This window comes from Lonchura striata, chromosome 7 (genome assembly GCF_046129695.1).
Source record: "Lonchura striata isolate bLonStr1 chromosome 7, bLonStr1.mat, whole genome shotgun sequence".
Classification (NCBI taxonomy): domain Eukaryota; kingdom Metazoa; phylum Chordata; class Aves; order Passeriformes; family Estrildidae; genus Lonchura; species Lonchura striata.
The window spans coordinates 9,765,548-9,837,636 of record NC_134609.1 but is presented as its reverse complement, the minus strand read 5'-3'; the positions used below and the strand labels follow the sequence as shown (position 1 = coordinate 9,837,636).

Genomic DNA, 72,089 nt, shown 5'->3' with positions numbered 1-72,089 from the left:
ACTGGAGTAGGTATTGCATTCCCAGCTTCATTCCTATCCTTCAGGATCAACGCATCCCTTCTCTGCTTTCAAACCTCTCCAGCTGTAAAACTCTATTTTACCAACATTCTGAACTTGTAAAGTAAGATTAATTGTTGAAAAAAACATTATTTTGAACCTAAATTCTCAAAAAAAAAAAAAAGTTGAAATTGTACCTTGGCACATCACTTCTGTTTTTGCAATGCATGCTCTGCTCTGCCATGGTGTTTGCATAAACAACTTAGCTTCCTCCAAATTATGGAAACCTCTCCCCATCTCATTATTGTCACTAAAACCCATGCATTCATGGAAATTCACGATCTTTGTCAATTTTGAAATAAGAGATAATATTGTGATCCATCTAACAATCATCTAAGAATCAACTTTTCACATGAATTTTGTAATCTTACATCTAAACATGGTATAGCAACTAGAACTCAACTATCTCTGTAAGTAACTAACTATAGTTACTTATAACAAGATTATTGAAGAGGAATATCCAATAGCAAGGCATAAGACATGTAGTTTGGCATTTTTCACTAACCACAAACCTACAAACAGTTTCTGCTTAGTGTCTGAAAAAAGTACTAAGATTGCACATTACAAATGTTATTAAGTTTCCATTTAAGATGTGCAAGTAGCATTTCAGCATAGCAAAAAAAGAATATTTTTATCTTCATACACTGCAGTCAATTCACATCCCACCATAATACATGAATAATTTCCTTATCTGAAAGCAGCAGCAGCAAAGATTAAATTTGCATTGACCATTTTACCACAGTTATCCCATCCAAGCTGGGGAAATCAGCTAAATCTTCCATGCACTGCAAAGGGCTTTCTTTAGGAGTTTTACACAGGAATTGAGAAAGGAATCAATGTAATGGTAAAACATTCAGACTCAAACTCTTAACTCTAGAGTCATAAAGTGACAAATTTAAGAACAGAAGAATTAAGGGTATTCATGCACATTTTAAATTATGGAGCACTGAGTATCTGACCATGCTGAAGACCTGGACAACAAACATCCTGACCTTCATGTTCAAAATGATATGCCAAAACCAGATGTACTTTACTAGAGTGGCAGCTATAACAGTAGTAGTGAGTAAAAAGCTTTTTAAAACATTTATGATGTGTGGCAAAGAATTCTTTGTGCAAATTCTAACCTCTTTCTCTGTCCTGTTTAATGAGGACAATCTCAGCTATTTTAACTGACTTTGTATCAAAGCACCCAGGAAAAGCTCACAGCTGGCAGAGAAGTTCAACAAGTTTGCTCTCACTTCTCTCAGCCCTGAACCTCTAGAAAGACCACCATGACTCCACCCATGCCACAAAGGTGCAAGACCCTGAGCCCAGCCTGGCTGGCGTGCTCTCCTCTGACCCTGAGCTCACACAACACCTGATTTGCAAGGCAAAACACATCCCATCCCAGCCTGAGCCCATGAAAGGTCACTTAGGTCCGCCAACAAATTCAGGGCTTAAGCAAGCCCTGAAATATAATTTCCCACCATATATATATATATATATATATATATATATATATATATATATATATATATATCCCCTTAGAGAACTCCACCTGATTTTCATCATGAAAGCAGTCCTTGAAATCAGTTGCCTCAAACTTCATTAACAATGCATTATTCACATTATACACATCCTTTCCCTCTTCTCCGTGGCAGAGAGGTCCTTCAGAGTGATGAACAATATTCTCACACTTAGCTCCGTGATGTTTATTCCTTACTTTTGCACTAGCAAACTAATGCAGAGCAATTTACTGTCAGTAATGCTGGATGTCCAGCTGAGACATCCACAAAATGGATGAAAAAAAGTCATCAGAAGGCAGCTGGCAAAGACAGCTTCTCTCTGAAGTGCCATTTTTAAGGAGCATTACTGGAAGCTGAAATTGGTTTTTATACTGAGATTAAATGAGCATTTTTAGCTTAGGCATTAACAGGTTCACTCTTAATGAAGCTCTTAATGAACACAGACCTAGAGCTGTTTGGAAGACTCAGAATGGCATTGTTTCCTCATGATGCCACTTCCAGATAAAAATGCAGATACACACTATGTGTACAGAATGAAACTTTCTAAGAATCCATGTTACTTTATTTAAATCCTAATCTTGATCTGAAAAAAAGTTACAGGGAGAATTATATGTATTTCATTGTTTTCATTATGATAACTAGTCTATGCTTACTGAAAACTAGCCTTCAAGTAATTCCTGTTTAGAAAGAAGTCTGTAAACTCCTTGAAGTTGATATAAAATTAAGATAAAGCACCACAAAGCATTTTCTTTCAAGTGTTTCAAAAAAGAAGGAAAAATCCCCTGTTAAGTTCAGCAAGATCTGTGATAGGAAAAAAACACTCGGGCAAATCCAAATTTTACATTCTGAATGCTGCAGATATACATATTTAAGATGCACTTATTAAAACACCCACACAAAACAAAAAAACTGTTGGAGCAGAAATACTAACTTCTATAATTTACTTCTGTTCTCTAATAAGAGAACTCAAGAGAAATTTTATTTCTTCAAGAACTTTAAAAAAACCTTTCAGGAAATGCCTAGTCCCTGGTGTACCCTGCAATCCAATCATCAGGCACAGACGATTCATTTCCCCTTTCCAACAAGCCACATCATTTATTAGCTTTATTTATAAATGTTCAGAACAACTTCATTAACCAAAATAAGTTCATAACATGAACATCAGAAAATTATGTTTTATGTAATTAAAACTTTTGAGTCTCACTGAAGAAGCTGTGCTTAACATAAGGATCTCTCTTAAGGTCATACAGAGTTATTTGTCCTATTAGGCTGTTTCTTACAGGTTTATCTTCAACAAAGCACATAGGGAACAGAGATAACAGGTCCTCTACCACAACCATCATGAACAGACACTGAGTACTCAGTATGAGAAGCCTGTCTGCACAAGACACCACATGTGAACTGAAAACCATGTGAGGAACAGCAGAAAACGGAGAACAGAGATTAGCAACCAAATGAGACTCCACTCAATAATTTAACAATGTTCTGTTGAAATCAAGCAAATTAAGTGCACTTTTGGTTATTTTCTGAAACAGATCCCATAAAATGCAGATACTATCTACATTAGACACTACTTCAGAATTAAATCAAGGCCAAGGTCTCATGATCTAATCCATAAGGTCAGAAATCCTACAGCCTCAGTGATCCAAATTCACCTCCTTTTACTGTCCTAAGACCAGGGAATAATTCTGAATATTTATTATCTCTCAAAAGCTATTATTTCACCACAATGTGCAATAAAATGTTTTTAACTATTGCTGTGCATTTGCATCTTACACTTGAACAAAAATGTATACAACCATACTTCAGCAAAGCTTTAATTTAGGGGTGCACTGTAGGAACAAGTAAAAAAACATCTGAAATGTTTAAAAATCTTACCTACTTTCAATACATATATTCTTTTTAAAGTATTTCTCACAAAAAAAAGAAGCATGTATTAAAAATTTCCACACACAAATGTACAAATACAATGCAATTAAACAGATGAATTCATAGAACTTTTTAGGTGGTTTTCCTCCATCAGCTACTACAACCCTCAGAAAGGATCTGGCTCATCTGCCCACAAGAAAACTACATAGATACAGGGCCAAACAAATCAACTCCACACTGTATTGTTGCAATGCAGAGTTGCAGAAGAAGAAAAACAACTTTCCAGAGATGCTGAGCAACGGGCAGTGTAGCACCCTGAAATTCCTTACAACAGAGCACAGTACAACAAAGTGCTCATTACTGTAGCCAGGCAATAGCCACTGCAATCCTTCCAGTTCCACCAGTCGGCCTTTACCTCCTGCTTATCACTGGTACAGAGGAAATCACAGGCCCCAAAAGACACGCTCAGTATCAAAACCAAACTAACAACCTGGCATTTTGCAGCCCTGAAGAAATTTGCTATAGTTGGCTCTAAAATTAAATTGAGATTTGACATTCTAGACAATATAATGAGCTACTCCCTGACAAATGAAATTTTATGCAAGTCATGTATGCACAGCATATCACTGAAGATCAAATCAGCCAGGGATAGAAAAACAGCTCAGCATTTACACTGTGTTTTCTTCCAGTCCAGCACACACTACTCACAGGTTTCAGCCAAACATTGTTGCACAGAACAGGATTGCAACCAGCCTTGACAGACAAGTTTTTCTTGTACGTTTTTTCTTATTTTCATATTAATACCAATGCTCCTGACATCCTACCAAATCCTAAAATACCAAGGCAGAAAGCATCTCTGACCTTAGGATCTGAAACTACTACTCTGTGTTATCAAGGAACATTTTGCTCAGCCAAAACACTGCTCTGACACGTGTAGCAGTGCAGCCCTTGATTACCTCCTGATTACCACAAAGGAGCCAGGAAAATGGGAAAGGTTCATGAACCAGGATAACAAATGAATATATCTGAAACACAACATACCTTAAAGTGCTAGCCTACACATTTTTGATGCCAGTAGTTTAGAAAAGTATCTCACTGTATGTCTCTCAAAGTTCATGTCTGCAGTCTATACCTAAGTCAGCCTTGGGTTATTCAATAAAGGAGGGAGGCAGGGTTAACCTCTTGAGGCAAACTAATCAGATCCTTAACCAAAAGTAGTCAGTGCATCTTACAGAAAGTGTCCTTCCTCAATATACCCTAAAGGTAACTAGAAGCCTCAAAATTTTAAAATTCCCCATCCAAAAAATGCAAGGATTGCTTGTGCACTGTCAGAGCAGCAAAGGAAAGCTGTGGCAGCATATCTAAACAGAGATGGGGAAATAGGCAGACTGAGCATTCGAAGGTTGATTGCCACAGAAAGCAGAAAAGGGATTGAACAAGTCAAATTTTCAATACACCCTTCATTAAAAGAAGGAAAAAAATACCAATACCTCAAGGTGAAAATAATATAATTGAAAGTGAATGCCCTCCTGAGAACCCTCTTTTGTGATCTTGAGAGGGTTTAGTACTGCTTTTTGCACTTTCAATATTACTAAAATTCAGGTACACCTACAGAGTCCAGCCCTACATCAGAAGTACATGATGGAACAACCAATGACAATAACAAACCAGTTCATCAATTACAAAGGAAAGCCTACTATTATGACTTTTTGTTTGTTGGGGAGCTTTTTGTTTGTTTTGGTTTTAAGACCTTAGCATTTTATATTCTTTTTAACCACACTTACTTAAGTCAAATGGCCTTTAAACTGAAAGAGTAAAAACACATCCTACATTCAATTAAAGCTTAAGCAAGCTCTCAAATAACATCTTTCGCTCATAAAAGTGTTCAGAAAAGAAAAACAAGACTGGAAATTCATGACTACTTTAAATATTAAGAAGTTAAGTTAATAACTGGGTATTTTTGTTGTGCTGATGGATTTAGCATCAAATAAAGCCTTTAGATAACCTGATTTCACCACCATTAAGCACGCACACTTGCTCACCACCTGAAAAACACATTATCATGACCTAAATACGAATTAGACCTTCTTAAAAATTACTGCAAGTGTTCATAAGATTATGCATGAAGTGTTTAAGAGAACTTTAAAACTGAGTATCAAGATTCCCTGAAATAAGTTACTAAAACAACATCTGTCAATCTTCTGTCACTTTCTAGTTGCAGAACTCCCAACAACTCAATCAACCCCTCTTTCTGCAAGAGGATCATAACTGCGGAAGGCAAACTCAGATTATATAAGTGCTCCAAAAAGAGCTAGATCACATGGTTACCCAAGACTCAAAATTCCCCCTATGGTGGTTTTTCCACAAAAGCATGCAACAGAGTAAAGCTAGCCACAAGAAAACTATATGCAAACAAGAAAAACAAACAATGAAGATGGTAAATATAGTTCTATGCTTATTTAAAAAACCCCACGAACATCTAGGTAACAATTCAGACAGATTAGTAATTGTCTACACCACCTTTATTTCCACAACCCAAAAATTCTGATTCTTCTACAGAAAACCATACTTATGCTTGTCAGTCTCAGTAAAAGAGAACAGACTTGAAAAGGAATTTTGGTGAACCAACGTCAAAAGAACACAGTTCACTTACATCAAAAGTGAGTTCACAATTCCCACTACATTTTACATTCATCCTCAAGGAAAACACCTTCCTACCTACACCACAGCTATCTCTACCCACACAAACTCCATTTCGAGCACTACTGAGCAGCAAACAACCATCAGCCTCACTTTCTGAGGTACAAGAGGTACTGATGACATTCTTCAAGCCAGAGAGCTTCGTATGCAAGGTCTGCATTCTGCCAACATTTGCACATGCCCAACCTGATACATATAAATGGGATTACTCACATGGTGGAAGGTAAGTACAGAATAATAAACACGTTTGTGAATCAGCAATTATGTGCAGGTAGAATAAAAAGCTAGAGCAAAAGGAGATTCTTAGGAAAACTAATTTTGAAGTAAGTTTAAAGAACATTGGTTTCAAGGTTTGGAGGTGGGGAAGAAGTTTTTTGGTTTAACATCCAATATATAATAAATTGTCAACTACATAAAAAGTCAGCAAAAAACCAACTCCTCAACTCTCCAGTTGAAACACTTAATGGTTTCACTTCTCACTTGCTTCTTGTCTCCATCTGCAGGTCAGTAAAACTTAATCAGGGTGATACAGGCTATTTAAAATACAATTACTTCATCAGACAACTAGAAAAAAAATTATTTTCAAAAATACAAAGAGCAACTCACCAGAACAAGCATATTAATACTGCAAACAAGCAAACTGCTGAGCAGCTCAACCCATGAACTGTGAAATTAGAGGTTTTGGAAGCTGTGAGGAAGAAGAAGGCGATGTTATATATATGAAATAGGCTGCCTTTGACTTCCTCTGACACCAGTTTGGGTAAAAAGGGCTTTCCAGTTGTAGTATGTTATTCTGTATGCCCAGTAATCATAGACTGTCAGGAAAAATGTCGTTCAGTGTTCACCTCAAGTGGCCAAGTGCTTCCACCAACTTCAAGGGCCATCAACTCTTGCTATCACCAGCTTCAGCAGCATGGAAAGGGTGTCCCATGGGGATCACACTCTTGCACAAGAGCTGGCAACAGGAGCTCCCAGAGTTAACCTTATTTGTTAGCTACAACAGAAGTGGATACCGGCATTACCCCATCAGCACCAACACACCTCCCAGCACACCACAGCCTGAGACAGGCATACATTGCATACTGTGCACTGGCTATTTTGAATTGGTTTCTAACACCACTATGGACCTCCTGCAATATTTTAGTATTTTGGCTCCCATTGACAAGAATTAATATACCAGATTATGACTGAGAACTCAAAAAAAAGGCCCTTTTGGAAGAGCCAGGCTCCAACATTTGAGACAGACTCTTCAGAGGATGGCATCCTTCTTGTCTACTTCTATTAAAAAAGCATTGTTAGCCACAAGCCAAAGCTCAGCCACTGCAAACTTGCCAGCTCCTACATCAGAATGATTCAGTTCTAAATTGCTACTGTTCACAAAAAGCAGCCAACAACTTGCATCTTGAAGGTCACAAGTAACATTTCACCATGAACTACTCAATGTCGTTCGGGAGCCTAGATGTCTCATCAACATGACTACAGCTGTTTTCACAAAAAGTTGCACCCACTAACAACACGTTTTTCTGTCTCCATCAACATTATGAATAGTTTACATGAAGAAATGTTTTAGCATTACTATATGTACAGCATTTTACAATTCTTCTTATGAAAAGAACCACAACAGGAACCAATTGCTTCACACTAGCACCCAATCTGTGCTGGTGGTGTATCACAGTTTAACCCCAGCCAAAACCAGAGCAGCACTGAACAGCCCTGAAAGATACCTCTGTCCTTGGGTTTTTACAGAGTAAGGAATCATTACAAGCAATTTATCAACATTTACTGATATCTTTCTAACAACTGGAGTTCTGAATAAGGAATTTGAATGCTAGAAAATAATAATTAAAGTAACAATTAATAGGAGCTAGGAAAACTAAGCAAAAATGAAGAAATTGAGGTAAAAAAACCCAGAAAGTGGCAAAAGCAAGCAGTAAATAAAAAAAGAAAAAAAAAAAAAACCAACAAAAAAAACCCCTCAGCTCATATTAGAGACTGCTGAGAGAACTAGAAAGCCTAAAGCCTAAAGTGAATACCCGTGTGGTGGACTGGTTTTCACTAGCTAGACAAGGGGTCCAAAAAATCTGACAAACCAGGACTGGTTACAGCTGCAAGGTAACAGTGAGACTGAGAATGGTAGTTAAAACAAGCTAAAGATCTGAAACCTCTGAAACAGGCAATCTTTAAGCTTTAACAAGTAAGGAGCAAGTTACAGAAACCTGTTGGCTTTCCTTAGTGATCATGTCCAATTTTGTAAGACACCAACTCCTGTATGTGTCCAAAGCAACTTGATAGCTGGATGCACCAACACCACGAAAATGGTTATTATTCCCTTTACTCTGATGAAAACAATGTCCCCAGGAGTTTACTGTGGGCAGCTTTCTCTCCACTCCCTCTCTGAGCACAGCAAAAATGTAATTGAGAACTACCACCCTTGGGATTCATGAACTACTAAAATATGCATTTCCTTCTTTGGAATTGAGAGCCTACTTCCATGAATGTACTACTATTAGACTATTATTTCATTGGGAATACCCATCCAAACACTTGCCAGAATCTCCCTGCATTTTTTCAGCCTGGTAATTCCACAAAATACCAAAAATCTGAGATCATCAGAAGACACAGGTACTGCTAAACTACTGCCAGATATTTTATCAAGGTTAATTACTGCTCAGTGCTACTGCTGAGCTTCACTCCTCCAAAGGTGACTTCTGAACACTGCCTGCTTTTTCATCAGTGTGATTTAAGAAATTCTGCAACACAGCTTGCGTAGCTACCCTGGGAACTAATAACAGGTCTGGAAAAACCCAAACATACTGCTCTACTTCTCCCACTCTTCAATTTTCAGTGACAGAAGGGAGTATAAATTGTACTTAATTGCAAAATTGTCAGTTCAGTCCTTGAGTCAGTAAATCATGTTTTTACAATTTCTCCTCATTCTCCCCTCTCTCTGGGAATGCTCACTAACAGCACTAATTCTCATCTGCTTGAGAAGGGTGTCTTCTCCTCTTTCTTCCACCTTGCTCCTACAGAAGTGTCACAGCACATGCCGCAGTCTCGATGGCCACGATACACAGAGTATCACCATACAATATTAGAAAGCTTTAAGCATCCCCATACAGAGTAACACCCACACCTCATCAGAAAGCTTTAAGCTTCTGCTCCTCTTGTTCTTTAGCCCAATCTTTTTTACCCCTCATGTTGATGCACTGCACCTGTGAGCCTCTGCTCCCTTTGGTGCTGGTCAGTGCCCTGGGCACTCCCTGGCTCATTGCTGTCACTGCTGCTCACCTGCTGCTCACAGCTGTGCCATGGGGATGAGGCTGGGCCAGCCCCACCCCAATCACCACACTCTGTGTGCTTACACAGAGAGCACATCCTGCCTCCCTATCTCACACTCTTCCTCCAGAGTCTCTCAGCTCCTCACTAGCACAAATTCTCAATCCCACTCCTTTAGCCAGTCACCAGCCAGTGCTTTGTGGGGATCAGTCAAGACTCTGTGAGAGATGGGAAAGAAGAAATAAAATGTAGACATCCCAGCACCAGGTCCAAGCAGTCATGATTCCAGCTCTTCAAGGTCAACCCTGGACTTACTGCATTTCCTATGGGTCTCCTGTGATGCTGTCAGAAAGTGGGTCTCAGCTGCCTATCTCCTAAATTTATATTCACAGAGCTTGCCTTTTGTGTTTGGTTTTAAATACGTTGAAAGACTTTGAAATATTTAAAACTTTGTGATTTCAAATCTCATATTGTCCAAAACAACTTGGTTCATATTTATATACAAAGCAGACAGAGAAAATTGAGATAATCCCTCTAAAGAGAGCAAACAGCTGAAACTTTTTTCCCTACTCTTAAATATGTCCACATTTACTTTTTGACTGGGAATTAACACTTAATGTCTGACTAAACACAGTTAGGAAAAAAAAAGTCTTAATAAATAATAGAATTAAATTTTTCAAAGTCAATCTATAACCATCTTCTTTCTTTCCTGCTCCTTTAAAGCTCTTTTAAAATATGCAATCAATTTTGAGTTTGAAAACTTAAATTCTCATCTTGAAACTGTTAAAGAAAACACCTTTAAAGCCTACCACATGCTCAGTGACTGCAGCTGGAGGAGTACAGAAGACCAACTGCTAACACAAAAGAAAACTGTGAACCTAAAATTTTATTAACTGTTCAAGCTGTCATGAAGCTTTTGAGTTCAGCAATCCAGTCAGTTTCAAGATAAAGTGCACCTCTGCAGCCCCACATGTTCATCTTGAAAACAAATTCCAAGCTCAACAACCAAACCTGCCTTTTTCCCATCTTTGTAGTATCACAAAAACGTAAGTACAAAGCTCTACATTTTCTGAAGCAATCTGAAGACTACAAAGGTTCCTCAGCTTTCCATTCTCATTCTAATTTCTCATAATTACATGTAAAGAATGTACATCTTCATAGCACTTGTAACAATAAAGTACCTTCCATTGCATTATCATCATGGACACTTTATAAGATGTTAAATTCATGTAATAGCAACAGTAAAAATGAAACATTTTCTGGGAAGCAAGATATCTAAGAGACAACTGAATGCTCAGAGGTAATTTATTTTCATACTAGAAAGGATAGGTACTTCCATCAGGGTAAGGATTTCCCAGATGCATGATGGAGGTCATTTGCCAAATCAAATATTTAATCATAATCTATAAATTCACACCCAAGTAAATATACAAAAGATTTAGCACATTACTGAAAGAATTAAACCATGTGCAAAATACTAGGACATTTTAAATCATCCAAGCAACCACTTTCACATGGGTAGAGCAAATTTCTCTCATGTTTATGAAAAAGTGCAATACAGTAATCAAAGGTTTTACTCAAGGAAGTACTAAAGTCTCTACAATTGATTACATGAAACAAAAAACCCACTCATTTTAGCTTCTGCTTTACAGAAGGTAATTTCCTGTTTGATTTTGCAGTCTTAACTAACACTGTTAGGCATATTAGGCTTTATTTTAAATTTGAGAAAACTTAAAAAACATACATTTTAATGGAAAAACTATACAGTTTAAGGTTTAAAATCAGCAATTAGAAGTCCCCATAGAAGACAAACGTCTTTAAATGGGACTGAACGGGGGAAACTCTATAAAGATAAAAAAGCTCTTTGTAAAGTAGAGACAGAGTGAAAAAATCTTTCAGCAGCTACCAGGACCCCAGTTATTTCCCTTGAGCAGTCTCCCCAGCTGTTTACCTCCCTCTGTGTGGCACAGATAAATACTTATAAAAGTGTCAGCTCTACATTGTCCAGCCAGTCACAAGAACTGCGGGTATAAATAACAACCAGAGTTCCCATCAGAGTTCACACACCGCCTTTAAAGTACAAAAGGAGGTAACATTTAAACTGAGAAGGAAGAAAACACAAAGTAACGGTACATGTTGCACACATCAAAATGGATGAAGAAACACACATCCTACTGTAGTGAGTGGTCTGTATGCTGATTTTTGAAACCTTGAACAAAATTATGTTGCTAAATTACCTTCTCACTTTCCTCACATAGCAGCATACTGGAAAAAAAGAAATTAGCAAACACCACTACAAGACATTATTGATTACATATAGTTTTAATTCCCAACAAGCATTCAGGTGATATGCATTAGCCTCCTCTTCTAAACAATACTAAAATTACATGTACCACTGTAAGCCATCATTTTTACATACGCTAATTATGTAAAAAACATATTCAAATCTATAGGTTCAATCAAAGGGATGTCTGAGATATGTATTTTTTACTTTTAAGAATAAAGGCATTTTAAGTGACATGGACTGTTTCACTTTGGTATTTTAAATACATAATCCAACACTTCTCACTGCCACATGTACGACTTACTTCTTGCCAAAAAATAAGAAGTGACTTGACTCATCCACCTACCAAATCTCGAGTGAAAAGGAGTAAAACTCCCAAATGGCACAAGAAGAGTAGAGGGGTGGTCAAACTTCCTACAGAGAGATATTGGAATTAAACATGTTCAGCCTTTCTATCACAGTTACCCTCAAACATTACCTCTTTGTGAAACACATCAAGGACAAACTAGCAAAAAGACCATGAATTACAGAGACTTTAAGTGGACACACAAGCAGCCTCATGACTAATTACCATAACACCACTTCAGGGGGGTGCTGGAATATTTAATTTGAAGGCTCAGGTCAACTGCCTTTCTATGCTTTACTATTAATTAAGCTCGTTGTCAGCAATCTCCTGTGAACTAATTTTTAAAAATGCTTATCACAAGGAAAACAAATCCATAACTCTCCAAGTTAGCTTTTATTACCACTGATAAATGAAAGCAATTACATTTTAAAACTCATTGCATCAGAGAAACACCCTTCTCCACACACATGTAAATTTAACTCAGATTAAGCCTCCTGAACCCAGTCAGTCAAACAGGGTATAGCTCACTTTGACAATCAAACTACTTCTCCCTCAAGAACTCAGTGTTGTGAGACATTCTTCAATTCCAACTTGCATTTTAAAAATTAAGACTATTACTATGTCCAACATACACTGTATTTTTTTCTACTTTTCATATTTTACACCTTTGATTTTAAGCCTGGGGAGTGCTGGTAGCATAGTACCACCAATCCATTTTCTCAACAAGACAAGAATGAGCTTTACTCTAACCATACAAAGCCATCATGGGTGCCATTCTGGAAGGCAGTGAGTGCCCTCATCTCCCATGGATGTCAGACCACATAATGTTTCAAGTATTGAAGTCTATTGTTCAGTCCATTTCTTCCCCATCTTGTGAGGTCCTGCCATATATTCATAAGAAAAGGCCATACACTACACCACACTGAAATAAAACAAAACCTAAGACCCCCAAGCATTTGCGTTTACAGAACTCTTACCATGCACAGCATAATTCACGTAAGGGCAGAGTACAGAGTGCAACCACAGATGCAAGGACTATTTTCCAGATAGAAGCAGCTCTTAAATGGCTTTATTTTCTTAAACAAATTGTATCATTTTTAAGAGTCGGGATGCCCTCCCAAAGCATATGTAGATAGGTAGTGACACTGTAAATCCTGAATCCAGTAACAACAGCAAAGAGAGACCCCACATTTCTGAATCAGTCAACTTGTTCGCCCTGGATAAGAATACCTACACATCACTATAATGCAGAATTACCGTTTACTCTAATTTTTCATTTAGAAACAGAGCTGCACTTGCAAGGCCTTATATACTGTCACCTACCGTAATTTTAAAGCTTTGGTTTGTACACATGAAAGTAGGCTGTGACTTCTTTTGGAGGGAGGAGAATAGGGAAAGAACTGTGGATCAAAGCCCAACTTACTTAAGGAGGTGTTTTACACCCAAAATCTTCTCGTCTGGATTCGCAGTTAAATTAATGTTCTAACCTGTTCTAATCAGCGCTCTTCCCTGTTCTAACCACCAAGAAGAATTACAACAATATAGCCTCGAACAAACACACGGCTGTCCAGAGAAAAAGAGTTACAATATTTACTCAAAGGCACATCTGCTGGAGTCCTGCCCGCCGGCCAACTCCGGCAGAGTGGCTGCACGGGGGAGTTTCAGTTCTGCCCGGTCAAGGAGCGGCTGTGTAACACCACCGGCGTTGGTACTCAAGGGAGAAAAGCCCCTTCGGGTTCGGTTTTCCCGAGCCCCCAGACCCGACTCGGGGGAACGGCAGCAGCCGCAAGAACCAGGCTAGGCTGGCCTCTCCAAAGGGCAAGGCGCAGCATCCGCGGCACCTCCCGGGGACCAGGACCAGCGCTCCCGCCAGGAGAGAAAGCGAAAGGGTCGGAAGCAGAAAACAAGCATCGAGAGCCCAAGAGCAAACACGGGAGAGTTTTATTCTCCACCGGAAAAGGAGGACCCCCGGGGCCCGCTCCCTTCCCACCTTCGGGCGGAGGGCCCCGAGGGGCCCGCGCTGCCCCGGCGGGGTGGGCGGTGGCAGCCGCTGCCCTCCTCCCGCCCCGGCCCCACTCACCGGCCGTCTCGGCCGCGGCCGGCGTCCCCGCCACGCCGTTCAGGTAGAGGATGGAGAGCAGGTGGGGCTGCGTCTTCTCCAGGGCCACCCGCAGGTCCTGGAAGTGGTCCCGTTCCTTGCCCAGCAGCAGGGCGATGAGCAGCTCGGCCTTCCCGCCGCCCGCCGCCTCCAGGTCGCGCAGGTCGCGGGGGCCGAGGGCGCCGGCGGCCTCCAGCAGCTCCACCACCTTGTCCACCTCGGTCATGGCCTGCGCCAGGCTCTGCCGGCACTGGGCGAGCAGCTCCTTGTGCTTGGGCTCCATGGCCGCTGCAGGGCCGCCGCCGCCGCCGGCCAAACTTCGCCCGGCCCCGGCCCCGCCGCTCCGCCGCCGCCAGCCCCGGGGAGGCGCGGGCCGAGGCGGGGCGGGCGCCGCCGGCCGCCCTCCTCCGGCACTCGGCGCCCCCGCCGCGGCCCCCGGCGAAACTTCGTCCGGAGGGGAGGAGCGGAGCTGGGACAGGACCTGGGCCGAGGGCGGCTTCGCCTTCTCCTCCTCCTCCTCCAGCAGGCGGGGGACGAGCCACCGTCAGCGGCTGCTGCTCCTCTTCCTCCTCCGTCTGGCGCCCCGCTCGCCTCCTTTCCGCCCCCCCGGGCGGCGAAACAACTTCTCCTCCTCCTCCTCCCGCCTGCCCGCGGGAGGGACCGCCGGGAGCAGGAGCCGCGGGGAGCGCCGCCGCTCCCCGGCACCCCGCACCCCGCGGGGCGGTCGGGAGAACTTCTCGCCGCCGCTCGCCGCAGCCGCACGGCCTGGAGGGGTGCGGGGAGACGCGCTCAGCTCCGGGCGCCTCCTTTCATCGGCGGGCGCGCGCAGCCATATTGGCTGCACAAAGCTGCCGCCTGCGCCGAGCCGGGGCTGCGGCACCGCGCCGCCCGCCGCTCCCCCGGCCCGGCCCGGCCCGGCCCGGCCCGGCCCGGCCCCGTGCGGAGCGGGGCGGGGCGGGCCGGGGACGGACCCGCGGCGCGGCCTGCCGGAGGCTCCGCCGCTCCTCCCCTGGGGCTCGGCCGGGCAGGACGGGGTGCCCGGCCCGGCTGTCTCGGCGGCGAGACAAAGGCGGCGCTGCCGCGCTGGGGCCGGGCGGGCCTGCCGCTGCCCTCCCGGAGCCGCAGCCGCCGCCTGTTGAGGCTGCCGGAGTCGGCACCGGCGGCAGCTTCAGGCGTCGAGATTTATTCCCTCCTAAACCGGGAAACGCTAAACGTCAGAATAATAGCACATTGCTTACGGACTTTGTCCATTAGAATTTGCAAAAACAAAAGTTCGCAAACGAGATCTAAACACTAGTAAGAGCTGCTGGCTCAGCTTCCTTGTACATTTCTTCAGCGTTTCATGAATGACCAGAGACCAGAAACACAAATAGAGTGCAGCAGTGTCCGGAGTCGGCCGTAGCAGGAGGACGCAATCGTTTAGCAAAGAAACAGGAGAGTAACAACTTTTCTGTCTGAAGCACCAACATCACTTGCACCAAATGTCAGCTTAATTTGCAAACAGACTGCAGAATGACCACAAGCAGTTCCCATCTTAAATTCACATTTCATACGTTTCAGTTACCGGTAGTGGTGGTAACCCAATTATATCAAGAAGGAACCACAATTATCTGACAGTCTCCGGTCAAACCATCCCCGTGGTTTATATAGTGTCCAGAGACCTGGATTCAGTGAGGTACAAGGGAAAGCCTTTGTTCCCCAAAATTCCCTGTTAACATACCCATTGGGAGAATTCAGGTCCTGAACTGATTTTCAAGCCATTTTATGTAGCTCAGTAGATGATGATTTCTCTCATGTGAAAACATCTTGGGTTACATGCAATTGTGTTGTGCGTTCTACTTCTGGTGAAGGCAGACAGAGAATAAGAGGAGTTAGGGATTATTCTCAACCTTAAGTCATTATTTACAACAATACTTGAAACTATGGGGTGATTTTGAAATAAGTATTTTCACGTTTTGTCAATTCATTTTTATTTAATGTTCTTGTAGACTAATTTCTTCTGATTTTGAATCCATGGTTTTTTAAACAACTTTCTTTGCTATACAAAATAAACAGATTACCTTTGCTGTCTAATGACTAATGCTATGAATTACTGCAAACTGTGTTAGTTCTAGTCTATTTGAATTTATCAGAAAATCTGCCTATTTCTCTCTAGTAAGTTGGGCAGTTTAGCAGGTCAAGTAATTGTTGATTCCACAAGTGCTAGCTAGCCAGTGTGCATTAATTGCTGGTGTCACAGCACGGGTAAGAAGTGAAAGCTGCCTGGTGCCACCCACTTGAGCAGACCTCCCTTGAGGTCTCCCTGTCAGTGCCATGGCAGGGCCCTCTGTGCCTGCCACAGGACACCATGCAATGGAAAGCACAGGCACGGGAAGCCTGAAGAAAGATTGTACAAATTATTCAAATATGTCCTTTTTTTTTAAGACTTTCTAATCTCAGCTAATCTCCTTTAACAGTATTATTTTATTGTGTATGTGCTTAAAGAGTTTCCTGTAAAGGAAAGGAAGCATGCCATCAAATTTCATTGTGAGGCATTAAGTTAAGAGTCCTGCTTTAGGTCGATGCAGCAGTTCTCTGCTACTTGAAATAATAGAGACAATCTTGAGTTCTGTCCTCTTCCTGACTGGGCACTGAAGTGCCCAGGGGTTTCAGTAACAGGGATGGCATCATTCAGGCGGGGCATAACTTTGCTATCTTGAGTCCAATTTCAAAACCTAGAGGGAAGTGGTGGCTCTGGATATTGCTACTCCTGCCTTTCCCAGAAGTGTGTCAGTCCTGTGCCTCCTCTTCAAAATAAAACATTCATCTTCTCATCATGCCTTGCCTGCCCCCCTTTTGCCTGCAGATCCACATTGCCTGTTGCTCTTATCAGGCTGTGCCAGGTAGCAGGTAAATCCCTGTTATACCAGGTTTCTTTCTTTCTTTCTTTCTGGAAATGCAATTTCTACCTTTTTGTCATAATCTGAGTCTCTAACACTCCATTTGTCTGGCAAATGGCAAGTCTGCTCTCAGAAAAATTTAGATAAATTTCTCATTGCACATCTCTTCCACGGATCCAGCTGTCAGACCCTTGCCGTCTAAGAGTCAGATCTTTCTGTTACCTCTGTTACCTAACTCAGTGTAGACCTTCTCTAGCAAGTGCAGGGAAAGTCTTCATAAGACATGGGTATACTTTGAAGACTCAAATTATGAAATTGATGCAAATTTATTATGCCAAAAGTTAATACAGAGACACAGAGACACAGACCTGAATTCAGATCACTACAGTATCCCAGAATGCTGACATTTTCTGGTAAGAAACACTTTAGACATATCTAGGCTTTAAAACAGGCTTCTCATACTCATTCTAATGGAACTTTTCATTGGACAATAGTCTTCTGTGCAAAATTAGTTGTCACTCCCCAAATATTTCCTCCTCTGCACCTGCTTGCTTACTGCTGCCCAAGTCACAGCAGCAGCTCTGCTGCCGTAGGTTTTCTGGCAAATCCCCCCCTCAAAATCCTCAGTTTGAACCAATGACAGCTTCTAATGGCCAAAAATAGAAGCTTTTCTCTAAGACTAGAGGATTTTAAAATTAATTCTAAATACATGGGAGACATTTCATTTCCTTTTTGGTATTGGAGCCCTTAGAATACAGGTCTTCAGGCTCCAGTGGCAGACGTGTATCCTAGAAATGGCTTTGTAATGAAAGCTGTGCTTCTCATGTAATCATATGATTCAAACAACTATGGTTTAGAGAAAAATATTGAGAGATTTATCATAAGTTAATGGAAGGAAGGTTATGCAATCTCCAAGACAGGCATATGAAAAATAGAAGAAATCACCAAGTTAAGAATATAGCTCTGTAGGTACAACGTGAACACCACAGAGACCTTGTCATGGTTATAACACAAGACACTAGCAGCTAAGCAGCTCTCAACAGCAGCTTATTTTTTCATATTAATATAACTGATAGACAATTAATTAGCACTTGCAGGATAGGAAGATGCTGGTTTAATGTGCCAGCAGGTCAAACAATCTCATTTAGCCATTAAAAAAACCACAAAGCAATAATGTGAGCAGTCTGGGCAGTGCCCAGGGAAAATATTTCACCTGGCAAAATTGTATCCAGAAATGGGCTATGCCTATAAATTCTGAGATCTTCAGAGCTCCTGCTGCAACTGCAGACTGAGGGAGCTGCTGTTGGACACTCACAGAAGCACAAGGATCATTTATCTTCCCAAAAATGTGTAACTGTGAACTTCAGGAAATGGTTTAGCTCTTTCTTCACTGATCTTCTGTGACATACCACATGAGGGAAAGCAGACCAGAGGATTATATTGCCACTTTTTGCCTTTTTTTTTTTTTTTTTTCAGTAGCCATAAAACCTACCAGTCACTTCATCTTGTACTGCACTAGGCAGTTTTCAGATAAAAATTATTATGGTCTTTTCCCACTCTGGGCAAATTAAAATGAAGATGAGACAGTTATTTCAGTCAGCTTCAACAAGCTTCCACAGAAAGAAAACACTGTTTGCTGAAGTTTTTAGATTCCCCCCATGGCTGTTCAAAAAGCAAATAAAAAACTTGTTTTATTTAATTAGCTTGTTAAAAGAGAAAGAAAAGGCCTTCCTCAAGGGCAGAATAGCTGGCAGGAAGGGTGTTTGTTTGGAGTGAGGAGGGGAGAAGAAAAGGGTAGGTAAATGGTCTCCTCCTGGAGCTGTGAATACACACAATCACTTCTGTTTCTCAGACAACTGCTTCCAAAAATAGGCAGCAAAAGAAAACCAGAAACATTATGGAGGCACATTGATGACAGTCCTGCAGGGGCGTAAGAATTTCAGCTTTTGTAGGCAAGACACTCTGCAAGCAAATCCCAAGTACCCATCTGCTTAGAACAGACCAGGGGCATGATTTAATTTTCTTTGGGAGACTGGGCTGGCTTGTGATGTGGTTAACTTCTATAAGCAAGCAGATGTTAAACAGCTCCTTTGAAAGCTGTTGCTTGCAGTTTGTTATTGGTTCAATTTCTAGGTCACTTTTCAAGTCAAGGCAAAAGATTATTTATACCAATAATTTGTTTTTACTTCTTTTAGCACTAGCAGGGAGATAAAAACAAATGGGTGCCCTTAACATCCTTGGGCAACTTCTATAAACAAGCTGTGTAAAAAGTGGGAGCTTGTAGGAAGACAACGCAAACTGCAGTTGAAGAAGATAGTCAAATATAATAGTAAAGATTCCAGAGAATGCCTCAGCACATCTTCACCATCTTCATTGGTTTTCTGTCAGCAACGAGTATTTTCAAACATAATTTGAATCTAAAGGTTCTTGAAGAATCAAAGGCACTTCCTTATGTTCCATCTCTTAGCTCTGCTAAGAATGACACTGGTACTTTTCACAGCAAGTAGTTCCCTGCTCACTGATCTACAAGGGTCTGAGTTGAATCCATGTCAAGCTTTCCAGGGGCAGTGCTTCGATCATGGCACAACTGAACTCAAACAAAATGTCTCCAGAAATTACTCCTCAAAAATTCCAGGGTAGTCCAAGTATCTCTAGTCCAAGAGGTCCCTGAGAAATGGAGACAGATGTGATACAAGTGTGGTTCTCTGTTTCTCTAGATACTGTTCAACACCTCTTTCCACACGTGCCTGCTCATCTATTTGGCAATGCTTAAGCCAAGGGATAACAGAGGTGGCAGCCCATTTCCTAAAGAACCCCAGAACCCAGCACATCCACTTTTGAGAACAGACCAATCCTCAGATGTGGTTGAACTGCAAAAGCTCCTTATGCATGGAAAAAGATAAACAGGATTGTAGGGAGTTGGAGGGGATTATTATTGCTTCAGAATAAATGCTCTAGCATTCTGGATTCATATGGTTTATGATACAGGAGAAGCATTTCTAGTGTACTTTCATGAATTTTGCAGTTTTACAAATGCCCATGAAAACCAGACAAAGGTAGATGGTCAAAACATTGAAAAATATGCTGGACTTGCAGCAAATGTGTGTCATACTTATAGCTAAGACTGGAACTGCTACTTCACAGTGATACATGGATTTTTGTTTACATAAATTCTGCATAAATTCAATATGCTTCTAATTTGAGAATAAATTTTTACTTTTAACATTGCAGGATATTCCTTGGGCAGGAGAGAGAAATTATTTTTGTAGGAGGAAAACATAACACTGGGATGACAGCGATAATAAAGTCAAAGAGAAACCGTTGTACAACTTGCTGTAGTCAATTTGCTCAGACAGAGCAGACCATGGACCAATTTGAAACTTAAGACTGATGGGTGGTTAAAATGACAAAAATACTGAACTTAAATCAGTTCTGAAAACAGTAAAAAATGTGAAATGAAGTAACTGCTATATTATACTCTCATTTGAAAGGTTAAAGTACTACAGTCTCTGCTTCAGCCTACGTGCCTTGAAGGGATGGGAAAGCCATCAGAGATTTCCAGAATGTAAAAAGGTCTCAGCTTGGCAGAGTGGCAGCTGCATTACCAGCTTCAACCAGGTTTGGTCATCCAGTTTAAAAATGAACTACAGATCTTCATCCTATCTGTATTTTTCTCCAGCATAACATAAACGTAAAAATTAAACATTCAACAATTCAAGTTAGTATCTTTAACAGAAAAACGACACAAAAATAATTTAGAACTTAAAATTTTTATAAATACCAAGATTTGTCAGAATTGAACAACAGACAACTCCCAAAACAAACAGAAAATCCCCACCTCAATACTAAATGGAAAAGAACATATCCAGCACAGCCCAGAATAAGGAGAAACATCTGAGAAAAAGTCCTGAGTAGCACAGAAGCCTTAAAAAGGATTTAGGTTAAAATGATTCTTTTTGCATCAAGTCTGCAGCAGTGATATTTAGAGAAGTGTTGTTCAACTGCTTGAAACTTATAAAGATGTATTAACTGGTGGGAGTTTGATGGATAGAAGTATTTAATATAATGCATATATCAAAGCTCATCCAGTTCTACTGAGTTCTCTAATTGGTTTCCAGGGGACTTGCATTAGGCCCCAGTTTGGTAATAAAAAGACTGTGCGAAAGAACAAAATAAAGTCTCCAAATCTGCTAGGGATATTCCATGAAGGATAAATACATTTCATGAGCAAGGCAAGCCAAATATTTCCTTTTTTACCATGGGCTATTTGTACTTTTAGATTTTTTTTTTCCTTAACTCACCTTCAGAGCTGCCACCCCACTTTCCAAGACCATTAATGGCAGGCAAGAGCTTCACAGCTTTGCTCTCTCCTTTTCCAGCTGAAGTCAGTGTCTGTCTTGCAGCTGACTTCCACAGCACCAACTACTAGCATTTTTGACTTTCTTTGGAAGATGAAAGAATGAGAAGAACTATATACAGCAGATGCTAATCACATTCTTTAATCCCCACATCCTGGCAATGATATTTACTAAGTACTCCTTATAACATGTGTGTTTTCACAAGCATAGTCCCTCCAATCACCTTGATGATTATATCATCTCTCACAACCATGTCACTCAGGAGAGACTATTCTAATTTAATAGTCTTTAACAGACTGAATCTAAACTACAGAAGAGTCTAAGGATTTCCCCAGGTCTTACAAGTTTGTGGAAGCAACAGTTTAACTGATTCTACATTTGCCAGCTACTTCCCAAGCTGCTGAGCTGCTCAACCTTCCCCACACTTATTTTCAATAGAATACATACAAACACAAGCAAGGCAGATGATGTCTGTGCCAGCTAAGTAGGAAGGCTGAAGAAGAAAGTAGAAACAGGCTAAAGACAAAAGTGGAGATCTAAAGGCCTGAATACAGTTGTTAGTGCTTACAAAGAGCCACATGAAGCAGGGATGCCTTCCATTTCAAAGTACAAATATATTACCTTATATAATAAGGTCAATTTTTTTTTCAAAAGTTATCTGACCATAGCTGTAATTTTGATGGCAGTAGATTTCCACATCCAGATGTGCTGAGATGTTTCTTCCTTGAGTGGTTTAATTACCCTCCAGGCAAGTGTTCACAGTAACCTTGCATGGCTGAGCTGAATCCAGCCAGTGGCACAGTATGGTTGACATAGCACTGCTGCAGGGAAGCAGTGTCACCAGCAGTGACAGTCACTACAGGTCCAGAAGGGAGGAATCTGTGGGAGAAACAAGGACAAGGAGACAGAAATAAATGCAAATGGAACTAGAAAATGCACAGCGGTAGCATAAGTCCAAAGAACTATGTATCTTCTGAAAAATAAAAGTTTAAAGAAGGTCTCTGATTTAACTGGAAAATATCAGTGTGAGTGGAAAATCTGGAAGAATAGCATATGGGAAAGGGAGCAAGTTACTGTGTGGGATTGTCAAGGTACCTACACATGCAGCAGACATTTTAGCATCATTGAATTGGAAAAGCACAGGGATCAGGGCAGAGTAAGGGGTGAGGTCTGTTCTTCCTTCCAGTGAAAGAGATCCCCTACCCACTGTGCCCTACAGAAATCAGTCACACACTGCCCCTGCTTCAAGCCTGCACTATGACAGAGGATGGCCAGAGCCATCCTCATCACTCCAAACACCATCAGCAGTTAACCATGGGGATACTGTCAATCAGCCTGAGCCAAAGAATCCTCTCCCTGTTACACATCAGGATGAATCACACCACACTAATTAACTCCCAGAAACCAACAAACCCTGGAATCATAAATCAAGAAAAGCAACTTCAGTTTCATAAGTAATTCTGGCATTTTCTGGGACTCGTCAAGTTTACTAGCACCATTTCCCTATTGCTTTTGCATTTCTTGGAAATTTTCTTTATTTTGCTTCTAAAAATCTAGAAAATTTAACATATAAAAGGGATGCCCACTGAGAAAATTGTCATATGTATAAAAAGATTAAACAACCAACCTACACTTTCACAAAAAGGAGAAAACTATGCCTGTGGTTAATAATCCAGGTACCTGCTGCTTTCATAACAGCTTCATTTCATTTCACACTGGACAAAACACCACTGTCATGGAGGAGAAAGAACTTGGTATGAAATTTTGAGGGGTACCCCAGCTTTCTGTGGACACTGAAAGCCACAGTGAGAAAGGAACCTCCATGTCCTCTTTTACCTATTCCTCTGCACTATCTGGTTCTGAAACCAACATAGTTTGCATTGAGTGTCTCCCACCACAGGGCTATGATCAACAGCAACACAGAATACAGACAATAGCTTTCCTTCACAGACTTCCTTGAATTATCTGTCTGATCTTCACAGATGTTGTCACCTCTCTTCTAGGAAGAGACACACAAGAGGAACTGATGTAATTGGTAATTGAAAGTAATTGATGTAATTTCTGTCTCTTGTCCCAGTCGCATGGCTTTTATATTATTAAAAACACTTCAGCTAAGGATTTTCTAGGAATATTTCAGATCTAACTGCAGGTACCAACACATTTTAAAATATTCCTATTTGCCTGCTAATTACAGTTACAATCTTCCACAAGAGTTGTACCAGAACCCATCAGGAACAGCAGTTTTTACACTTAGTAACAATCACTGTAGTTCAGCAGCTGTAATTATGCACAGTTGGTTGAAAGAGCTTTGTAACTAAACAGATACAATACCTGAAGGAATTAATTCAGTTACTGCTCATTATTAACAGTCATCTACAAAATCAATGATGATTTAACTATCATTTGTCACAGCCACTAAGAGCAATCCCCAGGACAAATTACAAAATCTCAGTTCTCAGGAATGACTGAACACCTGTCTTTTTCCCAGCTATTTCCATTACTTCACTAGAACTCCTTAAAGAGATTATGAACATCTGTCTGTCACTTTACCCAGCTGCCATCTGTTTCTTCCCCAAGCAGACCTGAATTTCTACTCTGCTTCCATACACACTTATTTCTGCATTTCCTGTCTTTTCAGTTTTCTGCCCTCTGTCCTCAACACCTGCAGATACCACCATATTCCTTTACAACATCAGTCCTATCTACTGTCCTTGCTTCCAAAAGGAGCATGCAATTATACCTGATCTTTAAGACTTAGTTAGACTCACAGGACAGACCTTTTGGATGAAGAAACACCTTTTACCATCTGATGTACACAGAAGTAACGCTGGTGGTTAAAGCAATGCAGTATCAGAGCAGCCCAAGGCCCACAGAACCCTTAAGCACAGCCAGCCAATGCCAGATTTTCACAAGTCCAACAGGAACTAACAACTACAGGCACCTTTGTAGCTTTCAGACACCCAAGTGGAAGTCATCTTCCATAAATCTTGCTGGTTGCAGCTGTCTATACACAGAGACCACCTGTTCCATATTATTTCCACTCCTAACCACTGGTCTCTTGCATTGATCAGCATCACCTTCAAATGTTTTTAATGCAGCCTTGCCTTGGAGTTCTGCAGCAGCTGAAGGATGAGACACTCCGGAGCCAGCTGCCAGAACTTCACGCTTCAGAGCAGCTCTGGGAGCTGGATTTCAGTGCCCACTGGAGAGACTGAACGCAGACTGGAACAATCTCAGCTGCATGGAAAAGACATGTCCCCACTCACTGCAGATGGCTGTTCTATCACTTTACAAAAGCAACTCAAATGCTTTTGGGAATGACTAGAGTCTTTACTGAAGAACTGATTTTTGGTTGGTTGTTTTTTAAGCTATATAGACAAATGATATGCAAGTGAAATTTTTACTAATTAATGAAAAAGCATACATGGACCAGCTCTCTCCCTCTTTAAGAAAATACAGTCACTTCATCTCCTTCTTTATGTACATTATTTTAAGAGATAGCTTTCCCTCTCATAGTTACATTTCAGTCCTGATATTGCAATAAACCTATTTTTAATAGAAAAAAATAAAGACGCTACCCAATACCTCTTTTCTCAAAAGAAAACGCTGCTCTCTAGTGGAAGATGACGGTATGATCTAATGCCATTAGAATGAATGTTACACAATTTTCATTTTATCAGTCACAAGAAACTTTGATTCATTTTCACAAGCACTTAAACACAAAAGTAGCAGGGCTTGTTTGTTTTCTGTGAGTCTTTTGGATTGGCCTGTGAGATTGTGGTATTCATTCTCAAAGATAAACTTGCTATGTATTTATATCAGTGCCATAATCACAGCCAAATAAGCTGCCAAATATTGGTGCATTAAAATATTAACATATCTTTTAATTTGGTCCCTTTTCATTTTTCTGTTCTTAGACAATATAATAACAACCCAACTGGGTTTTTTTTTTCTGAACATATTGAATTACCAACAGACTTCCCTAGGTCTGAATACAAAGCTTAGCCAACCACTCTGAAGATTAGTTACCTGCACAGAATAATTTAGCAAATATGCAAATCCTGTGAAAATCTGTATTCCTGTTAGCTGTGGGTTTCTAAAGGCATTCCTGTCTACAGGAACAGTGATACAAAATTGAGGAATTCATGTTGCAGTGATTCCTTCAGCTTCTACTGGAACAGTGACAAATGCTCAGACATCAAGGAGTATTTGTCCTGAAATAGCCAATTTTTTTCCTACCTGTAGTTAATTTATAAAACACAGCATTCATATGCTTTCCTTTCCTTTTTTTTCTTTAGGCATAGAAAAGAAAAAAAGGGAACAGCCCTCTATACTAAATTTCTTCAAGCTATGGACCAAAGCAGCACAGTTCTGAATTTACTTCCAACTTTCCATAGTCATAACAGAAAACCTATTTAGCACAAGCAGCTGTTTTCTTCTCTCTTCACAGATAAGAGATGTGTGTGAAGTAGTTTCCTGATAAACACACCAAGAAAATACTCATTTAATAAGAAGTTCAATTTTTTTTTTAATGGAAAAATTGAAGATGAGAAAGCAGGATACAGATATTCAAAACCAAATTTATTTCTTGAAAATTTACACTTAACTAATTTCAATTAGCACATTAATTAGAAAATAGAGGAAAATGTGAAAAATAGTATTTATTTTTAAAAAAATTAAACCCAAACTAAAGCTAAAAATTTTAATAAAAATGCCAATTTTAATATTCCAAAGTTCCACTTCTTGACTGTTAAAACTGATGCTTAAAAAAATCTCTTATGAGTAAGATCCAACAGCTAATTTGTTTACTGACTGTACAATCAAATGAGCTCAAACAATAATTACTAACTCAGAGTGCTCTTGTAAACATTCTATTTTTGGTTGAAACAGTCATGAGGCTCAGAGCATGCTCAAAGGACAAGACAGTGACTCTAAGCAAGATAGGTTTTATATTACTTATTCATTTATGTTGCAAATATCTGAGATTTAAGCTTAATAATTCTCTACTATCTTACTAACTACGCAAATAAAAGAAATGGAAGCTAGCCCATCCATAAATAAATTATGCAGTAATATAATACACCCATAAATAATCACAAAGTTCACACCTTCTTTACCTCTGCTTCTTTTTATTTTTGTATTTAAGACAATGATAAAAGATGTAATTTTAGTCTGAATTTTAAAACGTGTAAGAGTGAACTCAGCATTTAAATAGCTCGCTATTCTACATTCACAAAAACCCAAAACCAAACAAAACCCCCCCCACAACCAACCAACAAAACCCAAAACCAAACAAATAAAAAACCCAACCAACCAAAAAAAGGAAAAAGGAAAGGTGTGGTTATTTGTTCCAATACAAACTCCACCCATTTAGACCTTGAAAATAATCTTTATTCACAAAAATGTCAAGCACTATCAGTAAAATTTCCCATGATAAAACAAAGTACTTTTTTTCTCTCCATGAAGCCCCTACCCATGTTAAATTTACATCTTGACAAAGAAACAGACAAATAAGTGGCAATCTCACTGAGATCACAAAGAAAACTTGAATTTATTCTGAAATTTCCATTGCTAAAACAGAGATAGTGAAATATATTAACTTTTAGAGCAGATAATAAACACACTACATTCTCCATCTCCCTGCCAAAATCTAGGCAAATGTAGATCTTAGCATCAACTGAAAATACAAAATAATTTGAGAATAGCTGTATTAAATTTCACATGAGATCTTGGCAGCATGGAGGATGAATTAAAAAACAGACACAGTGGCACCTTAAGAATTAACCAATAGATTTACAGTCTCTGAATGTAGCCTTACACTTTTGGTGGATGTAAAGACAAGCTGCAGCACAAATGTGTTCATTTTCAAATGCTAGAATACTCAGCAGCCTGCTTTTTCTTCATGAGGGCACAACTTCAGCTTCTTTCTCTACTTCATTTATCTCCAACCTTGACCTATGTCCTGATACACTGAGTATCCAAACACTGCTGAGAAAACACTAAGATACTTTCCCTCCGTAGCACTGCAATAATTTTAACATACTACACTGAAATTATTTGAGATCTATATTAATTCTGATAACTGCTTTAGTGGACTAAAGCTAAAAATACTTCCAAATTATTTCGTGGCAATGCATAAAACCAGCATCCCTTCAATTTCTACTTTATACAATAAAACCAAAGTAGGTTGCTTAGGTGATCCTGCTCAATTAGGAAGCCTTCCCAAAACTAGGATTGCTGTAAGTTACTAATTCCAGCAGTTAAGACAGTTGCTGTCATATGAAAAGCTATCTATAATTTGCAATATTCTTACAACAGTCTTCTCAGAATTCAGTAGCATCCACAGTATAGAGCTTCTTGTACATATGGTCCCAAAACAGAATCCTGGGGGGAAAATAATTTACTGGATAGTAACTTGGGATAAAGAAAATCCCATAAAAACTATAAAAAGCAAACAGAAATATTTCAAACACTTTGAACAGTGCTCCTGAACTCATGATGAATTGATCACAGACTTGGTTCCAGCTTTCTTAAGTTCCTGTTGCTAGAAGTTGTAGACTGACCTCTGCAGCAGCTCCTGCTGAAAGGACATATCCAAAAGCACTCTGGGCAAGCTCACAGAACTCTTGCAATTTTCTTTTTGTTTTTTAAAAAAATCTGAATACACATTAAATAAATACTGAGTTATTAACAGCTTGGACCCAATAAGGGTAACAGAAAAAGCTAACACTATCACATGAAAAAGAAAACCATTTTCAATTTGTTTCCACTCTCCGGTGCACTCTGTCCTTTCAGGGTCTGTGCTAACCACAGGTGGTGAACAACTGGGCAGTTCTTTTCATATAATTTCACTTACCCATTCACTTCTACTGAGATACATAGAACTGATAATACACTTTGCTTAATTTAAATAATGACTGCTTACTATTTATTGGTTTGCTATCTTGTTTTATGTCCAAGTGCTATGTAACAATGGGAATATGAAATTCATTATGATCAAATATCAGAGGCCGTCTGGGAGGGGTTGATTCTTTGTCCGCTCTGTGTAACAGTTTAAAGAGACCTGTTCCAATATTCATTGGAATTCCCATGATGATGCACTCAGAAACACCTAGGGAAAAAACCAAACAAACACAGTGAATATTTGAACAGTAGGGATTTACAAAACTACTTTCACTTGCCCATTCTGTTTTGTGCTGCCTACAAAACATTGAACTTCACATGTAAGGACAAAGTTAAATGTTATGGTCATCAGACCAGTATGTCACTTAAATAGTGCTAAATTCTACAGGAAAAGCTCAACCTAACCTAAGCATCTTCTCCAATAATGAAAGCCCTTCAGAAGGCTTGTTTTTAGAGAAAACATGTCCCATGCAGTGCTCATAGCAGAAGATGCTAGGCAAACTTACTTCATGTTCATCCTATGATTCAGTGCTAAGGCTTCAGTCAAACCTGGCAGGGTTCCCTTGAAACCTCCCCAAGATCCCAGTGAGAAAGACACTGAACTACTTGAGCTGTAACGCTCCTGGCATTTTCACCACTCAAAAAGTGCTTGTTTTGAAGTGAAACATTGAGTCTGTCCCAATGATTTTTGATAGTTGTAGCATTTCCACTGCAATGCGCTGACACATTTACATTCCAGATCTACCAACGTGCACGACTTTTCCAAAGAGTGTTCCACACTCAAAGCAAGCTCTCAGATACCAGTGTTTCTCTCTCAGCACACTGTTATGATCTAAATGACATTTTTACACATTCTCAGGAGTATAACTAGATTGTCCTTCACATAAATGTTGAAGTAGATACCGAAAAATAGCTGTACATTTGAATGCAGAAAGGATGAAATAAATTTGCTTAAAATTCTGACTTGATTCACAATTTAAATGTATACAAATGAAGATTCAGAAAATACTGTGCACAAAGCACTGTTTGAAACTGGCTACACTAAGACTACCTATATATACACATAAGTATATCTAGTTAACTAGTTAACTTTTGCATAATGCATGCAAATTTCTGTATTTCATTAGTACCCAGAAACTCCCAATTCTAGCTCCAGGAGGGTAGGTATGGCATAAACAGATCTTGAAAAGAGTGAAACCTGCTTTACTTCTTTTCTCCATTTAACCAGTTAGAAAGACTTTTTAACAATTCAGTCCCAAAATACATGTAGCTTAAAAGAGAAGAAAATCAGAAAAGAATGGGGGCAAAGGCATTACAAAAACCCCAAAATTATTTCAATTCCAAATATTAGAGCACATGGCAAAGATAAAAAATAAAGAGACAAATGGAATGCCAGAACTCATTTACTGGGTTTTCTGTTTGCTGTAGGTATGTGGGCATGCACACGCTTGTGCATATGCAGTCATGTATTTTCAAAATCTACCAGATTCTTTTGTGAACTCGCTAAGATGATTCAGTGGCTGCTAATGTACTTAAATTTAAAACTCAGGAACAGATACATTTAAAAAGAAATTTCTGACAAGTATCTTGTCTGCTGTTAATGACATGAATACTAATAAACAAGGCTTCTCATTAAAAAACAAAGACCCACAATTTTCATCTATTTAGATTAGAACTAAATGAAGATGTGAAGAACTTGGCCTTTCTGCTTATTTCTAGGTATAAGTGCTAAATGACCTAAGCAATCAGGTAAGAGTAAGATCTTCAGCTAGGCTAAGATGTACCTGTCTTCCTACTTCTTAGCAGGAATGAAAATGAAACCTAAACAGTGAGTGAGGTACTAGATTTATTCAATAGTTCTAGGTGTTGAAGATAAACTTTCACAATTGAAAGACCAGAACTACTGATTGTGGGACAAATTTCCTAGTATTTCACTGAGATCTAGGGTGAGAAGTAAAACCAAATTACTCAAAGTCTATTTTAAGAAACATCCAACAAATATACTTATTTCAAGATCTCAGACTTCTAAGACTTCTAGAATAATTAGTCTCAAGGCTGAATTTAGCCTGAAGTCTTCTACATATGAGCTGAACAGGAAGCTTAACAAGGACAAAACTCCAATGCTTTGAAGAGGTTTTACAGATGCTGGGTAGAGGACCACAAACTGTAACAGACTTTGCAATACCTACCACAAACAGAATCCTTCTGTCCAAAGTAGGCAGCATCAAAGAGATGGTCTGCAGTCTTTTCAAAAGAAGCCAGCATCAACACACTTTCCTTCATTTTTGCCAGTCCAAACCTGGTAATGCCCAGAACTTCACCCTTGTTTGATGAAAAAACCCAGAGTAAGCCTGAGTAAATAAATAAATACACTGTCTATAACAGAGTATTGTCGTAATACACTGAGTCACAGTTGAATTTACTGAAGGTTAATAGTTTGGCAGTAATGAATATTTACATAAAACAAAAGTCATACATCATATATAACCTGCTATAAATAGTTATTAGCTCTTGAATAGATCTTAAGTATTGAAAAAATTGAAAGAAATGTGGCCATGAGAAAAAAACCCACAATTATAAAATGACTGCTGAGTTACAAACTCCAGCAGGGTTTGAGAGCCTATTATCTACTGATAAATCTGACCTCAGCTGCCAGGAGACTACAGAAGATGCTAAATCTTCATTTCTTCATTCTCCAGAAAAAAAGGTAATTACCTTTTTAAACTAGCTTGACTTGTTTATGCCTATATTTCTTAGAAACATCCCGATTATATCAGATTGCACAAAGAAGCCCAAGTCAGAAGTACAGGCAAAAGAATGCATGGTAGGAGCCCACCAAGTTTAAAACATGGCACTCTGATGCCCTTTTGTACTGCTGCGCTGCAGCTTCATAGAATCAGAGCCCTGGGGACTGCTGCTGCTCAGTACAACAAAGCTCTGCAGTTTTGGAACAAATCAGAACTCCTATCCATTTCACCCAAATTAAACCCTTGCACTCTGGCAGGCAAATTCCAAAGTCTTACTTCAGTAAGTGTAGTAACTGAACCCTAAAAACTGGATGTGAAAGAAAGAAAATCAATCAGTAAAGAGCAGATGATTTTGTACTAACATGTTGTGTAAGACTGTTCATGTCAGCTGATTCTATATGTAATGTCTGTATCCTTTGCCTCTCACATATGGTGCAGCTGTTACAAACCACTCCCTGTGGCGTTTCTGCACAGCAAGCCTTAAACTGCATGCATGGCTACCCAAACAGTTGTTTTTCACACCATAATTTTTAGGATTCCTATTTTAATATGAAATTATCATTTCGTAATCATTATATCAATTTGTTTTTAGTCAAAGTAGATCCGCCCTCCCCAAAGAACTAGAGTAATTAAGCATTTTGTGTAAAATACAAATTACAATATTAGGTCAGTACAATTTGGAATTCTTTAAGCTCAGAATGAATTTCCATCTCCTGAGCTCCCTCACCCTTCTCAAACATGATAAAATTAATTTGTATAAAGAGGCCAACATAACATTTAGAAAAACCATAGTACAAACCTTGTAAGTCATTAGATCAGACAATAACATAACATGTCTCCTGTCAATGCTCATGCCATGGTTCACCATCGTGTATTGAATCTCATTGATAATGGTCGTCCGAGCAGCTTCAATTCCCAGAGTTTTCTCTACCTACACAAGAGATTGTTACATGATTGTTGCATATTACATGAATGAGGAACCAAGTGCTCGGAGCAAGTATATTCCTGGAATAAATACCATCTAATAGCATATTGATACTCCATTTCTAGGACTACCCTTTTAAATTGCTCCATTTGAAAAATATTTAAAGAAACAGCTTCTCTGAGGTGAACAGTGCTGTCAGTGAATTATTCTTTTGTGTTAATGCATTCTGATACATACTAGTGGAATCAGGCTTAATTTCATATCAACTGCTGCATCTGAGCACAAACAAGTACTTGTAATAAAGATGCTATAGGGAAAACCCCCCAGCACCCATTTAGACATTACCTCATAAGTGTTGTTAGAGGATGTTTTTGTTCCTTTCACTCCATGAGTAGCCATAACAGCTCGTAGATTATCACCTTCAACCAGAAGTTTGTATTTTTCCTTTCCACTTTGTTCATCAACATGAATGACAGCTCGGGAAACCTCTGGTATGCCTTGCACTACAACCTTTACAAAACAAGGAATCCCTAGTAACTTTGATGTTCAGTAACACAGTAAAAAAGGGTAACACTTACCAGCATTCAAACCTGTTGAGAAGGTCTAGTACCTGGAGTAAAGGCTCACTCAGAACACATATGAGTAACATTTCTTGGTATTAAATATACTAGTGCAAAACTGACACTGTACTATAAACCTTACCCACTAGCTACATGTTATATTTTATGTCAGACATTCCCAACTCTGGTTTGTGTGTCTGAATGTTGGCAGACCCATACAAATAAAATGGCAAGCTGCTAATAATAAAGGTTCCCTTATCTCTGTTTTTAAAATCCAGAGTATGCAGTCTCCTCACAGAAAGCTGAAAAAATGCCAGATACTGTCATGTAGTTCAATTCTAGACGCAGCGGAAAGCAGATGTAACTACTTCATACAACTGCTGCACTTTGAATGCTTCAATAAATGTTGTAAGGGAAGTATCAAAGCTTCCATTTTATTTACAAATACTAGTAAAGGATAGCTTAGTTTCAACAGCAAGGCAGTACCATCACAATCTAAGAGTTACTGACCCAGCCTATCATCACTGTAAATACTGACAAGAATTATTTCATCTTGCCACCATGGAACAAATTATTACTACTGATTACCTCCCACAAAAGCATCACAGAGCCTTAGCTTTTACCTTTGGTAGTTCTTCCTTGAGGGACTGCAACACATAATACATGGAACTCTTGCTATTTTCACGAGGGGTCACACACACAACTGCTTCTCCATGGACAGCCACATCCCCAGGCTTCACTCTGAGTTTAGAGACGCAAATCGAGTAGCGCACAGTCTCGGCATTCACCTGTGCCAAAAGGCAACCAGCAAATATGGGGGTTATCACAGCAGATATCAATTCTCAAATAAATGGAGCAATCTTTCACAGATGATAAAAAGGAAAAATGTAAGAAAAAACCCCTCAAATATTCTCTTCTAAATCAGTCTTATAAACTGCATGAAATTGTATCCTATGCTGAGAGTGCCAGCCTGTACATTAACCAATGCACAGAAATGGCATCCCCGTGTTTAGCAAAGCACAAACGTATGCTCTCTCATGTCCAAATAAAGGGGGAATTATCCACTTAGCAAGGAAAAAAAAGGGACCCTTCCAGATGTAATGTAGCCACACAACATCCACATCATTTGCTTCCTTTTTTTTAGTTTCCCCTGGTGTGATTACTGACACAGGATTAAGAGACCATTTGTAACGTATCCAAGGAATAATCTGTGTAAGAACTGAACAACTCACCTCTAATCTCAGTAGTCTAATGCGCTCTAAAGACAGCTTCACTAGGATGAAACAATCATCTGGAAGAAACACTTCCTCAATATATTCAGAAATCTTTAAGAGACAAGGACAAAACAATTAGCATGCATAAATAGCTAAAATGCCCCATTGCAATTGGCTAATTCATACATTTAAAGTGTTAGCAATAGTACCATTTTCTTACCTCTCCTAACAAAGTTTTCTCAATTCTTCCCTTAACCAGACGAGCAAAATCAGGATCATCATCTTTGTCCAACTGAGCTGTTATAATAGGGGTGCTACAAGAATAAACACACACAAAAACCCAGCTAGGAAATTGTTCAGCTAGAGTACAGATGGTAACTGGAATTACAGCCTGCCTTATGGAATTTATCTCTTATCTAGAGCAGTATATAGAAAGATAAAGAGATCTTCAACTTTCTCGGGTGTATTTAAGAAAAATTACTGTTCAGATACTTCAGGCTGGTAAAAACAAGAAAACACACAAGTACTAGTGACTTTCATGGTAAATGTTATTCTAGTATTATTTAAGCATGGCTTCATGCATACCTCGAAATAGGTATGCTTCAAGTATTGCTAAGCACCCGAGCACTTCACAATAGGCGAGAGGTCTATGGAAATATACTTAAAAAATAATCAGTTTCCTTTATTTGATTTTTCTCTCTGGGCTTAAGTATCACAGTTGAGCAGACATCAGATTTTTGTTGTTTTGAGTATTTGCATTGAATGGTGTCTAGTATATTGCTGAGGACAGGGAAGTGCCATCACGTATTGCAAATTTACCCATCAGCTTTCACTTGGGCAGAGGAAAAGAAACCACCAACAGATCAAAACAATATTTGTACCTAATAGCCTTTGAAGCATTAATAATTTCTTTGATTCTTGGCACACCCAAAGTAATGTTCATTGAAGCAACACCAGCAAAATGGAAAGTCTTCAGAGTCATCTGTGTGCCAGGCTCACCAATGCTCTGTGCACAAAGAGCTCCTACTGCAGAACCAGGCTCCATCTGTGCCCTGATTAAAAAAAATATAGAAAGAAATATAGAAGTGAGTAAGGTATAAGATCATAAGCAAACAACAGATAGAAACTGTTCTGGTAAATACATGAAAAATTTGTTATTATTTTAGCAAAAGAACAGGAGAGGTTGAAAGGTTACCAATAGTTTAAGACTGATCTCATGTAAAGCAAGAAGATGCCCCGTTATAAAAGCATTTCACAGTTACAGTATAGCTCCCGTTACAGATTACAAAATGCTTGTCCTCTTCATCCTAAGCTTCAAGCACTAGATCCATGATTCTCCCTTCAGGAAAATTCTATATCCTAACACTTACTTATTACAGTAAAAATGATAATTTACATCTAAAAACACAAGACAAATGTAAACAAGTAGTCCAAATAAGGGAAAGCAAAAAAACTGGTAATTGCTTTAAAATAGTTAGGAACTTAAAAATAGACAACAATTTTCTAGAAGAATAAAACATTAGGAAACAATTGATGCAGGTAGGCCACAAAGGAGAGATCACCCATGGCTGCATGTCAATGTCCAAATCTGAGAAGTCTAAGTAAGTAAAATAAATCTCAATGGATAAAGAGATTAGAACATCCACACCAGCACTACCTCAGTAGAAACCAAGAATAACAAACAAAAGGATCCTATGAGTGCATTAAAAATGTTCTAAAAAGAATATTTTAGAACAAACTGTGATATAATTCCTCGGACTGAGTAGGTCAAGAACAGCTATCAAGGTTAATATCAATTTGAAACTCATCTATTTAGACTTTGTTCTGCATGGACTCATTTAAGGTTTTCAAAAACCTCCTGCAAGAGGGGGAGGGAAGGAAACATGTCTGGCAGTGGGTGTAAGAATGTGAAGTGTTTAAACAATATCCTCCCTTACTCTGAATCCTATCACTTTTGGCTTTTACCAGAGTCTGCTGTCAAAACACATTCTGTGGCTATAAGTAATGAGTAGCTAAATGCTGAAACTGTGCTTGTTGGTATGATCACTGTTACTTTAGAAGGAAAGTGCTTAAGCACAAGCAGGCAGCTTTGCGTATTCAAGAAATATAAAATAAAACATAAAGCATTTCTTTACAATGTAAAAGGATACCCAAGTTTATTAATGAAAGGATCTGATTCTGACTCAAGATAAATGTAAAAATCCCACCTGTTAGACCTCTAGAACTTTTGTGCAAGACTCTGCCTTAACAAGCCCACCTCTAGACAGTGATACTTTTTTTTTTTGCATCCTACCTTTGTCTTGCGATGTTTATGCCATTGGATCCGATTGTTTCTAATTCGTTGAACTGCATTCACAACAGAACCAACATACATAGAGTAAAACCAGCAAAATACACCCAGACATTACCAACAAAACAGCAGCACTGGGAACACAGCAGGTAAAGACTCACCTCATGTATTTGTCTCTACAAGTCTCTAGAAACTTCTCTAGTTGTGTTGGAGTAATCCTATCCAACTGATACAAAACTCTTGGCTGAAAAGAGAATGGAATAGTTGGAAAAGCAACAACTCATGAAGATTGAGAAGAACTACATCATTACCCCATTGAAACTATTTACCTCTGTTGTGCCATTGTCATTAATTCCATACTTGTCCCTCGTTTTTTTTATCTTCTCAGAAACACCTTTGATAAACTTTTTAATTTCCTGAAATCACATTAAAACCACAGTAAACAAAGACATGGTCTCCATACTGAAGTCTTGAATAATAAGTTACTTACTTTAAGCTCAAAATATTTACAATAAATTATTAATGCACAATATGAAGAGAGGAACATTAAAATTTAGATAAACACATACATTAGAGTTTAGCAAACCAGATCCACTTTGGTGTAGCCACAAATCAGTAGCAGTACATGAAGATTATGGTCCATGCTGAATAAAAGCATCCTTCCTGAGCACACTCTGACAGGTGAAGATACCTGCCTTGGGCTGACCCTTCCTTCCTATCCAACACTTAGTGAAAGTGACTTAAAAACTAAAAAAAAAAAAAACACCTCAAAAATCTTATTTTTTGGCAATACTGACACAAATAGATTCTCACTCATTCCTCAGTATTCAAAATAGTCAAAATGGAAAGACTGTGGCAAGAGAGGAAGTACATCTGCTGGACAGATTTCAGAGATGTAAGATGTATTTTATTTGTGAGAAAAACCCTCAAAACTGTTATATATCAGTCTTTACCTAATATGATTCAAGTAACTTCTCTAAGCTGTAGAGAGGTCTTGCAGAAAATTGCGTTTAATAGGTCATAGTACATATACCTTTCACTCTTACCAGGCTTACCCAAAAGATCTAATAATCTTTACTGGAACAGAAACTGAAACAATAGTATTAGAAAAATATCCAACATTTATTCTATAAAAGATAATTTGGTCATTATACATTGGACATATACATGTACACTAGAAGTCATGAAATATGAGATCCATGATTAAACTTTTCCACAAATGTGGACTTGGTGCAAGTCATTACCATAACACAAGGTTATCAAAACCAAAATATAAACAAAAAGCAAGAGGAAAGGATTCCCATCTATTTCAACCATGATTTAGGAAAGCCTCCATAGAGAAACAAATACTTCAATTTTTTAGTCCTTTTAAATCCTTTCTACCCCATTAGTCCTGCCTAACAAACAGAGCAATGGGTACGCAGCACCACCTCTTCTGCACTAGGTACTGGATTCTTTGCAACCAGTCAGCTGAGCACTGACAATCACTTGCAAAACTGAGTAAGTATCTGAGGGACTGTCTTTTTTTTATTTTTCCACAGCTGAGTTCATTGAATCATTATGAAAATGCTTCTATTACATTCTAACAGAATTTTCACTCTCAAAATAACAACGTTCTTATTGGCATTCAAGATATTTCCAGAGAGTATGTTATTTTCTGTGTGTACCAGAACCAAGCTCAAAAGGCAGAGCACACAACAGAGGTGCTGCTGGAATGGATGCTTCAAAGTTGCTTTCCCATTTGGATGACAGGATGCATTCTTATATTTCTGCCCCTTTTTCTGCCCTGCAGTAAGTAGCATGATTCACAAATAATATATTTGGACATATTAAAGGCTTTTGACCCCAAAATATTTGCAAAAAATTGATAATGTGATTTCCTAAAGTAAATGTTTAGGCAATAAATGGAATTAGGAAGTTAATCTTTTTACTAGAAGTGCATAAAAAAAGGCATGTTGCAGGACTTGCAGAAGACTTTTCCTCTTTAACAGTGCCCAAGTTCCAAAGTATGTTAAAAAAAATCCAAACAACTCCAACACGATAACTCAATTACTACATATAATTCTGAACAAGGTACTCAAATTATATATTATTTCCATACATCAGAGTCAGAAAAGGTGGAAGATAAATCTCTGAAAACTTATTTTTCATTGTCAAATTTTTATTGATCCAGAAGACCTAAAAGAGGAAATGACTTAGTCTTCTCAGCTTTCATCTGCTGGCATTTTATCCAAACTATGGATAAATTTTTGCTACAAATGCAATGAAAACGTAGCTCACTCTTTGCTGAGCCTATCTCCTTCTCTGGAATTACAACCTTTAGTGAAAACTGTACTTCATGAGCACAGCTATCTAACTTCCAGAGTGGACTCAAAAAAACATTGATTTTTTTCTACAACTTCTAAATCTGTGAAGTCTTAACAAAAAGGCACCAAACCGGCTCAGTAAGATGTGGCTCAGCACAGGCCTCACCAGCTCCTCCTTACTGCTTTGCCAAAAGGGCAGTTCAGAGTGCAAACCACACTCTCTCAGGGTTTGCATTGTGTGTCCCAGCAGCCAGGTTAATGGGGCCATCTACACACCAGAAGCACTGCTCACATTGCAATCCTTGCAGTGAAGGAGCCACTGGAATTCTCTGTTCTGGGATGGAGAAGTGGAGGAAGGGAAAGGAAAACACCAGAAAAACATGCTCATATCCCTGGAGACTGAAGGAATGATTTTTAGAAGGAAGTATCCAGTACTGACAGAAGCTTCCTCAAAATCCTCGAATTTAGCAATGGCTATTAATTAATGTTTCAGTTTTCACATTAAGAAAGTTAAGTAATTGTGATGAACACTTATGTCATAATTTAACAAGCAGTCATGTATATATGCTAATAAATTACTTCAGCACTATACACACATCTTTACCTAAAAAGCACTAACATTAATAAATGCTCACACAGTGCACACACATGCTACAATTACCTCATTATATTTTTCATAACCTGTCTCAGTTAATGTCTTCAAGGATGAACAGAAAAGAAAGGAAAGAAGAAAATGTAACTATCTAAAACTTTAAAAATCTTAAGCTAATTATCACTAAGATGATGTAGCCATATCTGTGCTTCTGAAATTAATAACAATTATTTAAACTTTAATAATTTTAAAATATAAATACTTCAAATAACAGCTTTATCCCAGACTCTGATACTAAATTATTTGATTTCTTTTCCTTCAGACTTGCATTTAAGATTTACAGCGTATTTCAAATATAGACAACCATTTTTTCAACTTGACTATCAATGGAAGTGCAATTCAGGTTTACCTTGTGCTCTGAAACACTCTGATCTATTAAAAAGAAACTCTTCAAACACAGGTCATGAAATAAATCTTGTAGTCATCACTGCCAGTTATCAGAAGGTTGATCAAGGTAACAGTTTTATATGGATGTAAGGTTAATTCTACAGTTTTGATCAGTGATTCTCAAGGAAGTCTTGAGAGTGGTTGCTCTCATAAGTATTAAAATTGCCAAATGCTCTTTCAAACAAATTGATTTTTACAATTTCAAGTGCAAGCAGTCATGTGAACCTACACTCACCCTCAAAAGCCATGTAAGTAGTCCCCAGATAGGCTAAAGTCCTGTCCTTAAATCACAAGGAAAAGTTAAACACAGTGTGATAAGGAAGTGAGATAATTACCTGCAGAAAACTGTCTTGGCAGCAAAGAAATTCATTCTTCTTCATTATGGACTCGGATGTTAACACCAATTCATTTTTGCTAAGGGCTGGTTCACTTCGGCATGGATAGACAGCCTTCACAGGAAAAAAACATGACTTATCCACAGACAGCACATGCACAAAAACTCCATTGCAAAGACACAGAACACAGATATGTAGAACTGAATAAAAGCATTCTTTATTTCTGGTTGTGTCTTTTTGTAGTTTGTTTAATGGGGTTTTTTTGGGTTGGTCATGGTTTACTATACATTAGACTACTGTGGAGAGAAGGGCCACATCAATGCCTACTAATTTCTGCAAATCTGAAGGTATACACCCAGACATTTCTAATTGGACCCATTTTTTACACTCATATTACAGAAATCTAAAAGGTTACTTCACTAAAAGGCTTTTTTCTGGGGGAAGGGGGTCACAACACACCAATCAACCACAAAACCAAAACTGACCAACACAAGTCTTCAAACATGACAATATTATTGAACCACCAGCCAGCTGAACTCAAGGAACATCTGTCTTGATTTAATAGAGAATTAATATCTGCAATATACCAAACTAGTACCCAAATAAACCAGCAGTAATTTATCTAGTGAGTTGGATATTAGGCCATAAAACTATGTTCAAACACAGAAAGAAATTTTACTTTTCACAGCTAATACACGTTTTGGTGTCTGTACACAAATTGCTCTGCTCCACTGGAAAAAATACCTATTACTCTTAGAATACACATCCTGAAAGACTGACCAGGACCATTACAAAAAGGCAGTTTGAAAGGAAATACTTCCAGAGAAGCAATTTTTCCCCTTATTTACTACTTTCTTCTCCATGCTTAACAGTATTTTCACACTTTCAATAAGGATATCAGCAATCCTTACCCTGATATTGTCTAGAACTCTCTTGAATTCCAGTGGTTCATCCTTTCCTTCCATAGCTGCAGGATCTAAGCCATCTCCTCCATAAATAAACTGTATAATGTCACCAGTAGAACTTCTCACTGTTAAATCATACTGTGAGCAAAGATCTTCCAGGGATTTTACCAGACGTCTCTGAAAGGAAGAAAAAGGTACAAGGAAAGTAAAATGGGTATTTTTAAAAATAGCTGTTGATTTGCAATACAAGAAGTAAAGAAACCAGACTTGGGAAATAAATACGACACAGTGATGAGCAGGCATGAAAACCTACTTAAAATCATACATTACCCTCAGGCTTTACTGTACATTCCACAGAACATAAAAGTCAACAAAATTTCATGCAACAACACACTCCACATTCAGAATTCCATTGTATTGAAGACCTAATGCTAAGCTGCAAAAACCTATTGTAGTTCAGGGGATTTATTTGCGTGGGTTTTTTTGACATAACACTCATTCTCCCAAGCAGATTTATTTCTCAAGGCATAAAGTACTTCTTGTATATGAAAGCAGAAGCACTCAACGATTGTTTTCACTGAGAAAAAACAAAGAGGCCACCTGCTAAAGCCATTTTTCTATCTGGGTTATCTGCTTCTCCTACATTAACTCCTTATATTGGGAAATCCCTTAACTACCATATTCCTTTGCATTTCCCAAAAGGAAAGCATGTTATGAAACATTTTATATTAAAAACATTTTTTACTTGAAAGACGGACTTCATTGGTCCCTGAAAGCAAATTTTATCACTTAAACTAGACTATAAATTGGTATGGTTTTTTTCCTGGTGAGAAAAAAGGTAAGATAAAATAATCGTTAGGATTTTTTTTTAATTTCAAAGTCCAAGTGCTACAATTCATTGATATAAGAAGAAATTTAAAGAGGAAAAGTATTCTGTAGGTTGCCTATTATATTTATATATATCTGTAAATACTTGCACACATGCCAAGATTATTCCATTAGTTTTGGAGACAAATGGTCTAATTAGTCACCCACCCTAAAAGGTGTGATTTTTTTCTGTCTTTGTGCAGTTACTTGTGTATCCTGGGATGTGTTCCCAACCCCAGATTATCTTGGCTTTTCTACTGTCTGTTACACTGGGAAGAGGGCTATAATTTAAATACTTATATGTTAGAACAGAAATCCTAAGACTGCACATAACAGCAAGAAGCTTTGTTGGAGGGACATTAATTTACAGCCAAAGACACTAAAATCTTACAGAACCAGTCTAAGCCTATATGGCCAAGGTCCCTCTTACCTAGTGAGAACAGAAACTGAAAGGGAGCTTTAGCTGCATTTCTGACATCATTCATATCAGATTTAGGAACACACTACACAGAAAGTAGGCCTCAGTAATTGCATAGAACAAGGACTTTTACCCATATTTGGGAGTAAACAGCTTAGTTATTGCTGTACCATTGGCTGAGGTCTCATTTACAAACTCCACACCCCCTGGAGAAGTTTGCACTTCTCCATGATCCATCACTAGATATGCCCAGGAGGAATATCCACATCTTGGAAGATTGATAAAACCCTCACTCTGCTGACACTTACCTGCATATACCCAGTTTCAGCTGTTTTTACAGCTGTATCCACCAGACCTTCTCGACCAGCCATTGTGTGGAAAAAAAATTCAGTGGGAGTCAAGCCAGAATAGAAGCTGTTGGCAACAAAGCCTTTTGCTGCGGGGAGCTGCAGGGAAAAGTGGGAAAATCACAGTTAAAATGCAATGTATGTTCTGAAGGTTACAGAAGGACATGGCGCATGTCATCGAAATTCTTTCTGAAAACCCCACCAACACAGGACAGCTGCCTCAGCTCTGCTTAGCTCTCAAGTTCCATATTTGTATTTTAGATCTGAATAAAGGTTTCAGAAATCCTTGCCTAGTTCTTTCAAACTCATTTACCAGAGTTGCTCCTTCCTCCTTGTCACATTTGCAGCTATTCCTTCCCAATACTACACCAACACTTCCATTAAACTTGCAAAAATATAAACGGCAGTTAAGAATGCTCATCTTGCTATAGTAGTGCAAAGGTATTTGCTGAAGACTAAGGAAGCCAGGAAAAATATGACTGGAGATATGTATGTAATTAATTGTTTTGGAATGGTTTGCCCTCACCCCTGAAGAAAGTTCCTGCAATGAAATTTATGCAGGCACCCCTTCAAGTCAAAAATCACTTTTTGTTATTTAACAACAGTTAAATGCTTTCTAAATCAGAAAAAAGCTAGAGCTACATTTTATCTTCCCATTTAAACCATGAAGTATTGTTGTTTCTTCTACTTTCAGTAAGTCACAGAACTAAAGTTGAAATTGACATTTAGTCACATATGCAAGTGTCAAAGCTACCATCTGACACTTAGCTAACACACTATCTAGACCATGGGCTCACACCTAGAACCTTTGCTAGTGTTCATTAGATTTCAAACAGACCTTCGAAAGAAATTCATCTCACTAAATTATATTAACAAGTGCATGAGTCATTACTGCTGCATGTAGGACCGAAACATGAAACACTGAGTAACCCATGGTACCTATCCTTGTGGAAAATAAGAAAAACCAGAATGATTTGTCTGGCATGTTCTCACCTCTTTATAAAAGCACCAACACACATTCAGCAGTTTTCCTGCAAAGTACTAGTGCAGTCAAACATAACACCAGTAGAAGCTTTAAAAAGTTATTTTTAGGACTCTCAAGAGAACCAAAAATGTATCATCACCTCAATTTAATTTTACTGAATTAGAAAGGACACAGAAAGGCTTAGATGTAAAAAGTCAAGCTAACTAGACATACTACATCAATTCAGAACACTGTTGTTAACTCCCAAATCATACAAAACATTTTACTTTGACTATATATGATCCTTTTCCTTCATCATATCATGAGAATACGTTTCATCATGCATTCTCCTCAAAATGGATTAAGGAACCTTGTTTCACTTTCCTTCACAGTCCATTGTAAACATCCAGAATTACCTTAGAATGCTTCTCAAAGTGAGGCAAGGACCTGTTCTCAAACCCATCAGGAACACGGGAGCCACTGATAGCCTGCTGCCCTACACAAGCAATCATCTGGGATATGTTAATGAAGGAGCCTGAAAAGACAGAAAGGAAAAGAAAGCCCTTCACTCACAAATGAGGAATATACTGCTTCCCTGCTGAGCTGTCTTCACTTTCATGAAATTAATCATTTAGCCTCATAACTGCTCATCAAAACAGAACTGCAAGAGTTAGAGAAGCTTTTCTGTTACTCGTCCTGTTCATTTCAGCATTTATGCAAAGGCTGGCACTCAAGTCTATGATACAGCCAACAATTTTTCATTTTCTTGTCCTTTGAGTCATAGACATTCATGCCACTATTCAGCTCCAGTCCTTATATTATCCTCTGTTGTATTATGGATTGTGTTTTACACAGCCCATGATCCTAACCTACGTAATTTGATTCACAATTTCTTCAATACACATACTTCAACAATATTTTTTCATAAAGGGTTCAGTGTCTACCAGGACTTCTAGAACAAATTAAGACCCAGAGAATTAAGTCACTAACTCAGAAGTTTTATTTGCTGAATATGTTTGCAAACAATGCCTTCCCATCACCCCCACAAAAATTATACACTTAATATATTCTTCATCTTAGAGTTCAGTATTTCTTTAGAACGCAGTGTATCACTATGAGGCGTTCCACAAACTATTAGACAGCTAAAAAAGACAAAAGTGATTTCTTCAATTTCTTAAAGGAAACAAATGAAAGCTCACACAAGAATGAGACTTTATAGCACCTTCCAGTACCTAAAGAGGGGCTACAAGAAAGACAGAAGGACTTTACATAAGGGCATGTAGTGACAGAACAGGGGGAATGACTTTAAACTGTCAGAGGTGGGGGTTAGATTAGACATCAGGAAGAAACTCTTTATTATAAGGGTGGTGAGGCACTGGAACAGGTTGCTCAGAGAAGCTGTGGATGCCCCATCCTGGTCTGGTAGAACATGTCCCAAGCCATAGCAGGGGGGTTGGAACTATATGATCTTTAAAGTCCCTTCCAAATAATTCCATGACTTTATGAAATGTTAGTTCCAATTCTGAATGTATCATTTACTGTTGATTTTTCTGTTATATAAATATTTGAAGTAGAATAACAACTGAAAACTTTTTACTGATTAAATCCTAAGAACATCTGCAGTTCAAACAAGATGTTTTTCAACTTGTACTAAAAGAATTTCACAAGAATTTCAGGTCAGCTTCATTTTAACTAACTATACCCAACCTGTACTTAACTAAGCCATTTAAAACAGCTGTGACATGAACTTGCACAACTGACAGTATAAAACAAGCTATAAAGTTCAAGTAAGTGAAGGAGTGAGCAACCCACATGCCAAGTTCAGCTGTCCCTACCTTTAGAACCACAGAGAGCCATGATCAGGGGACTGTTGCTCTTGTCCAGTTCTCTGAGACAGGCACTGCCAGCATGATCTCTGATAACAGACAGTTCTTTAAGAATTAAGGCCTGAAATACAGTATTTCAGAGGTTCAGAATTTGCTAAAAAACACACAGACAGAAGTCTATTACTCCCAGCAACACCTGCAGTAGTCAAAGGAATTCAAAATACAGTAAAGACCAAGAAACCAAATTGTTGCTTCAGGTAAAACAATTTTAAATTTCAGCTTGCCTAACTTCCAGTTTGCTAAAGAAAATGTCTTTGTTGGGATAAGACAAGGGTATCCAAGAACTTGACAATCTCTTATCAGCATCAAAAACATCAGCTAAATTGAGCATTGCACTAAGTCACACTGTGTTCCATGGAAGATAACCACAAAAATCTTGATCAATGTAATCAACTCTATTTCAATTACCTTTATAATTTTAATTCTCTTCTATCACCCCAGTACACTCTGGAGGATTTCAGTTGTTCTGTATTTAGCTAATACTTTTAGATGGTTACAAACATCTTAAGTCTGTGCAGACTCAGCTCCAGTTACATGCCTAGGGACTGTATTTACTTGTATTTTTAGGTTTCAAAAGACAACTGTAGATTTCGCAATGTACAAAAATATACTTGTGAAGCCTCTACTCCAAATGGGTAGTGAAATGAATTAAAAATTTTACCTCTAGTGTCTCTTCTGCAGTACAACCAGGCTGCTGCTGGAGCTTGCCAGTGTTCAGAGCTTCAATATACTCATCACATTTCTTATAGCCGGCATTCAGGAGCTCATACTTAGCTTTTAGCAGGCCCTGCCCAGGGGTTACGTCACCAATTCCAATTGAAAAGCCACGATTAGCTATTATTGAAAATAAAATAAATTTTGATAGTTAAATCTCATATAGAGAAAACAAATTAAATCCAGGAAATATTATTGGGAACTTTCAATTTTGCCTCTCATCATGTGACCATCACAAGCACTTCATAACCACAATAAATTGTTTCACTGTCTCCCAGATTCAAAAAGAAGCTTATTTTTTAAAAGCACAGCACGTCATATTTGAAGCAAAAACCTTGCTTGCTCTCTGTTTCTGCATTCAAATACTATTTTACAAGGAAATGTACTTACAAAGATAGACTGGAGCAAGTCTGGCCAGACGTGACATGGCATCTGCAGCTTCCACCTGGCCCCAGTCTCTCAGCAAGATGTAGAAGATGTTGTTCTTGGATCCTGACCCCAGTGTTCCTTTGTCCATACTGCCACTCATTAACTCGCTATTTTGAATTGTGACATCTAGAAATGAAAAGGCAAAAAGAATTCACCAGTTTTCTAAAACATTCACTACCCACTAGTAATCACTTAGAGAGAGAATTTTTAAATAAAAGCTCTGTCAATGCTCCATATTTTCAATGTGAATATAGGTATCATCTTCTTGAACCGCAAGTCATTGCTGTATTCCTTATGACATCAAATCAAGACATGATCCAGGTTGTCTTGAGACTTTGAGAATTTGCACTGAACTTTATGAAAACAATTACTATGTCTGCAGAAATGCATTTTTTTCAGAGAACTGAATACAGCCAACAACAAAATCTTAAAATTTTCAACACCATGTGCTCCAGTTAAACTAAGAAAATGGACTCTTCCCATATTTTGAAAAATTAATAGACTGTGAAATAAAGATGATGTCTTATGTTCACAGGAGTGTGAACAGGATTGCTTTGTGGCCTTTTGTCCTACAATATTTAGAGGCTGAAAGAAATTGTTCCACCATGTTTACAATCAACGTCATAACACAGTGCATTCCTTTCATCTACAGAAATCACTCAGTCTTCTGTAGAGAGGACTTGAGTGTTAACTGGGAAATTCTTTCTTGAGGCAACATTGCATGACAGAACTAGCGTAAATCAATGGTTCCTCAGCTTACACTTGTGAGCAGCAAGGAACCGGCCTAAGCCTGCCTGCTCAAGTTCCTTTCTGACAGTCACCACACAAATGTTAAATTAATTCTAAGCAAAGTCTTGCTCATCTCCTACAGCCTTGCCTTTTCAACCACGGTGCTTTGCATTCGATCTGCCACTGACATCCCTAACTGGAAGGACATGGATGGTTTTATATCCTAGGGATTCATCTTCCCTGCATATTCTAACTTGTTACAGTGTTTGACTTGCAATCCCTGCATTAGTAGCCCCTGTCCAGGAACTAAATTTCTCCATTTGCCCTCTGAACAATCACTTTCTAAGCTTTGCTTCAAACAGTAAGTTAGCATCATGACAAACTGAGCCTCATACAAAAGAGGTTTTAATTTAAGAAAACAGACTTCAGCTCTCAAGCAAAACTGCAAGATTTTATTTTTCATTTCAAGAACGCTTATGTAAAGTACTGCTTCAACACCTACAGTGAGCTCAATAATTTCTATTATTTCTTTGAAGACCCCAAAACATGGCTTTACAAATGTCACTCACAAGAATCATTGTAACACAGGTCCTCCCCTTTGCCACAATACTGTTTGCCCTTTGTTCGTAGGTTGGCTTTTACAGGACAATCATCACTGGGTTTGAGAATGAGGCTGAAAACCTGCTTTCCTGTCCAGAGTGTTACAGGCTGAGAGAAACAAAAGGAGAAGAATAAAGATTACAAGTTTATGCTACAACTACAGAAAAAGAGCAAGCAAAAATTGAATTATAAAATTGCTTTATATACAGAACGTGTCTACAGAGAATCACACTTGTAGAAATGTAGTAGCATTCCTTTGAAAAACATCATCTTTCATAGATTTAAACCCCCGGGTGCTGAATGGATATCCTTTACAGCAAGGGTATGTGCCCGCACTCACAAGTGTGCATTACTGCTCCCTCTTACTGTCATGTTACCATTTCTGACTAGAAAGGCAAAAAACCTCAAAGATGCTGCTTTCATTTCATTTCTCAAACAGGTTGCAACATTCACAATTACTTCTTTATAAAGTACCTTTGATTTAAAACTTCAGGAGTTTAAAGATTCATGTACCATCACCATGGGTCAAGAACACAAGATAGAGAAAGTCATGGTAACATGAAAAAAATAGTTTGACACACCTTCAGAATTGCTGGGGGTGGAAGACGAACTTTGATCTTTTCATCCTTGCCAACCAGGATAGAAGCAATAATTTGACAGGCTTTGGCTCGATCAAAAAAGGTATCTTTCAATGTAAGAAGATAAGCACCTGGAATGAAAAAAGTATTATGACAGACTAAATTCAGATTCAGTTTAAAAGCCATTGCGTATTCAGCATTAATTATTTAATTCCAATATTAATCAGCTACTTACTATGCAAAACAATAGTTTAGACATATTTAATTGTAAATCCTTTCCAAAATTTTGTTTCAATTGCTCCACACTATGTCTGAAAATTAGGAATAGTCTATTTCTATAACCTACTCTCTTGCTCTAGACTCTCTTTCGTAAGTGAAATAAGGCCTTGGCATTTATTTTTTAACACTTTCATCCTTATGTTCATTGAATATTTCCCAAAGAATTAAAGACATTGAAGATACACACTGTAGGTTAAAGCTAATAGCTATTGAGTGAAATCAACTCCTCTACCATAATCATAAGCAATTTATATTGTCTACTGAATGCAAAGATCTCAAATGCTCATTTGCAGAAAAATACAGCAAAAATACACTCAAAGGTAGTAATAACTGCAGCTACAAAGGTAGACAGCACCAGAAATTATTCCGAGGGCATCATTATATTTCAGGAAAGCAAAGGCCTTATTTAATAATGTCACTTTGGTTTGTGAAAACAGAATGTTTTTAATTAATATAGAAAAATTCTGAAAAAGGGAAGTGATTCTGAAGGAACAACTGTTAGATCACACAGCTTTGATATACGCTCATACACACCTGTGAGGAAATCTTGAATAGCAGCAATAAGAGGCTCTCCATTTCTTGGTGTTACCAAGTTTGCTTTAGTCTGCATGACACAAAAAGACATTATTATGCATTTGTAGGCACTGATATTCCACTGGCTATTCAAAATGGAACCTACCATTTAAGACATTTATTTTAAGGTGAAATGGTCAAAGCTTACTCTAAATTGAACTACAGCTTTCTTCATAAAGATGAAAAAAATAAGCCAGAAGTTTCAGTTCACTTTCATCCATGCACATCTACTGATAGATAAGGAACAGTCTGAGAAAAGTTACTGGAAATTACATATTCTGTTTCCAAAGCAGAAGTGCAAAACAATGTGTTTTGGCAGGACAGGCAAGGGAAGACAAGCTAGCTTTGACGGGAAAGAACAAGAGGTGTTACATTCACTACATCCCACTACAGGGATCAACTGGAATACTGCAAATTGTGTAATCCCTCCTGATGGGTAACAATCAAGCCACCTCTAGCCCCATGATCCTATGTTTTACTCAAACTACTTCTCCAGTTAATCACCCCCACCCATGGAGCAGTTTTGCCTGAACCCATTCCCACACAGATCTAAATCACACATTGGGGGTGTTTTTTTTAAGCTCACAAGTCAGTTCAGTAAGCTCCAACAGGCTGCAGCCAATAATTGTATAGGTACATCTGAAGTAGGACCAGCATTCAGCAACCCTAAAGGAGCAGTGGATTGGTAAACTCTCAGCTTGATGCTACTGACTCCACACCACAGATCAAAGCTTGCAACCATCAGATCCCTATTTATCACCCTCCCTTCTCCCTTTTTGACCCTGCCCTGTGAGCCCACTCCCTCCTGCCTTCTCTGGCAAGCTACACTCTCCAGTACAAGCCCAGTATTGCCACCCCATTTCCAGTTGGTCCATCTATCAGCAATTTCCAGACCAGAAGCAAATAATGGATCTGCTGGTAAGAGCCATCCTAGCCTGGTAGCAATCTCTAAGGACAGTCAGACAGAAGCATACTGATGACATCTACTTATGCTGTTTTTTCCCCCAGATGTTAAACTTAAGGCTATTAGATTATAAGGGTGTAACAGTCCTAATTTATTCTAAATCCTTTCTGCAGAGTTTTCAGGCAGTTTCAAAGTTGTAAATTATCCACACCCAGTAATCTTTATAGTATTTCAGATTTCACATGCAAGTTAAGAACTAAAGGGCTCAGCCCATTTGTCACCAGCAAAATCCCAACAAGAGCATTTTATATACCCACCCCCATTAAAACAAGTGCTTCTGCTTTTGCTTCTTCTGTCTGAGGAAGGTGAAGGTTCATCTCATCTCCATCAAAATCTGCATTGTATGGTGTACAGACACATTCATTGAACCTGAACGTCCTATGAGGTTTTACTCTAGCCTGGAAAAGTAAAAAGAAAAAAAAAAAAAAAGATGCACACACAGTCAATCATGGCTAAAAAAAAAAGAAAAAGCCATGCTCAAGTGTTTCCTTTTTATATTACAAACATGAGTCAAAATTCCTGATTATAGAATTTAACAGGAACTAACAGAAATTGTATTCACATTATATTACAGACATGTAGCTAATAATTTTCATTATGGCATATTTATAAAAAGCACAGAAGACAACATGCTTTGTAGAGATCACATCAACTCCACAAAAATGAAATGCTCACACAAGAGGTCAATTATGGCTCTTGGCAGAAGTGTGCACACAACATCCTGCCTGGGTACACATCTCCATTCCCATGCACAGGCACACCTGCACTGCATTCATCCTTGCTCCACACACAGTTTCAGCAGCAGCTGTTTATTTTTGCATGTGTAAGACAGAAACACCATAAAGGCCAAGTGCCTGATATTGCAGGCTGCACTGTCTGTACTCACAATGTGAGCCATGATGCTCAGCTTGTGCAGAGAGGGCTGCCGGTTGAACAGGACGATGTCACCGTCTATCAGATGTCGCTCCACAATGTCACCAAACTTCAGCTCCTGTGCCATCTTCTCTCGGTTGCCGTATTTCAAAAATCTTCATAGGAAGAGATAATAATGCAGTCAGAAGATACACAGACACTAAACAGAAAGACAACTAAAACTTAATTCTGTGTTTATAATACCAGCTTTTCCATTAAATGCTGAGGTATTTGTATTACAGTAACTAGAAGACGAAACTGGCGTGTACTGAACATCAATCACTGCTATTTTAAGCAATGAATGTATTTTGACATTAGTCAACAAAGCTACAGTGATTAGAACATTAAGTAAGAAAAGTCCATTTGTAAATATACAGAATTTATTTCAATTGTATCAGAGTACAGAATGTTTTACTCATGTATTACCCCTTCTTCCTACCCATAAACTGACTTTAGATTAGCTCTCACAGGAAAACAGCCAGTATGACTTGCCCAAAACCAAATGTTTTCACTTGTGTCTGTACTACACCCTCCATTTTCAATTAACATAGATCTCAGTCATTAAAGAATATAAATCTAACTGCAGTTCAACATCATTAGTATATGCATTTTAGTTTAAAAAAGAGACTACTTAAAAAAATCATACACTAAACCTGAGAACATAAAGACAATTATTTTTGTACTGCCCATTATGAAAGATTCTAAAATCAAATTTTAACCCCTGCAGCTATAATTGCCTTCACATACCAATAAGAACAAGGTGATGAGGAGAAATAAAAAGTGAATCATTACAGATAAGTATGATACCTTTTCATTTGAGTGTGCCTTTGCTGTATGAAGTTTGCTCCAGGATGAACATCAGGCCCATTACAGACAAGTTTCCTCATAAAATTAATATTTGCTTTGTTCACCTGTTGCATAAGGACTTCAATCAGAAACAAGCAGAACATGTTCCAGGATCTTGTTTTTACTGGTGGCTTTTGTGTTTTCAAATTTTAGGCTCAATTGATAATCCCCTTACACAGCCTCCAGCTGCTGAGGGGAACTTGCAGGAAGGAATAGAGGAGGAAAACTTCAGCCTATCTTAGAGCAGAGTATCAGAGGGAAATGAAATTAAAAATCCGGGAGGGAAATTTAGAAATAAAAGTACCCAATCACTCCTTTATATAAATCTATGAATGAATTGAAAAAAAAACATGAAGCAAAACTCTTAGTTCTAGAGATGTCACTCTTTACACCACATCTTGTCAGCACTTGCCTACTACCAATACTACAGATTTTTATTTGCCAAGAGCAAGAGAACTGGCAAACCATTAACAAATGGTATTTCAAACATAATGCAGTACATTCGTTCCCTTTTGGAGTGAGGAAAGAAACAACACTGAGGTATGACTTGGGGAAAAAAAATAATAGAAAATGCTAAAGTCCTACACTACTTACCTTTTCAGGAAAGGTCAATATTTTAGCAACATGAATCGGCACTGCTACTTCATCTATTCTTAAGTTAGGATCAGGTGAAATGACTGTTCTGCCAGAAAAATCCACTCTCTTTCCAGACAGATTGCCTCTAAACCGACCTAACAAAACAGTTAAAACTCTTTAAATAAAACTAGTTCTCAAAATGTTATGTGTTAAGACAGTACATTAGAATATCTTCTAAGGTATAGCACCGAAGTGCAACACAGCAGTAGCAGAAAGAGACTTGGCAATAGCAAAGATTTGTGGTTCAATTATTAAAAAAAAAATAATTGGAAGCAATTTTTTAGACAAACCTTGCTTTCCCTTAAGTCTCTGAACAAATCCTCTGGTCCATTTTTTAGGTGCCATGTTGAGGGGTATGCCAGAGAGCTCACTATTAATGTACAGGGCACACTGCAGTTGAAGAAAATCCCAGTCTTCCATAATCATCTGTGTTTTGGCTCCTGATATCCTATGCTAAACAAAATAGTCATCCAATTCAGAAAATAAACATAACAACATGTATTAAACTAGCCAGTAACTTTTCTGTTATGAGTACAGCTCTTCCTTTGCAAATAACATCATGAAACTTCCATCAATTGGAATGAAAACAGGAAAGTAACTTTCTAAGATGATGCATATTACTATAGAATAAAGCACGTCACAAGGGAACCCAGCAAAAAAAAATTCTTTTGACTAATATGGGCTTTGAACAAATGCTCACAAAATTAGGAATTTCTTTAAATTGCATTTTTCCCAATCCACTTAAGCTAATATAACTTAACTGACAAGAAAATCAGTAGTTAGTAGTTTTTCAATCATGGAAGAGCAAGTACTCAATTTGCTTTGTCTGCCTGACAAAGGAACAGTTTTTAAAAGTTTCCAAAGTGTTATTATGATAGAAGTGCTCTTCTAAGCAAATGATAAAATGTCAAATCATCTTTTAGTCTCAATTTGATGGCTATACTAAATGAAATCTGATTTCTCCAGAACAGATGGCGTAATAAATAAAGCATAATGATGTCAAAAGAGAGGAAGGTCTACAAGAAAAAAAAACCAGCACAAATCAATAGGTGTAATATTTTCATTGTAAGTAAATGTGCAAAAAGCATGACAGTCATGGGAGAGGGGAAAAAAAAATAAAAAAAGAGTTAACAGACAAGAGCTGAAATGAAAAAAAAAAAACATTTCCCCTAAGAATCCCAGTAGACCTTCAGCAAGTCCTACACTGCAAGCAGCCAGCCAGTTCCATCTGAAGTACGCTTCTCCTATCTTTCAGTAAAATGCCCAATGACATAGAAATAGAGCATCAGACTGTAAGCACTAAACCCACTTGCTGTATTCAGTCCCACACAAATCTTTCTCAAGGCAACAGTCTCAGAGGGTGAAGGCTGACTCACCTTTTTTATCACATCATTGAGGAAAATGATTTCTGTCAGTTTCATTGTCAAATCGTCCTCATTGGTGCCAGACTTCAAATCGCTCACAACAGAGGGTCTGATACATAGTGGAGGCACCAGGAGTCTTGTGAGGATCAAATCTGAAGGTTTTCCTGCTTGTGGGTTCATTAGAAGTAGAGGGATGTCTTCCACTGGGATTCTTTTAAAGAGGTTCAATACTACCAAAGGATTCAAGTTTTCCTACAAAATCCATTGGGAAAACAGGGAGAAGAAGCCATCATGTCAAGTTTCAATGCTTCCCTCCTCCTCCCCTTATTTTACTGATGTTCAGAAATAGCCTTTTTCAAAGGCAAATAGAGAACTATTCATGCAAACTAATCTATGTTTTGGTTTATTTATTCTGAACCAATGCTTTTAGCATCTCAGATATTAACTTGCTATATATTCTTTCCATTTTTTCCCCATATATGTGTGTTTACTTCCTATCATGTTGCTCTCTTGTCTCAAGAGTTAATGGGGAGTATTTCATTGTCAATAGAGAAAGCAACTCAACATCTTAAACTTAAAGCACATTGTATTTATTTTATTAGTAAAAAATCACATGATTAGAGTATTGCCTAGATACTTTTCAAAATTTAATTTCTCTCCTCTTAGTAAAGCTACTGCTGCATTCACTACTTTTTCTATCCAAGTATGTATCCAGAGATCTTTCCAGCTTGCTAAGAGCAGAAGGAAACAAAACTGCATACAATGAAAAGCTAATGAAACAAAAAGTTAGCAAATTAAGTCTCCTCTTTCTTTCTCAACATTAAGAACTTCTGAAGAAAATGTGTGTATTGGAATTAATACTGGAGTTACAGTGAACCTATATATACATGGAAACTTTATATGGACCTATATTTCTTCTTCCTGCTCTAGTTTATAGAAGCACAACACACTAAGAACACCCCTTTCTTTACAGGTAGGTAATGGTGTACCAGAACATGCTAATATACTAAATCTCTCATTTTAGCCAAATTAACATTACTGCAGTGGATACAAACATTCTTCATGTATCTTGATATACAAAATTATTGGATCACCACAAGACTTCAACTGATACACTGCAAGCCTTTAAGGAGTTTTATTTCATAAAAAAAAAAAAAGTAGGTTATAATAAATTTCACCTGAGCTCTTCCCAGTAAGGGCTCCACTTCTTTGTTATATTCAATGGCAGTTTCAAAGGACTGGAGAAAAGTAGATACTATTGGATCTACAACTTTCTTATTTGTCTTGTACTTTTCATGTATTATCTTCAACAAACCACACTTCTTCACAGTTCCTGCAAGGAATTAAATATGAATTGTCTTGGGATTTTATTTCAAAATAGCAGAAACACAACACACCACCAAAACTTAAGTAAGTTACAGTTCCAAAACAAGCTAAACCTTTAATGAACATAAGAACAAAACAAAACTTAATCAGCTTTATTAACCAGCTTCCTAAACTCACAGAACAACCAAGTTACACCTTTTTATATGAATGGTATGGTGTACCTACATGATGGTGCAGCCTCTGAGGCTGAAAGTAGGTGGTTTAACCTACACCTTTAATTCAACTTCACCTCATTCACAGGAGATATTTCTAAAATAGAAGTTCCCACACTAAAAACAGGACTAAGAAGCACCATTTATGTATCTTACCAGTATCTTCTGAAGTAATTTTGGAAGTGAAGTACCAGAAAAATCTGATAAGCATATTTATGTCATGCAAGTAATATTATTTATGAAGCTTTCACAGACTACTCCAAATGCTCAATTTCTTTTCATGAAGTATTCTGACCCATCATGTAACTTTTCTAAATGCCTACTGTTTATTTATGCCCCTTATGTGCAGACTGGGAATGTATGATGAAGCAGCACTGCTTTTATAGAGTTACTGAGCATTTCAACAAAGAACCCATAATTTTCATGAGTTAGAAGCTTTAAGTCAGGGATTAACCATCTACTATGAATCTGTAATACACCAAGTCCTTACAAAGCAGTAACATGGGACCAGTGCAGATGAAAAAAATAAAACATACTTCAATACTCACCATTAAAGGCCCCACAGTAAGGACAAGTGGTTTTCTTTCGGCACTTCTCCGACACTTTCTTTTTTAGCCCTCTCTTCTGAAGATATGTAAGGCCAGGTCGTTTTAGGTAATCCAAAAACTGCTTTTTTTCTTCCACTGACAGCATGATGCGGCAACAGGTTTTGCAGATCATCTTAAAGGTAAACATATATAAACACAGCTGCTTGAGACACATTCAGATGTCACCTCCTGAACTACAGCTTAAGCTCTCCAACACAATGCATTTTTTTTGAATGAGATACCACTGTCTTGATTGAAAGACCAAATCACATATTGGAACACACATTAAAAAGCACATGAGAAAAATACAGTCTATGAGGCAAATCTTTAGCTAAGCTCTGCAGATCCTTAAAAATTCATATAAAGCAAACAGAGCTTTGATTTACTGGGATGTTCTGAAAGGCAAATTATCCTGCATATATTGAATTCAAACTGCAGAAAAATAATAGATGAAATTTTTCAGTCTGAGATTACACAGAACACCACTAAGATTGGTCTTCAAATACATGTATTCTACAAAAGAAAACGTACACAGACTAATAATGCAACCTTATTTTTGTCTTCTCAATTACTTTCAAGCATCATCTTTTCTGAAAATTTCCCTTTTTAGACTAGAAACTGACAACAAACCATGATCATGTTTACCTGTAAGATGCCTATCACAGCTTTGAAGTACCCAACGTGAAAACATGGCAGTTCTAAGTCAATGTACCCATAATGCCCCAAACAATCAGCCAGACTTTTCCCACAGGTTTCACAGGGACGGTCTTTTTCACTGGTTCCCTTTGGGAGAAAGGGAACACACATGCAGAGAAAAAAAGTTAGCTGTAATTGATGGGACAGAGACAAAATACAGCAGTTTATAAGCTAGTCAGGAATCCTAGCAGCAGAGTCACTCCTCTTCCTCAGCACCAGAAGCACACCAATAGCACTACAGTAACTCTGATCCCTAAGAAAAGTGGTTTTTACACACAGCCCCTGCTGACACCAATGACCTGGACTAAGGCAGCTCTTGCAGCTGATTTACAGCCCACTACAGTGTGGCATTTTGGTGACACATGTCTCTGGGTGTCCCAGCAGGCAGAAAAGTAACTTACTTCCTCAAGAGAATGCACTCCTGCCCTCCAAAAGCGTGAAAAAAGTAGCTGGCACTGCAGCTAACAGTCTATGAAATTTAAGTAAAGACTCATTTGAACTTACTTTGGACAAAGAATCTCAGTGACTCCAACTTCTTTTTTTTTAACCACTTCAGAAATGCTCCAGAAAGAGTTTAGAAAACAAAAGAAAGGCTCTCACCATGCGATGGTCCAGCACTCCATATTGCAGCGGAGAGTGATGGTTGTCCTGACTATACAAATTTTTGCTGACCACTTGAATATGAGCTTGCTGACGCATCTCTTCTGGAGATTTCATGCCAAAACAGATGTGGCTTCTAGGACAGGAAATTTCAGATTTATGGGCAAATATATATATATATATAGGCGTGTGTATATGTATATACATATATATATATGTGTATATATATGCAAAACCACTTACAATGGCAAGAACACCTACATGCAAATATCACAGAACCAATCAGGTTGAAAAAGACCTCAGAGATCACTGAACTCAACCTATGATCAAACACCACCTTGTCAACTAGACCATAACACTGAGCACCACATGCAGGCTTTCCTTAAACTCTTCTAGGGACAGTAACTCCACCACCTCCCTGGGCAGACCATTCAATGTCTAACCACCCTTTCTGTGAAGTTCTCCCTGATGTCCAAGCTAAACCTTCCTTAGTGCAATTTAAGGCTGTGCTCTCTCATCCAGTCACTGGGTGCCTGGGAGAAGAAGGCAATTCCCAGCTGGCTACACCGTCCTTTCAGGTGATTTCAGAGTGACAAGGTCTCCCCTGAGCCTCCTTCTCCAAGCTGAACTCTCCAGCTCCCTCAGACGCTCCCCCTAGGGCTAGTGATCCTTCAGCAGCTTCCTTGCCTTTCTCAGGACCCCAAAGCACTCGAAAACAATGCAAAAATGGCTAGGTTGATTCACAACGTTGCTGAAACATGTTTTCATATAATTGCAAAACATAAAGCTGCTTTACGGTGAGTTGGTGGCTTTTATCTGAGGGATTTTATCGACCTTCCCAGGCACCCCCACGGCTGGACACAGGCACAGCCACCCGTGGGAGGACCCAGCCCGTGCCAGCGCTCCGAGGAGCGGAGCGTGAGCCGCGAGCTACCCACCGCGGCCCGCCACGCCAGCACTCCCCCAGCTCCGCTACAGCGGCTCTGTCCCGCAATTCTGCCGCCCCAGCCCCGGGCACCGCAGGACCCCCACTCACATTTTCTTGGCCACATCGGTCTCCCTGAACTGCTCCTTCACCATCGCGGCGGCGGGGCCCGCGCGGCTGCACGCGGGGCGGGCCCGGGGCGCTCAGCGCGGCCTCCGCCCGCAGCGCCCCCTGCCGGCAGCGCGGTCCGGGCAGCGCCCCGGCCCTGGCGGCACCTGCTGCCGGCGCGCTCAGCGCAGGGCGGGGGAACCGCTCCTGCTGCCCAGGGAGCCTCCCGAGCACCGCCTGCCCACCGCCCCTCGGCCTATTCCCCGGCAGCACGGGGCTGAGCCCGGCGCCGCCCTCTGACACCCCTCCCTGTCTATGCACATGAATGACGCTCCCTCTCAGTCGTCTCTTTCCAAGGCCGAAGAGGCCCCAGCTCCCTGAGCCCCAAGCAACTCCTCAGCCAGGCTGCTCCACCACGTTCAGTCCGTGGCTCTGCGTGTCCCCACAGCAGCCCCGGGTCACCAGCGGCGGGACCCCAGGCGCACGGCCCCGAGCCGGAGCCAACGCACGGCGGGGCGGAGCTGGGCTGCGGTCACCGCCCCGCGCCTCACCCCCGCGCTACGAGCACGCCACAGCCACGCCCGCTGGGCTCCTGCGGCCCCGGGCGGGACGGCCGCACGCACAGCCCCACCCCGGCAGAAAGGGCTCTCTTATGATTGGCCGCGGGGCGGCGCCGGTCCTTTTCTTTTCCGGTCGCCGGAGCCGCCGTCGCCGCCATGGTGAGTGCCGGGCCCGGGCCCCGCCATCCGCCGCGCGCCGCCGCCATCCGCGCCCCGCCGCGCCCGCGCCCCGCCGCGCCCCGCCGGCCCGGCCCGCCCGCGCCCGCCCGCGGCGGAATGGCGGGCACCGGGCCCGGGCTCCCGCGGCCCGGCCGCCGCGCCCGCCGGCAGCAGCGAGCTGCGGGGCGCGGGCCCGCAGTGTGTTCGGCCGGAGCAGCCCCGCGCTCGGACAGTGCGGACAGTGTGCTGCTGCTCGGGGGCTGCCGGGGTCACACCGCGTTCATCGCGGCTGCTCCTGCCTGAAGGCCCTGTGGAAGCAGCGGCGAGCACGGTGTTCAGAGAAGTTTCCGCACTGCGTTAGGAAGAGCGTGTCCAGCAGCTCGAGAGAGCTGATCTGCTCTTTTCTCAGCCTTGGTGAGCCTGTACCTGGAGCGTAGTGTCCAGGTTTGGGCTCCTCAGTCCAGGACAGATATGGAGCTCCTGGAGGTTCCAGTGAGGGCAGTGAGGACAGCCGGGGGACTGGAGCATTTCTCCTATGAGCAAAGGTTGAGAGAGCTGAACGTCTTCAGTTTAAGAAGGGGTGACAGGAAGGCGATCTTACCAGTGTGTATCAGTATTTGAGGGGAGGTATCTAAGGATGTAGCCAGGCTCTGCTGGTGGTGCCAGGCACTAGTACTCGAGGCAAGGGCAGAAACTGATGCCCAGGAAGTTTCACTTGAACATCAGGAAGAGCTTCTTTACTGTTCTAGTGCATGGTCAGTCACTTTGTTCTGTATCCTCACTTTCACCATGCTCTTTACCTCCCCCACCCATTGCCATGTCCTTACTCTGAGGTCAGGTATGAACACACCAAATACCGTACCAAGTGTGTAATTTACTGAAAAAACTGGGTAAGCTTTTCTGTACCCATTGACCTGTTCTTCCTTTCAACCAGGAGTCATGGATGCTCCCTTGTCCTTAGGGGTGGGCAGCCATAGAGGCTTCAAACATTTGGGTTTAGGAAACTTCTGTTGTATTAGCGTACTTGGGATTGAGATCTGTGTCTTACTAAAAGCTGCTTCAGTTTTTCATGGTGGTGTGTATGTTGCTGTGGTGTTTTGGAAACTGGGGATTGACTTTATCAATTTCTCACTCAAAGGTGTTTTCTGTAGCCCAAGACCAGCCCACTTAATTGTGAGCTCACTGCCAGTATGGGAGGCTCCTGACTGTTGTGGTACTACTGTGCATTATTTATATACCTACTCATTTCTGTTGCATTTGTAACTATTGTTTTGTTTTATTTTAAATGCAGAATGACACAGTGACCATCCGAACCAGGAAGTTCATGACTAACAGACTTCTGCAGCGCAAGCAGATGGTAAAAGACTACAGAAAATTGCCTTTATTTGTTTAGTGGTTCCAAGCTGGAAGGTTTAGCTGCTATAAATAAGGGGCCCTTAAAATCTACAGGGTTTTTAAATTAAGAATTGTGAGAGCATACGGGTTTAAATACGTTGACGTATGCTCAAAGTAAATCTTGATGGTGAACTTGTACCAGCTTGAGACTGGATGTTGAGGAAAATAATTTCTGCACCAAAAGGATTATTAAGCATTGGAATAGGCTGCCCTGGGAAGTGGTTAAGTCATCTTCCCTGCAGGTATTCAAAAGACATGTAAGTGTAGCAGTTCAGAACGTGGCTTAGCACCATTGAGACACTTGGCAGGATTGGATCTACCGTTGTATTTAATGATTTTAAAGGTATTTTTCAGTCTAAATGACTCAGTGAAGCAAGGAACATCTGAACGTGGTGGAACTGTAGCACCTGGTGGGGCTGTGTACTGGATATTGCCCGTTCATCAACTTGTTGAAAATCTTTTATAGGTGATTGATGTTCTTCATCCTGGGAAGGCCACAGTCCCCAAAACAGAAATCAGGGAAAAGCTGGCAAAAATGTACAAGACAACCCCTGATGTAATTTTCGTCTTTGGCTTCAGAACTCACTTTGGTGGTGGCAAGACAACAGGTTTTGGCATGATCTATGATTCCCTGGACTATGCAAAGAAAAATGAACCAAAGCACAGGCTTGCCAGGGTATGTTGTTTTCTGGTATCTCAAAAACAGGATTTGCACGTGTAAAAACTCAAGTTTTTACATTCAAGTACAGTTGTATGAGAGCTCCTATGTATGAGCACGTTTAACTTCTGCATTTGCAAAATGGGCTGTGTTTTTATTCTATATTACTAGGGAATTGGGAAGGCAAAACTGATAATGCCAGAGGTGTTTAGCAGTAACTTTTAACAAAACACTAATAAAGGTCTAGAATCAGCATAAGAAATGGGGCTGATCCATGTGCCTTTTCAATGTTTACGTTGTGTGTTGAATCATTCATTAGTTAACAATCTTGCTATTTAGTTAATTTTTGAAATTTAAACTGTATTAGAACATTTCAGAAATCATGGAACTTAAACTCCAGGGTTGTTAGTAGAGAAACAATGTTAAAAGCAACTTTCAACTGTTTTTAATAGCACGGCTTGTATGAAAAGAAAAAGACTTCCAGGAAGCAGCGAAAAGAGCGTAAGAACAGAATGAAGAAAGTCAGGGGCACAGCCAAGGCAAATGTTGGTGCTGGCAAGAAGGTAGGATGAGACTATCTTTTAAGCTAGAGTGAACATGCCTTTGAAATGTTGATTATGAGTTCTTCAACAGAATAACATTGTTTCTCTTCCATTTTTTCACCTGTTCTACTGGATAACAGAAGGTAAACTGTATGTTGTATAGCTTGTCATCAGCTCAGTAGCTTAGTTGTGCTCCTCACTGCTGCCAGCCTAGCTGATACAACATGAAACAATGCTTCCTAAATTACTGTTTCCTATGTGTCACTTGAACTAAAGTTAAACTTCATAAATCTAACAGTGTAGCTCTAATCACTTAACTCAGTCTCGCAATACACACATTGGATAATCTTAACACTTGTTGCTCAGCCTGCCTAAACCCCTAATGCTTCCTCCCCCAAGTTACTGTTGGTATGGTGTTCCTTCCCGAGGTAAGTTTGTTAAGGATGTGTGCTGTAGGCAGTGAGGACTGTGTAAATAGAAATAAGGTAGGATGCCTTGGGGTCTGAGGGACTGATGCCCAAGGTAGTGGAGTCTTTCTCTGGTGAGGCTAGACCGATGCAGCCCTCCTGGGCTGTGGCTAGGACCTGATACAGGCAGGTTGGAAGGAGGCAGATTTCCTCTCATGAAACAGCCAAAGCTGAGGCATGCGTTGGGTGGGAATCTAGTCACTTTCCTTCACAGTGTTCCATCTTCTGATAAAAATTAAATAAGCTGTGCAGGCAAGCGGGGGTTTTTTGGGGTGTTTTAGCAAGGGGAGAGAGGGTAATGGGTTTTGATGCTTAGTTCTGTAGCTGTGAAAATACCTTGATATCTTGAACTTTAGTAATCTTCACTTTTGCTTTTTTCCTACTTTCTTGGAACTCTCCATCAGAAATGAAGTAACTGCAGGTACTGGAAATGAGCATGGATTTGGTGCCTGAATTATACATCACTAAAATGTGTCTATCCTTTTAATTAAAGCACTGTACTGCCTTGTATGCATGTTTGATTTAAACTTACATCTGTCATGTGAGGGTTTACCTAATTACATAATGAATTTTATTCGTTTGACTTGGAAGTAAAATATGCCTAGTAGCAAACCAGATTTTTTGAAACTAGTGAATAAACTTGAAAATAATTCCCAGTGAGAAGAAATCCAAGAAATCCAATCTTGTTGACTTGAGAGGTTGGTTCAGTCACAACAGGATCCTATTTTCAAAGTAGTACAGTGCAGTTGCATGTGTAACTTGACCATTGTGTGAAAGTGGTGGTGTACATGAAAGCTGAGTCACATCACAGGTGCATTTGAGGTGGTGCTTGGAAATGGCACGGTTGTCAACATTAAATTGTATTTAACTCTTGCCCTGCAGTTTTCCAAGTTAAGACACAAATTACAGTGGAATTGGAAATCTCAATTAAATTAGATTTTGTAGTTAGTGTGGAGGTGAAGTTCTTGTTATCCCTGGATGGAAAGAAACCAGTGTTACTGGCAGTTACTAGATCAGAGAATTACTCTACTAGAAAACATGAGGAGCCGTCTTCCTTTGTGCTTTAATGCTGTTTTAATCATTAAGTCCTACAATGGTTCATGGCACAAAATTAGCATTTGGTGTAGTAATAACACCTAATGTACCCACTTCTGTCAATGGAAAAAGAGTAATTTCATGTTGCACCAATCCCAGTTGTTTGGAGGAATTTCTTCCTTTTAAGACTTTTACACCTGAAGGTAGCTGGTTTTGAGTTAATGAAAAGTGATCAAGTGACTCACTTGAACTATTAATGGTGTCTAGTTCATAGAAGTTCTTACAGCCTATCAACAGTTCAGAAATTGAAGGAAAGGATCATGCCCTGTGGTAATTATGTAGGAGATGTGTATCAATGGCTTGTCAAACGAACGTGTAGTCTCAGTAGTAGGTGAACTATGTTTTTGATTAGAGATACTTTGATGTCTTTTTAACCGATCTTTCAGTTGATAAGTATGCATGGGTTAGATATGACTTGTTTACCAGATTTGTTAATCTTTGTGTTGTTACTTAAGATAAATTATTTTGTGCACTTCCTGAGCAACTTACTTGAGAATAATTCTGTGCTGCATTATCAAAAAACAGTAAACTTTGTCTTCAGAAACGCGTGTTCAAAGATGCTGATGTGATATGGTTCATCATCCTTATCACAGCTGTGTGGAGGAATTTTTAATAGGAGCTCTGGAATACATTTTTGAGTCCACCTACAAAGTCTGTGAGAACTATTTTACCTTGTATCAGTATTGATTAGAAAGAAACGTTTAGGCAAGTATATCTTCTAAAAATTACGTATGATGTAGTCATGACATATGCTGATGTATTGTTAAGTTTTCTTTGATGCTTCCTTTCACTTCTTATTCTTTTCACTTCCCATTCTGTTTTCTCTGCAGTTTCAAGAGAACTATTTTAAAATATTTTGTGTTATTTAATATATTCTGTGGCTCTAGAGCTTGCTGAGCTTGCTAAAATTTGCAATAAGTATATGTGAGTGTGCTCACCTGGTCTTTGCATTCAAAATAGTGATACTGAAATGCAGAAATATTCCCACCTTCCCTTTTAATGTCACAGCTGTAGCTGTGACAGCTTTTGACAGGTGGGGCTGTCAAACACAAGTGTGGATGGATAAGCACTTGGAAGCCGTTGTAGCCTATAGGTGTAATTATTGAACAGGCAGTTACATTCTGAGCATTAGTTAAGCTCTAAAGAGCTGTTGAGTTTAAGGGAGTAAGTGAAATCTTAAGTCTTCAGTCTCTGCAGTAGTCAGAACTTCCAGGGTTTCCTATCACATTTCAGTGTGGTTAATTGAAAAAAGCATGTGAGTGTCAGTGAAAACCCTTAAAGCTCAATTTTCTACAGTAGTAGAATTCAGATAAAATTCTTACTAATTTATGCTTTTTCTTTTTCAGTAAATGAACATTCTTCTGGTGGAAAACAGACAACAGGTATGCCTTCAGAATGCTTTTTTAAGGGTGGGCATTCAGCAGTGCAGTCATTATGATAACAAGTCTGAGGTGCATTTATACAAAGATTGGAACTTGTGCAGACATAGAGCTCAGTGCAAGAGTTTAAGGCTAAAAATATTTACAAATCACTTCTGCACTTATTACTCAGTTAGTAGCTCATGTGACTGTGACTTGCATGAAATACCTGATCAGTATAAAGACTGAAATAATATATTAGGTACTTTAGATTTACTGTTACCCAAGTTGCCGATTGTTTAGTCTTGCTGTAAACAAGGCTTATACTTTTCATATGTAGGTATACTCAAGAGAGGATAGGTACTTGAGTTTTATTGTCTGAAATAGATTGAAGTAGCATGATACCTATTTTTGGAACGAGTGTATGTTGTTTTTTTACAGGTACTCATTTCAAGTAAAATACTTACAAACAGGATACTCTTACAAACAAGTCAGACTACATTTTTATATCTTTGCTGCAGGAATATAAGTGCTGTGGTCATAACTGCTCCAGAAAAAACTGTTTTTATTAGAAATGGTCTGAGTGATTCAGTTGGAAGGAACTTAAACAGTCTGTCTGGGAGCTGATATAGTGAGTGTAATGTCTTAAACAGAAAGCTGTCACAGCTTGTTTATATCTTCTACAGAATTGCTATAATTTAGGCTCATTTTTTGCCATGGCAGTGCTGGGAAATTTTCAGCTTTGTGCTCTTACAAGAGCAATGTGGTTCACCTGACTTGTTTGGGAAACAGTTTTTCAGGCTTTATAAAAGTACAAACATAAAAATTGTTTTAATTGTGTGTGAGTGATATATTTTTTTTTTTCCCTTTACAGGCAGCATCATTCTATGAAGAAGTATAGAATGAATTACTCTGGAAAGCAGAAGCTGCTCATCTGACTTTAACATCAAATAAACTCTGTCAATAAAATACTGGTTTGCCTTTTAATTCAAAAGTAACCATTTTTTAAAGTTTGAGAAATTCAGTATAGGTGTACTGTTTGCACTGGATTAAAATCTTTTCATAATTAAACAAGTGTTGTTTTGAGTATCAATTTGAAGTGAACCACAGCTTCCTACTACTACAGGTAGTAGTAGGAGCTAGTTGCAAGCAGGCAGTGTTAGAGGTAGACTTGCTCTTGTTCAAGCTGTGGTTTGCAAAGTCCTTTTGTTTGGCTGCCTGTTTTATATAGACCTGTAGAATACAGTGGAAGGGAGAAGCAAACATGCAGACAGAGATACTCAGAGCTGCCTGCTTCCACAGTTAAGGCTAATGAAGGCATTGGGAATGATTTGTATTTTGTTCCTGAGTTATCAGGACAGTCTCTGGGGTCTGTCTCTGGTCTGCAAGATGTGTGGCACACCCCTAAATTTTAATTTGATAGTGTCTGGTGCATTGAGGAGTATGGAAAGCAGAAATTCTGTACTTTAAATTGGACTGAAACAGACTGGGCAGCTCTAGCAACTGTGTTGAGTAAGGCTCTGACATTTTACCTAAATGCAGTATTTTTGAATTTGCACTACCTTTGTACTGGGCAGCATGTTGTGAGACAGGTAAAAACACTTCTAGTGTTTGAGGGAGAAAACCAGCTCTATCACAGCTAAGAGTTGTTAAAGGGTTGGAAAGGGGCTGTTGTACTAGATCTGCTAAGTACAGATGAAGCACTTAATGCCTCTTGCAATACCTTCAGTTTGAGTTGAGCTAGTGGGGTTGCTGCTGGCTGTTCACAGCATCATGCTGTTAGCTGTACAGCTCATAGCTGTGGTGCTGCAGTAAACCCTTCCCATATATAATGTTCAGCATGAAAGGAGAGGAGTGACACTATTTAGTGTAATTGAACAGTCACTAGGGGGTGGTGTGAACACAGCAATACAAATGCAGGGAAGACACTCAGCAATTTTTCATAGAATAGGCTGAAAGGAGGCCAAATTGTCCCCTGCCAAAGAGGTCAATTTCTTTGAAGACATGCATTAAAAACAGTGTGAAGGAGCTGAGACATGAAGTGATATGTTTGTTTCAATTTTGGTTTGAATTCAATGGAAACCATCTGTTTCAGAGAAGACCATAGAGTTAGTGTTTTCCAAATGTTTACTACTTGAAAGCTCTAGACTGCTGGCACAAATTCTAGTTGCTCTTTTCAGAAGCCTCCTTACCTTAGTTCTATGCAATCAAGAAAGGATCTTTAAAGAAATGCTTGCATAAAGGTATGTGGCGGAGTGCCTTGTGTAGGATTGATGTTTTGAGTTTACATAGTAAACAGTGCTGTTCTGCGGGTGTCTGCCTCCAGAAGAGGAAATTATTTCTGGAACTGGAGTACTGAAGGATTCCTTCAGCTTTGTAATGTCTTGCATTTTATTTAGTATGGATTTGTTTATGTGGGTAGTACAGTAACATTGCAAAGCAGATGGATTGAAATAGTTAGAGCTTGGCGCCATATTATTGGAATCTTTGTGCTCCAGCAGTTGGGAGTTGTGCACAGGTCTTCATGTGAGGTTTGCTCTGCCAGAGTTTGCCTCTGCACTCCAGTCTAAGCAAGGTGTAGGAGCTTTTCTGTAATTCAGAAGTTTAATGCGCATGTCATGCTGTGAACACTCTAGGTTAGTCCCCTTTCCTGTGGGAGGTAAAACAATAATTAAGTGGAACAGGAACCTTCACATTTTTCCCTACAGTGTACTGAAGGAATCCTTTTATTTCCTGCTGATCTTGGCACATCCCATAATTTAGAAGTAATAGCTTTGTCACTGTTGCCTGCCTGGCCTGGCCCTCATATTTCAGGATCTCAATAATTTTATCTAGTTAACAACAGTCTGGAATCCAGAGAAGAAGATGAAGGAATTTTGGAGAACAACTTCTAAATTAATCTGGTGGCAAGCAATGTCAAATTCATATATGTGGAAAGACTTGCATTAATCACTGTTTACAATGCTTAGGGCTGGTTGGAGTTGGTGTTTTGCTGTAGGAAGGAGTCAAAATTGTATAGCAGGCCTAGTAAGAGCAGTGATGCAGAGTCTGGTGGAAAGACCAGAGATTACTGTCCTGGCTGCACAGAAAAAGAGAGCTTTGATAAAGATGAAAGATGGCAAAGTTTGACAACACCTGGGTGCAGTGAGGTGGTTTTGTCTAGGGACTAGCTGGCAATAAGTTTGAGAACAAATATTGAGGGGAAGAAATGAAGCTGATACCAACAATAGCTTGAAATAAATGAGGCATAATATGCTTTGAGAAGACTGTGATACCAACAGTCAGCTCAATGGGCAATGTGAGTTCTTCCTATTGATACAAAATGTGTCATTTAAGGATTGAAGTATGTGGGTCACTATCAAATCTGTTTGCAACAGTCAAAAGAAATTAACTTGTTCATATTATTCTGGTCAACTCCTATTAAAAAAGTGTTTTAGTGTCATTGGTTTCTTACATAGAAGAAATAGAATGTTGTCCAGTAACAGCTGTTGATGATACTACATTCATATAATAAGTTTGAAATATCTGTTGTAAATGCTTCCTGTTCATGTGCTTCTATTTGAGCAAAACAAGATCTAGTGAACCTTTTTTGGCTGATATTTTAATAGTGCTAAGAGATAAGAGTAGTTAATTATTTTTTCTATGAATGCTGGCAAAATTTCATTTGAGCAGATAAATTTTCCAATATAGGTGGCAAAAAGTTCATCAATGTCCCTAACAGAATAGCAATAAGATTAAATTACTTCTATGTTGTAATGCATCTAAGAGGTAGAATGGAAAGGTTTAAATAAACTTCTACAAATCACTGTCAGGAGCAGGCACATCCAAATACTTTCATGTCTTTGGACACTTTCATTGTGAAGGGATTAAATGGAAACTTGAGTTTGTTGCTAACATTTTTGAATTCTAGCATAAATAAAAATAATAAAAAAAAATAAAAATAATACCTGGGAAATTTTCGAATTCCATAAATTCCCTCTTAATTTATTCCTCTCTGTAAAGGCTGTGGCTATTGAAACAGCTGCAGAAGTGGCTAAAAGATATCCTGTGTGGCAGAAGGTAGAGCTGGCCATTGTCAACCAGTGCTCCTGACAAAGCTCCAGCTTCTTTCTGGGCTGCTGTTCATACACTGAGATCTTAGGTAAAGTCCAGTAATGTGCTGGGGCAGAGGATTCAGAGCACCCCTGCCTTCTTGTAGCAGTAGATGTTGCACTAGCAGCAAAAGCGAAGAGTGCAGTGCTTCACCGGGGTGGATGGCAGCAGTTTGTACTTGTGTTCATTGGGTTAAAATACAGCTGTTATTTAATGAAGCTGGCCAGGCTGCACACTGACCCCCATTAGGAGAAACATGCTTCGTTGCCTTTCATGATGATCTGATTTGATTGTACTGGAGCTGCTACCCTGCTATCATTTTCTGTCAATTTTTGCTAGCCTGTTTGTTAAGCCAGGCATCATTTGTGTTGATTTGATAACAGGTTTCAATCACTGATAATAAAACTTTTCTGTGACAGATGACCTCAGATCCATATCTCCTGCACAGTGTTGGCTGTAAGTAGAAAATTGGGACTGACATTTTGCTTTTTCAGCGTTTTCTGTCTGATTTAACAGCCAATGTAAAAATAACAATCAAAACAGTTTAATATTTTTAAACTAAGAGTGGAAACGGTTGAATTCTTAAAACGTTCGTTGGTCAATAGTTCTTGCATAGCTTTTAGCAGGGTATCAGAAGATATGAGAACTGAGAGATTTCATGTTTTAAGTATTTATTTTAATTGATCAATTCTAGTTATTGTAGAGAGGTTGATTTAGGCCCTACTTCAGGGCTTTACAAAAGGAAAGAATAATAGGATGGGGAGAAACTGCATCCTATTCACACTAATACTAAACCTGTATGTTTTTAAGGAGTTAAATAAACTGAGAATATATTATTGCCAGCATTAAACTGCATGGTTCTTGTAAAAACAAGCACTGAAGGACTGTACTCATGCATAAACCACAGAAAACAGGGTGAAATTGAATTGTCCAGAGTCAAAGAAATGCTGAAAAATAAACATCTGTCATTAAACACTGTGTGCAATATGCATACAATTTTTTTCATTTTTATTAAACATGAGATTCTTCAATTGCATTAATATCTGTCAATTGCTTTTTGTGACTCTGACTTGTGTTTTTGAAAAAAATAAATCTCCCCTCAGCATGATGAATGATTGCTTTAAAATACTTCATTTTGGTTCAACAGCGTTTTGACTCATGTCAATACTTCGTTGAAATGAAGTGTCTGATGACCTGGGTGAAAGCCTCAGTGTAGGACTAAAAGATACTTTTACAGAAGCTTTAACGTGGTGTGCTGCACAGACAGACCTAGGGGAACCTCCCTAGAAAAACCTGTCCTGCTGAAGGCAAGTGAGGCGCTCCTACAGCCCTGGCAGGATGTCATTGGGTGAGCTTACAATTCCTGGACAATGCCCCTCATATCTGCTTTAAGGTCAGCCCTGACTCAGATTATTGGACAAGATGATAATTGTAATTCTCTTCCAATTTAAATAGTCTATTCTGTGTATTTGTACAGACATATATTTGCATTTATGCCTTTAAAACAGTGAGGTACTCTAAAAAGATATCCTCCTACTTTATTCTTCTGTGCTTTGTGTGTGAAGTGGGAGCACTGGAACATTCCAGATTTACTGTGTGGGGATTAACTCTTGTCAATCATGATAGATAAGTATAATTTTGTACCTTTTTAGTCTCACAACTCATAGCAACAAGCTGTTCCCATATCTGGCTGCCTAACTAGGGGCATTCTTCTCTGAAGTTTATAGCTTGTATCCCCGTGTTCATTAGCAAAGTTCATTGGCCCATTGCATGAACACTTTGTCCTTTAACTACTTTGTGTGATTACTACTGATTTTAATGGAGGGAGCTAGTTAGTTCTTCAATCTTAGACCTTTTGCTGTCCCCTTAAAGACCCCTGAAGTTTCTTTAACCCACGAGCCTGCTTAGCCAAGAGAATATATTGTCTTTGTTCAAGCTGCCCATTGCATATGGACCCAGTGGCTTTTTGTTTCTTTTATTTTTCTGCTTGCAGGTGCTTTTTCTATCTTTATGTTCCCATAGACCATGTAAGAATTATAATAATCACAAAGTTCATACAAAGTAATTTATTTATCACTCTTTTTCCTAGTGGTTCATCAGTGCTCCACTGGAACCCCTGTGGGTAGAAGTGCCAAAAAACCTGGCAGGAGCCTGATGGTGCTGTCTGCAGGGTCGAGGGAAGATTGTAAAGTGTTTTGTATTGCTGTTATGTGGATGAAAGGAGATAGACTTCCCAGGTGTGATATTACACTTCTTCAATCCTACATTAACTGTATTATTTAGCAAAAATACAAAATAATTTATTTTGTAATGAATCTTCTCTTGCTTAGTTCAGCTTAGTTCTCCCAGACTTTTTTTTCTTTTCCTTTTTTCAATTGTTTTACCACTTAAGTGACTATCTTGGGATATGAAGTGCAAAATTTTTTGCATTTGCAAAATTTTTTTATGGGGCTTGATGAGAAATCAAAATGTTTTTATCTAGCCATTTTTAATCAACACAAAATTCAAGAGCAAATATCTTGCTTTTCAGTAAAGGCACATAGAAGAAAACATTCTAGATTCTGAAAGAGGTTGTGCAAAGTAATCCTGCAGCCAGCAGAGGACTGTAGAACCACATATCACACAGTTATGCAAAAATGTTCCATCACAAAGAAGAGGAGAAAAACCCATGTACCAACCTATGAAGTCGAGATAGTCTTTTAAATATGGTAAAATACTGAAAAGGGAGGGCTCTTTTAATTGTTTGTTTCTCATGAAGGAATTAAATTTGCCTCAGGTTCCCCTTGTCGATGAAAATCTATGGGAATTTTGTTTACATTTTGAAGCACATTGCCAAGAATAGTACTTCATATGGTAAGTATACTGAACCTTTTGGGGGAATGACAACACTACAGAAATGGTGGTGCATTCCCTAAAGGAAAACATACTTCATTTGTAATGAACATTATGTCTGCAGAAACTAATGGCACAACCTCCTATTCAGCTGATGTAAAATAAAACAGGCCCATATGTTGCTGCTTTTAGGGTTTGGGTGTTTAAATTAAATGTTGTTTAATGAATATTCAAGTCCATTTGCTCAGAAGTTGTGCACAGTGTAGCATATTTTTCCTCTGTCTTTGGTCTTACCTAGAGTATTAAGCCATTACAAGAGGGTGTTAAACCTGAGGCATCTGTTTCTAACTAAAACTTGGGTATTTAAAACAGAAGAGCAGATGAGAGGGTAAAGAAAGACATACAGTAAGAGGATCATATTATTTTTTGGTTTGTAATTAAGACCGAGAATGGTTTGATATACATGGCACCCTCTAAGAAACAGGAACACTGACTGTGCTATTACAGCAGCTGCAGTTTGGGTATGTTTTTGTGGCATATCCACTCCCTCCCACTTCCTACAGGAATTCAACTTCTGTGTGTGTGGGCAGGTGTCTGAGCTGTGCTGGGATGCCTCAGCAAGCTGCTCTTGGGCAGGGACGTTTGTGTCCGGGCTTTAGGGCTCTAGGATTCCATGCCTGAGTGGGCAGGTTGGCTAGAGGCTCTCCATAAAGCTGGACTTCCCATACTGACAGGAACAAGGTCTCACCTTGGATCATCTATCCCCTGCTCAAGG

At 39.2% G+C, this 72,089-nt stretch overlaps 3 protein-coding genes across 8 annotated transcripts in view; 1 reads left to right on the top strand and 2 right to left on the bottom strand.

Annotated features, from left to right (window-relative positions):
- Positions 1 to 14,454, bottom strand: part of DLG5 (discs large MAGUK scaffold protein 5) — a 96,378-nt gene extending 81,924 nt beyond the window's left edge. For all 4 annotated transcript variants that reach the window (XM_021526692.3, XM_021526694.2, XM_021526693.2 and 1 more), the window contains exon 1: positions 14,118 to 14,454. In XM_021526692.3, coding sequence (XP_021382367.2) covers positions 14,118 to 14,418 — 301 coding nt within the window. In that variant the 5' untranslated portion in view covers positions 14,419 to 14,454. The remainder of the gene's footprint in view (positions 1 to 14,117) is intronic.
- Positions 14,455 to 26,741: 12,287 nt separating this feature from the next.
- POLR3A (RNA polymerase III subunit A) lies at positions 26,742 to 58,268 on the bottom strand. Of its 2 annotated transcripts, XM_021526691.2 has the most exons (31): positions 58,160 to 58,268; positions 57,124 to 57,259; positions 56,473 to 56,610; positions 55,789 to 55,960; positions 54,881 to 55,035; positions 53,715 to 53,954; positions 52,629 to 52,791; positions 52,297 to 52,433; positions 51,664 to 51,767; positions 50,831 to 50,972; positions 50,202 to 50,342; positions 48,942 to 49,011; positions 48,132 to 48,259; positions 47,520 to 47,658; positions 46,183 to 46,347; positions 45,740 to 45,912; positions 45,028 to 45,139; positions 43,609 to 43,727; positions 42,190 to 42,327; positions 40,603 to 40,773; positions 39,692 to 39,805; positions 36,341 to 36,427; positions 36,173 to 36,255; positions 34,603 to 34,773; positions 33,942 to 34,035; positions 33,740 to 33,832; positions 33,131 to 33,295; positions 32,293 to 32,457; positions 31,822 to 31,953; positions 30,465 to 30,597; positions 26,742 to 28,483 (listed from the first exon to the last, which is right to left on the bottom strand). In XM_021526691.2, the coding sequence occupies exons 1-31, from the start codon at positions 58,201 to 58,203 to the stop codon at positions 28,335 to 28,337; spliced, it is 4,173 nt and encodes a 1,390-aa protein (XP_021382366.1). In that variant the 5' UTR covers positions 58,204 to 58,268; the 3' UTR covers positions 26,742 to 28,334. The 2 variants fall into 2 exon arrangements, with proteins under 2 accessions (XP_021382366.1, XP_077640692.1); XM_077784566.1 differs by lacking the exon at positions 26,742 to 28,483 and having other exon boundaries at positions 30,469 to 30,626.
- A 490-nt stretch (positions 58,269 to 58,758) lies between these two features.
- Positions 58,759 to 65,359, top strand: RPS24 (ribosomal protein S24). 2 transcript variants are annotated; one of them, XM_021526687.3, is made up of 7 exons: positions 58,759 to 58,875; positions 60,167 to 60,232; positions 60,737 to 60,946; positions 61,381 to 61,491; positions 62,342 to 62,358; positions 64,379 to 64,414; positions 65,265 to 65,359. In XM_021526687.3, exons 1-5 carry the CDS (start codon positions 58,873 to 58,875, stop codon positions 62,345 to 62,347), a joined length of 396 nt encoding a protein of 131 aa, XP_021382362.1. In that variant the 5' UTR covers positions 58,759 to 58,872; the 3' UTR covers positions 62,348 to 62,358; positions 64,379 to 64,414; positions 65,265 to 65,359. The 2 variants fall into 2 exon arrangements, with proteins under 2 accessions (XP_021382362.1, XP_021382364.1); XM_021526689.3 differs by lacking the exon at positions 62,342 to 62,358.
- The last annotated feature ends 6,730 nt before the right edge of the window (positions 65,360 to 72,089 follow it).

Excerpts from the sequence above, each read along its gene's own strand:
- POLR3A (XM_021526691.2), bottom strand. The coding sequence starts at position 58,203 with ATGGTGAAGGAGCAGTTCAGGGAGACCGATGTGGCCAAGAAAAT. Across the intron at positions 53,955-54,880 it reads CCTTACTGGGAAGAGCTCAG|GAAAACTTGAATCCTTTGGT; the intron begins GTGAAATTTATT and ends TGGATTTTGTAG. Across the intron at positions 42,328-43,608 it reads ACTTTGAGAAGCATTCTAAG|CTCCCCGCAGCAAAAGGCTT; the intron begins GTAATTCTGGAT and ends TTTTCCCTGCAG.
- RPS24 (XM_021526687.3), top strand. Across the intron at positions 60,233-60,736 it reads TTCTGCAGCGCAAGCAGATG|GTGATTGATGTTCTTCATCC; the intron begins GTAAAAGACTAC and ends AATCTTTTATAG. Across the intron at positions 60,947-61,380 it reads CAAAGCACAGGCTTGCCAGG|CACGGCTTGTATGAAAAGAA; the intron begins GTATGTTGTTTT and ends TGTTTTTAATAG.